Raw genomic sequence first — 63,980 nt, 5'->3', positions numbered from 1 at the left:
CGCCACCTCTCAAAATTGCATTGCTGGTTTTGCCCCTCCCCCCGCTTTGCTATCGGGATGATTCGCCCTACTATGAGTTTGTTTACCATCGAAATGATTTCGAAACTGTTATATTAAGGTACAAATCTTGCATAGTGTGCCTTTAAAACACAACATTGAAACCTTGTTTAAAAGAGATTATCTCAATCACACATTCTGGCTTCAACTGCTAAATCTATTCTGAGATGCCTCGGGTCTTTCTATTAATCAGAGCAGGAGTGAAATTATAGCGGTTAAAACTTTGGATATTGCTGATATATAGTAGGGCAGGGTTCACCAATCTCGGTCCTGGAGGGCCGCTGTCCTGCAGAGTTTAGCTCCAACCAGCTCCAACACACCTGTTTGAAAGTTTCTAGTATGCCTAATGAGACCTTGATTAGCTGGTTCAGGTGTGTTTAATTGGGGTTGGAGCTAAACTCTGCAGGACAGCGGCCCTCCAGGACCGAGATTGGTGAACCCTGTAGTAGGGGTTAGCAAGGAACAACATAATGCTGGGCTAGTTGTAACAGACATAAGCTGCACCCGAAATCGAATACTTCCCTACTATACACTCACCTAAAGGATTATTAGGAACACCTGTTCAATTTCTCATTAATGCAATTATCTAATCAACCAATCACATGGCAGTTGCTTCAATGCATTTAGGGGTGTGGTCCTGGTTAAGACAATCTCCTGAACTCCAAACTGAATGTCAGAATTGGAAAGAAAGGTGATTTAGGCAATTTTGAGCGTGGCATGGTTGTCAGTGCCAGACGGGCTGGTCTGAGTATTTCACAATCTGCTCAGTTACTGGGATTTTCACGCACAACCATTTCTAGGGTTTACAAAGAATGGTGTGAAAAGGGAAAAACATCCAGTATGCGGCAGTCCTGTGGGCGAAAATGCCTTGTTGATGCTAGAGGTCAGAGGAGAATGGGCCGACTGATTCAAGCTGATAGAAGAGCAACTTTGACTGAAATAACCACTCGTTACAACCGAGGTATGCAGCAAAGCATTTGTGAAGCCACAACACGCACAACCTTGAGGCGGATGGGCTACAACAACAGAAGACCCCACCGGGTACCACTCATCTCCACTACAAATAGGAAAAAGAGGCTACAATTTGCACGAGCTCACCAAAATTGGACAGTTGAAGACTGGAAAAATGTTGCCTGGTCTGATGAGTCTCGATTTCTGTTGAGACATTCAGATGGTAGAGTCAGAATTTGGCGTAAACAGAACAAGAACATGGATCCACCACGCCTTGTTACCACTGTGCAGGCTGGTGGTGGTGGTGTAATGGTGTGGGGGATGTTTTCTTGGCACACTTTAGGCCCCTTAGTGCCAATTGGGCATCGTTTAAATGCCACGGCCTACCTGAGCATTGTTTCTGACCATGTCCATCCCTTTATGACCACCATGTACCCATCCTCTGATGGCTACTTCCAGCAGGATAATGCACCATGTCACAAAGCTCGAATCATTTCAAATTGGTTTCTTGAACATGACAATGAGTTCACTGTACTAAAATGGCCCCCACAGTCACCAGATCTCAACCCAATAGAGCATCTTTGGGATGTGGTGGAATGGGAGCTTCGTGCCCTGGATGTGCATCCCACAAATCTCCATCAACTGCAAGATGCTATCCTATCAATATGGGCCAACATTTCTAAAGAATGCTTTCAGCACCTTGTTGAATCAATGCCACGTAGAATTAAGGCAGTTCTGAAGGCGAAAGGGGGTCAAACACAGTATTAGTATGGTGTTCCTAATAATACTTTAGGTGAGTGTACATACAGTATTCGAAAAACAGTACACCAACAGAGTAGAATGTCAGAATATATCGATTTCTGGGGAAAAAAGGCGAAAAATACCCAGATGAGCAGCTTCTAACAGCGAGATTCTGAAGTGCACATTCAATAGACACTTTGCTCGGTCCCAAATGGCACCCTAAACACTCGTGGTCTTCCTACTAAGTCTGCACTTTCGTGACGTAAATTCGCTTTGACTGTCGGGAAGAAATCTGGGAGAGGAGTTGTGAATGGCAGTGAAGCAACGCAACTGACGCTGATAGGTCAACTATGTGATAATAACAACATTGCTGATGTAGTACTTCCGAATTTCATTCATACTACCCATATTCATACAGTCAGTACGTTCAAATTCAAATGTAGTACCTACTTAGACAGTATGTGATTTGGGATGCACGGGTGGTTTAAATGTTAATGTTAACAATGAGACCTTATTGTAAAGTGTTAACCGATAATTCTTTAAAGGGGGGGTGAAATGCTCATTTTCACTCAATCTCCTGTTAATCTTGAGTACCTATAGAGTAATATTGCATCCTTCATATCTCCAAAAAGTCTTTTGTTTTATTAAATTTTTAACATAAAGATAGGCTGTACCGAGTCTTTCCGGAAAAAACCGAGCGGCTGGGGGCGGGCCCTGTGGGCGAAGCTTAGCTGTGCTAACGCGCCAAGCTAGTGACAACACACAGAGACATTTGTTCAACAAACAGTTTTACTCACCGTCCGGTTCCAACGCACGACCGCGAACCTTTATCATTGTGACTGCTCGATCCTTAAGCATTAGACGATCTGCAAATCCGTCGATATGGGCTTTGTTTATAAAACAATCATCGTCGAAATGCAGGGAACAAACAGTCTAACAGTTACACAACTCCGTTTATGCTAAGGAAAACAAACTCCATCCACGGGTTCCTTAACGCTGGGTTCTTTGGGAATCTGTGCAGGGTTGTCTTGCCCTGGCAACCAAAAACACACTTCTTTGGTGACATTGACTTCCCAAAAGCCGGGCAGGGCGCTTTGATGGCGAACTGCTTTCACTCTCTTGCTCTGGTCTACGAGTGCGCGCGCGGCCGCGATCTTACCGGAGAAGTGCCCTTAGGACCCATATAAGGAAATTCCGCCCTATCTTACGTAAGACAGAGCCATACTCGAAAAAAACTTTCCGAAACTTGTGACAAACCGGAAGGAGTATTTTTGGAACAAAAATACTCCTTCAAACGTACAACTTAGTTTTGAAACTTTGTCCATGTTTAGCATGGGAATCCAACTCTTTACCAGTGTAAAAAACTCAGTATGCATGAAATAGCATTTCACCCCCCCTTTAATGCTTAGCTAATTAGCAGAGGACACTAGCCAGTTTTAAATCAGTTGTGCGGAGATACTGAGATACAATCTGCTTTTATTTTTATTCTATGACATTAGATATGTAATTCACATGACTAACTTTTATGAATTTTATTGAGAAACAGATGAATAAAGACTGAGTCAATGTTCAATGTTCAGAAATTATTATTTGAATAAATTTAAAGCATTCTGGCTCGTCTATATGTGTCCTGTTCTGCATGGAGGGAGTGAAATATGTGTTGTGTTCAGCTCTGTGTTTTTCTGAATGTGTTTCTTTAAAAGTTGTTTACATTGTTTTGAACTATGCTGTATTTTGTTTTGCAGTGTGTTTGTAGTCAAACTATTTTTTTTTTTTTTTTTATTAAAAATGCGATTATTTCATATGAAAAAGTTAATCATTTTTGTGACAAAATGTTTTAGTTGATTTTTTTTTTTTTTAGATCACATTTTAAGCTGCCATATGGATGTTACAATGTGCCGCTCTGTGGCATGATGTCACATTTCACTCCCTTCTTTCAGGATAAATAAAGAAAAGAAGTATACACTGTAATGTAGAAACAAGACCACATGTTTGTACCAGATATGAAATTATTGTTCAAAAAAATGAATGCTCTGAACTCCGCTTAGATTTTCACAAAGTGAGAAAGTGTTAGGTTGTGCCCCACTCTCCCTAACGATCAATAATTTATTTAAAATGAACTGGATAAAGCAATATTTAGCTCAAAATGACTAATGTGGTTTTATAATCAGATTTTTGAAAAATGCTAATTTTTGCTTTCCTCTGATTGTAAATATACTAAAACTTCCCGTTAGCTCATTTTCACAAGAAAGCATATAGAAAATAGCTTTTTTGAACACATTTTCCCCTATTTTCACTATCCAAGAACAAAACTATGTTTTAAGAAAAACTCTTATGGTGTTAACATCCTGGATACGAAGTGCAGCAATATTCATTTTAGAAAGGGTCTCACAACAGATCTGCATTTCATAAAATAATCGCAAAAGATGAACCCATTATATAGTTTTTCTATAGTTAATGACATTTTAAAATCGTTAATTTTGCTTGGGAAGTTTTAACTGATTCCTCCATTAATCCGCATTTAAATCTCAATCTCAAATTTTCCCATTGCTCAATCCTCAGTAATTAAATCAACTGTGATTGGTGAATCATTTCCATCGCCGAGAAAAGTAACATGATGACAATGGCGTGTAACACGCTCTGTACCCGAATAAATTGAAACAGGAACGTTAAATAGACATTGAAATAATAATAAAAAAGGCTACATACTGCAGGGAAAATTATTATTTTATTATTTATTTATTTATTTTTATTAAAAATTATTATTATAGATATAGTTCGTGCTAACTGTCATTCATTTACATTACAATAAAATAATTAAAAGAATAAAATGAAATAAAAAGTTAATTATTTACAAATCACATATAAACTTGGTAGAATTCACTAGCTTTTCAAAGTATTTCATTGCTTATTTTTATTTATCCTATTAAGAATATTTTTTTTACAAAGTATATCTGCGTTTACGAATGTATTAGACGGCTCGTTCACATTATACCTTTACCATGCGATTTGTTTTTCCCTGAGACATTTGTCCTCTCCCGGCTGCCGTGGGACACGTCACAATGGAGGCCATGGACGTCATTACTGTGGCCTCCGGTCGTCATCATCATATGCGTCTGGTAACAACACAGCACTGTGTTACATTTCTAAACTTAAATCACTATTGATAACGCGCTAATAAGTGAACGGGATTCTCTGTGTTTTGCATATCTTCAGCGTTGTTTAAGTTAGATTTATTCAGATGTTTATGAAGATCACAGCGCGGACTGCAGCACAGCAGCGGTTACTGATGCGAATCTGAGATGGTCTTCCTGAAATAAGAGGATGGATGGAAGTGAGAAGATTGAATCTGATGATGTGGTGATTGTCGTGGAGAACGAGGCGGAGAGTAAGCGTGATGATGAAGACCAGGGTAGTGTGAGGATGATGATGATGATGGCTCTGATGGATGTGTGTCCCGTGTGTAAGCTCAGCTTCAGCAGCAGAGAACCGAAGCTTCTGCCCTGCCTGCACTCCTTCTGTAAGAGATGTTTACCAGCTCACAACACACCTGCCAGCACAGCCGGCAACGCCAACCAGTGTAAGAGTTTGCTTTCACGATTACTCGTTCACTAAATTCATCTTAAGATGGCTGTAACAGAAGAGCTGATGTACAAAGAACCGAAGCTTCTGTAAAAGTTCAGGCTAGAACAAAGAACATTCGATGTTTACAAAATGGTAGAAGCATGGCACTAAACCCCATGGGTTCGATTCCCAGGGAATGATCAAATATGTGCTTTGAATGCACTGTAAAGCTCTTCGAATAAGGTTGTTTGTCAAATGCATAAAGGTGATTGTAAATATACAAAATGACTAAAGTATATAGGGTAAAATGACCCACCCCACTTATTTTTTTTTCTTAAAATTTTGGCATTTCATTAGAATGTCAACATTTGGAAGATCTAGTCAGTCAGTTTTTAAGGTTAAGTGATCTCATTTTGTGTCTCTGGGAAATAGTGATCTGTGACATTGTACTATGTTGATTTTGTGTGTGTGTCTTTTTTGTAATGAGGGGTTTGTGGACACATTCATATATTTTTAGATTTGTGGAGTAAAAAAAAAATTAGTTTTTATTTTTAAGTGAAAAGGTGAAGACCCTGGGGATAAGAAGGCCCTGAGTGACATGCTGCTATTCATTTCTAATTGAATACGTGTGATTCATGGGTTGGATTGATTGGGTATCTTTAACAATTCAAATTCTGCTTATCGATTCCAATAAGGTAAAATAAAACTTAGATATCATTCACATTTATTCTAAGTAACTTATTGCAAAACATTTTGTTGTAGCTGAATACCATGAACAAAAATGAACAGGCTAAAGAATGTTTACACAAGCAACTTTTACCTATGGTTTAAAAATACCATAGATTAACAAAAACAACTAGCCTAGCCTAACTAATTTAAATTTCAAGCATTATTAAAGACAAATAAACACTCCGTAATTATAAAAGAACAAATAAATTAGCAATCACACAAATAAATACAACTGACCAAATATACGATTGAAGTAAACAGCGTTTTAAGATTTTTAGGTACAGAAACTGTAATCAAATGTAAAATAACTCTGCACTTTATAAATAATATACATTACAAAGTTACAAAAGTTATTCAGATAAACGTTAGGGTTTCTTCAATCTTTAACGAGACGAAGAACATAGTAGACCACTCACAGCAGACTGGGCCGTCTGACCAATCAGAGCAGAGTAGATCAATCACAACAGACTGGGCCGTCTGACCAATCAGAGCACAGTAGATCAATCACAACAGACTGGGTCATCTGACCAATCAGAGCAGAGTAGATCAATCACAACAGACTGGGCCGTCTGACCAATCAGAGCAGAGTAGATCAATCACAACAGACTGGGCCGTCTGACCAATCAGAGCACAGTAGACCAATCACAACAGACTGGGCCGTCTGACCAATCAGAGCAGAGTAGATCAATCACAACAGACTGGGTCGTCTGACCAATCAGAGCAGAGTAGATCAATCACAACAGACTGGGTCGTCTGACCAATCAGAGCAGAGTAGATCAATCACAACAGACTGGGCCATCTGACCAATCAGAGCAGAGTAGATCAATCACAACAGACTGGGCCGTCTGACCAATCAGAGCACAGTAGACCAATCACAACAGACTGGGCCATCTGACCAATCAGAGCAGAGTAGATCAATCACAACAGACTGGGCCGTCTGACCAATCAGAGCAGAGTAGATCAATCACAACAGACTGGGCCGTCTGACCAATCAGAGCACAGTAGACCAATCACAACAGACTGGGCCGTCTGACCAATCAGAGCAGAGTAGATCAATCACAACAGACTGGGTCGTCTGACCAATCAGAGCAGAGTAGATCAATCACAACAGACTGGGTCGTCTGACCAATCAGAGCAGAGTAGATCAATCACAACAGACTGGGCCATCTGACCAATCAGAGCAGAGTAGATCAATCACAACAGACTGGGCCGTCTGACCAATCAGAGCACAGTAGACCAATCACAACAGACTGGGCCATCTGACCAATCAGAGCAGAGTAGATCAATCACAACAGACTGGGCCGTCTGACCAATCAGAGCAGAGTAGATCAATCACAACAGACTGGGCCGTCTGACCAATCAGAGCACAGTAGACCAATCACAACAGACTGGGCCGTCTGACCAATCAGAGCAGAGTAGATCAATCACAACAGACTGGGTCGTCTGACCAATCAGAGCAGAGTAGATCAATCACAACAGACTGGGCCGTCTGACCAATCAGAGCAGAGTAGATCAATCACAACAGACTGGGTCGTCTGACCAATCAGAGCAGAGTAGATCAATCACAACAGACTGGGTCGTCTGACCAATCAGAGCAGAGTAGATCAATCACAACAGACTGGGCCATCTGACCAATCAGAGCAGAGTAGATCAATCACAACAGACTGGGCCGTCTGACCAATCAGAGCACAGTAGACCAATCACAACAGACTGGGCCATCTGACCAATCAGAGCAGAGTAGATCAATCACAACAGACTGGGCCGTCTGACCAATCAGAGCAGAGTAGTCTCGCTGAAAGCAGGGGTTTAGAGAGACTGAATCGTCGAGAAAAAAAAAATCAGAAAGAGGTGATGTGCAATGTACATTATGAGACATTTTTTTTTTTTTTTTTAACAAAGATTACGATTTTAAGAAGTTCTTTAATCGATCCAAATAATCACACAGGTTTCTATAATTAATCGTGATTAACCACACCTACAGTAACAATCATAGATATATGGTCATTAAATCTTAATGAGGGAACAGCACAAGACTTTTAATTTGTTGATATTATAAATATTTGTTTAATGGCATATATTTACCAAGTAGCCTACTATGAATTAAGGCCAGTAATAATATCTCCTCTTTTGTATCTTGTGACATGCCAGTGAATATGTTTTCCTGCTCTTCTCTCTTGTGTTACATCAGTGAACATGATCCGCTGTCCAGTCTGTCAGCAGGAGTGTATGGATGTTGAGGTCTTGGATAACTTCTTTGTCAAGGATTCTGTGGAAGTGCCGAGCAGCACGATGGAAAAGAGCTGTCAGGTGTGTGTTTACGCCTGTCAACGTTTATAACACCATAGTGCCATAATGCTCCTTAAAATCACTAAACTGTTGCGGCTTAATTTTTAAAGCATTCAGGGCTGGTTGTGAAGAAATTAATGTGTTTGTTTATTCATTCAAGTCCTGATGATGAAGTGAAATGCATTAGTTGACATTGGCTCTTTTGCTCTCAGCTCTGCGTGAGTTGCGACGATAACACTGAGGCCAGCGGTTTCTGCGTGGAGTGTGTGGAGTTTCTGTGCGTCACCTGCATCGATGCTCATCAGCGTGTGAAGTTCACCAGAGATCACACGGTCCGGCAAATAACGGAAATGTCCTCAGGTTTGACCCTAAACATTTGTAATTGATATCAGCCTGTGAGACCTGAGTTAGGGTTTAGGGTTAGTAACACTTTGACAATTAGACATTTTAAGTGCACTGTAAAAAATTTACATAATTTTAATGGTAAAAGTCTGTAAAAAAGCTACAGTAAAAACCTGTTAATTGGTTAACTTAAGTTACCTTATAAGATACGTTCTTAAAGGATTAGTTCACATCAGAATTTAAATTTCCTGAGAATTTACTCCTACTGCATCCAAGATATTCATGACTTTCTTCAGTCGAAAAAAGAAATGAAGGTTTTTGTGGAAAACATTCCAGGATTTTGCTCCATATAGTGGACTTCAATGGGAACCAAAAGGTTGAAGGTCCAAATTGCAGTTTCAGTGCAGCTTCAAAGACTCACGAGCCCAGCCGAAGGCATAAGGGTCTTATCTAGACAAATGATCTGTCATTTTCTAAAAAAATAAGTATTTATATAGTTTTTAACCACAAATGCTCGTCTTGCACTAGCTCTGCGATGCGCCACACATTACATAGGCTAATCATGTTGAAAGGTCACCGATCGTTTCGCTATAAGACCCTTATTCCTCGGCTGGGATCGTGTCTTTGAAGCTGCGTTGAAACTGCAATTTGGACCTTCAACCCGTCGATAACCGTTGAAGTCCACTATATGGAGAAAAATCCTGGAATGTTTTCCTTTATTTCTTGATTTCTTTTCAACTGAAGAAAGAAAGACATGAACATCTTGGATGACGCGGGGGTGAGTAAATTATCAGGAAATTTTAATTCTGAAGTGAACTAATCCTTTAAACTGTAATAAATCTAACAGGGCATTTAATGTAGAAAAACATCTAATTCACACACAGTGAAAAAACGTAAATTGACATTCCAAGAATTCCTTGTGTGACTCTTCACATTTGATGTTTTTCATTTTAAAAATCATGCTGCTACTTAGTTTTTTAGTGTTTCTTAGTGTTGTGTGTTAACATGATGATGTTCACACATGCATATAAACAACTTTTGTTAATCGATTTGACAGCAATAATATACAGTATATACATACAGTGTTGTGAATTCGTATATTCGTATTTACCTCAGATTGTGGAAAAGCAACTTGTAATGTGCTTCTACATGTGGATTTCTCTTCATTACCTGTGTTTTTTATGTTTGTCAGTGTATTATAAAGACACAAAACCGATTTCAGCATTTCAGTTAGTTGGCAGGCTTGATTAACATTAATATATCAGTTAATGAAATAAACTTTTTTTATTTCCTGTAAACTAAATGTGTAAATCCTAAAATGTTGCTACTTTATTTTTTTCACTGTAAAGTTCTGGCAACCACAGTTAGTAAAACACACTGTTGGTAAATTCTCATCTGCTGACTGGGAGCAACCCTCTCGCCTTGCCTTGCCTTACAGTAGGGAGAACAAGTATTTGATACACTGCCGATTTTGCAGGTTTTCCCACTTACAAAGCATGTAGAGGTCTGTATTTTTTATCATAAGTACTCTTCAACTGTGACTGACAGAATCTAAAACAAAAGTCCAGAAAATCACATTGTATGATTTTTAAGTAATTAATTTATTTCATTGCATGACACAAGTATTTGATACATCAGAAAAGCAGAACTTAATATTTGGTAGAGAAACCTTTGTTTGCAATTACAGAGATAATACGTTTCCTGTAGTTCTTGACAAGGTTTGCACACACTGCAGCAGGGATTTTGGCCCAGTCCTCCATACAGACCTTCTCCAGATCCTTCAGGTTTCGGGCTGTTTCTGGGCAATACGGACTTTCAGCTCCCTACAAAGATTTTCTATTGGGTTCAGGTCTGGAGACTGGCTAGGCCACTCCAGGACATTGAGATGCTTCTTACGGTGCCACTCCTTAGTTGCCCTGGCTGCGTGTTTCGGGTCGTTGTCATGCTGGAAGACCCAGCCACGACCCATCTTCAATGCTCTTACTGAGGGAAGGAGGTTGTTGGCCAAGATCTCACGATACATGGCCCCATCCATCCTCCCCTCCTCAATACGGTGCAGTCGTCCTGTCCCCTTTGCAGAAAAGCATCCCCAAAGAATGATGTTTCCACCTCCATGCTTCACGGTTGGGATGGTGTTCTTGGGATTGTACTCATCCTTTTTCTTCCTCCAAACACGGCGAGTGGAGTTTAGACCAAAAAGCTCTATTTTTGTCTCATCAGACCACATGTCCTTCTCCCATTCCTCCTCTGGATCATCCAGATGGTCATTGGCAAACTTCAGACAGGCCTGGACATGCACTGGCTTGAGCAGGGGGACCTTGCGTGCGCTGCAGGATTTTAATCCATGACGGCGTAGTGTGTTACTAATGGTTTTCTTTGAGACTGTGGTCATTGACCAGGTCCTGCCATGTAGTTCTGGGCTGATCCCTCACCTTCCTCATGATCATTGATTCCCTATGAGGTGAGATCTTGCATGGTGCCCCAGACCGAGGGAGATTGACCGTCATCTTGAACTTCTTCCATTTTCTAATAATTGCGCCAACAGTTTAGCCTAGCTAACGTCAGACCTCTTTCTCATTGAGACGTGGTCTGGGAATCACATGTTCATTTTCTCATATTTGAGGCGTGGTTTACGAATGCCCAGAGCCGTTTATTGGGCGCTACGAATGTCTATCAAATGCGCCTGTACGTAGCTCATAGCCAATCGTTTCAATTATACCAGATGACGTATGTAGAGCGACAGAAATTCGATGAGGAAGAAGACGAAATAAACTTGCGTTCTAAACTACTTAGAACATTATCTAAGGCTGCATCGAAAGGTAACTTTGCGTCTGCTGCCATGTTGGATCCATAGATATAAACAAACTGCTTCGGTGTGTCGCATAGACGTCGTCATCGTCTTGCTGCTCCCTCCCCGTTCTGTGATTGGTCCCCTCGCTGAGGTGAAAATCTGGTCCATGGAATCCAGGCTGCCTAGCAGCGTGAATAAAATCGCGGTGCGCGCAAGGCAGCATGGGGAAGCCCAGGCTACCAACAGTTGTTGCCTTCTCACCAAGCTGCTTGCCTATTGTCCTGTAGCCCATCCCAGCCATAAAAACGTAACCATACATGGTAGACTTAAAACCAGCTACGGCAGTACTAAGCGATTGTATATGCTCATATAACCGCCAAAAGTTCATGGGGCACTAACCTTGTTTTGAGATAAATGCCTTTTATTCGCGATGTCTTGGAGAAGTACTTCATTACCCACAATCCTAAACAATCCCACAATCCCACAGTGATGCATCTGATTGGTGGAGCTCGTGTAAACCCCGCGAAAGTTCGTGAAGACTCAAGATAAAAAAATAAAAAAAAAACTGTTGCGTTTTTTTGCACGGTATCACTGATGTGACATTTGAACCGAGGAGTCTTCATATATGGTATGAGTCATATCAAGCATTTTATGATGCCACTGTCAAAACAATATTTAGCTTAGGCATACCCAGAGCCATAGAGAGCTCTTCATGCATTTACTGAACATTTGTGTAATAATTCATGGCAAGTTAATAAACTGAATATGATGCACTTTCTGGTTTGCTGACCTTCACTTTTAAATTTTCACTTGTTGTTATTAAGAAAATACATTAAATGTTATTAAAATTAAGGATGAACTATAACTTCATGAATAAAATGAGCATGGACCACAAGTGGGAAATTGTTGAGGCATTTGTTAGCAACCTGCCCGTGGGCCGCTGAAACTGATGAGCAGAACGCCGCGCGGACTGCCAGATCTGCACCCGTGAGCCGCGGACCGCCAGCCATGCTTTCCAGTCTATTTACACAATTACTACTGAAAGAACTGCTATAAACGGCACAAGAAAAAGTTCGCGTGGCTGTCGTCAGATTTTAAAGTCGCTCTAAAGGCTCTTTCGCGGTTGTGGCTTCAGTCGACTTCAGTGAGGCGCGGTGGTTTATGGGATGAGTAGTTCCTTCGCTCGGAAATGAAAATATGTACACAGTCTTGTACCTTTGACTTTTTTGGGATTTTCTCGCCGTTTTTTCACTCGAAATGATATGTTGTATGCCTATGAGTTCAGCCGTAGCTGGTTATCCTCAGACATGCTCTAAAACTCTTTAGATACGGATTTTCGAAAACGTCAATGGGAGAAATGAATGGGAAATTTACTTCCGGCACCGAAGCGCTCTCGGGCTGTGGGCGGGACTGTGATGCTCTATTGTGGAGAGGTTGGAGTCTGTTTGATTGAGTGTGTGGACAGGTGTCTTTTATACAGGTAACAAGTTCAAACAGGTGCAGTTAATACAGGTAATGAGTGGAGAACAGGAGGGCTTTTTAAAGAAAAAATAACAGGTCTGTGAGAGCCGGAATTCTTACTGGTTGGTAGGTGATCAAATACTTGCGTCATGCTATAAAATGCAAATTAATTATTTAAAAATCATACAATGTGATATTCTGGATTTTTGTTTTAGATTCCGTCTCTCACAGTTGAAGTGTACCTATGATAAAAAATACAGACCTCTACATGCTTTGTAAGTAGGAAAACCTGCAAAATCGTCAGTGTATCAAATACTTGTTCTCCCAACTGTATATACATATATACAGTGTGTGACTTGAGCGTCCAAATACTTTTTGGTGACACTACTGTTCATGGTCTTTTACAGAAACTAAACTTTAAAAAAAACTTGCAGGAGTGCATTTCTGAAGGTACACAAATAAACTTGTCTTCCCGTTCGTTCACAGAGGCGATGGGTGCTTCCACACAGAAGCCCGTCTTCTGCGACATCCACAGACAAGAGCCATTGAAGCTGTTCTGTGAAACCTGCGACCGCCTCACCTGCAGAGACTGTCAGCTACTCAAACACAAGGACCATAAGTACGGCCCACATTCATGTCATGTGTAGTGACTTTATAGCAGTAGTAAGAAATCATTCATGGAATGTTTATCACTCTAGTCTCATATTAACATGCATAATGTCTTCAACCCTGCTCCTGAGGATCCACTGTCCTGAAAAGTTGTTTCCAACCTGATTCTGATAGCCTGAAAATCCAGACCTAAATCTGAAAGATTAATGGTCTGGCATCGACTAATGAAAATCGGCCAGCTCGAGGGGCGGCACCAAGTATGCATTTGAAAATCTCACTGCACGCAATTGGATAACACTACGACCAATCACAACAAGCCCCATACTCTTAGCTACCAGCGGAGCTAACTGGTAGATTAGACTCTTGCCGTATCCGGTCGGCAAAACAGCAAAAACGTCCTTCTTGCAAAGGAAGGATTCGAGCGCCGTCTTCTGTTCCTCTTTCAGATAAAAAGCCAAGTCTAACTCATTCATTGTAGCGGCCAAAGCCATTTCAAGCAATGTTTACCAATGACTTCGACGTCACAGCACTGTCGCCATCTGTTTAGCTCGCCTCTGGCCCGCCTATATCAGATAACCCGATGTGATTGGTGCAGCTCGGATACAAGGGCATATTTAATGAGCATCGTTACTCGACGCCAGAGTAACTCGCTGAGCAAATTCAACTTGTGCTCTATCTAAAATCACTATATCTATGTTATATATTTTTTTTAGTTGTGTACTTACATTATCCCGACTGTTTCCAACAACTTTCAAACCAAGAGAAATTAGTAATTTAATTCGAAGACACGTACCGTTTCTTTATTTCCGTTTTGTCACCGTCAATGGTGTCATATCCGCGTTCTCCCTGGTTTCCGCTCGTACTGCCATAGTAACCAGAGCCCTCTGATAGTAACCAAGGCGACAGACGTGGACAAACATTTCGTTCAAACATTATGGACCATGGCAAGCAGACTTTGGATAAAAAAGGAGAACTAAACCGAGAATCAATATCAGCGCGGTGTTTTCGAGATGCCTAGAGCTCCACATCCGAGACTTCGACCGTTTACATAAAACTAATCAATGTTATATAGTTCAACAATGATAAAATGTTATAATATGATCTCTATGTTATTCTAACGTTGATCTAGCTTACTGCTAGTCTCATACAGACAAACTAACACATAGAATAACATACATTTCAACACATTCAAATGCAGTTTAGTGTGATAGTGTAATGTTAGACCAAGTGAAACAGCGCTGCGTTATCTCACAAGTTTAATTTGTCTAATAAACTGACCTGTGAGTAACGTTAGTAATTCTGCACTTGCGTGTAGTTCGGTAGAATGAAATGTCCATATTCCTTTTAAATCCACGGGACTCGCGTCGCGTGTGGAGCTGATAGCTGTCTCTTAGCAATCCCGACCTGCTTCATATCACAGTCATGATAAAAACATTGATGTATTTACTCATCCATAAACATTATTAGATCGTTCGGCTTGACGTTGACGACAAGATCCATAATTCTTAGCAAATGTTGCGTCATCAAACTACGCCTTTGTTATTGTGAGAGGTTAGCGCCCCCTAGCGGCGAAAAAAATTACATATTGTACATTTAACCCTCTGGGGTCTGAGCTGTTTTCTGGGCCCTGGAGGTGTTCTGACATGCTCTGACATTTGTGCTTATTTCTGTTACTTGTGACATTTTCATGGCTAAAGTCTAATTACACTGTATTCAGCACAAACTCTGCTACAATAATATATCAGCAGCATGTGTATAAAAGTTTGTAGTTTTGAGATAATGACATTTATGCGTGATTTGTGAAAATACAAAAAAAAATTCTCACTGAAATAAGGTCATGAAACCCATACTGATTATTTCTTCACAAGACTTTTGAAAATTGTATGACGTAGCCTAGAATATTTGCTCTAAAACGATGTGAAAATCACCCTGACTGCTCATTCAGATAAGACGATATATTGATTTAAAATTTTTACGTCGTGTTTTGTGTGACAAAGCTTTATGCGGGAGCTCTTTAATATGTAAGCTTTTCACACCTGAGAAAGACAAAGACCCTCCCCTAACGGCCCTATGAGGAGCTATCAGGCCCTATCATTCTGAGCAACCTTGCACAAAGAATGAGGAGATTTAAAAAAGAATGGCTTTTAGATTGTTTGATTTATTTACAACACAACATAATCCAAAGATACACAACAAATGACAAAAAAGCACTCATTGAAACCAATGATCCAAAGACAGAGACCTTTGTGCCATTCCTAAAAACATTGTACATACCTTTCATTTCCAAGGTGTTTGATTTTCACTTTACCATGTTCATGTACAGAGACTCGTGTGAATGTTGAAGTCAGCAGGACTCAGTGGCATCTGGGCCCTGAAAAAAAAAAAAGTGAACATACTGATATCAAGAGAAAGGCCTGCACGATTTTGGGAATACATTTTAGATTTTTCTGGTTAAAATTGCTTTTTAAAATTCACAGAATACACACACACACACACAAATGTTTCCAACAATAATATAATGAACACCAGGTTTGTTGTGCCTTGTAGGCATAGGCTATGCGCAGTGCTGCATAAAATAATAATAACAATAACCATAGCAGCCTATAAATCTTCCAAAATATTTCAGTAACAACTAAGCTAGAGAAAAATATATTGATTATCATGTTACTTCAAATGTTTCCATTCGTTATGATGATATGAAATGAGATAATAGTAAAAACATGAAGCCGTTTGGTGCGTTTTGCTTTTCGAATGTATCAAATATGATACATTCAAACGCGATCGCACTCAAATATAAAACATTATGGTTACCATATACATATCTACGTTTGAGCAGATATCCACAAACACAGTAACAGTAAACACGGGTCTAAATATTATAATATTCACCATATATCTAGCAACAGTTCAACTGCAATGTGAAATTTATGCAACAATAACAAACTAATATGTAAGAATTTCTTACCTTACATCTTTCTTGTCTTCAAATCGCATTCTTCTTCTTCTGAGGTAGCCTAAATCCAATGTAAGCTCACGGTGCGCCTTTCAAACTCGACGAAAAGCAGAGACTTGTGAAGTGTTTTGGTGCTTTGTTTTTGAGGTAATGAGCGCGATCGCGTTCCATGTGGAGATTTGCATGTGAATATCTTTTGTGCAAGTGGGCGTGTTCAAATTAAAAATAATTAGGAAGCGTTTGAGAAGCTGGACATCTTGTTGGTTTTATACAAATTACTTAAACAGAGAATATTTGTTTTCAGTTTGAATCCGATCATTTAAAAGTACACACTTAAATGTTTATAAAGGTATATGGCTCATAAATGTGTGACAAGTATTCGCTGAGTTTTGTTTCAGTTTATAGACGTGCTCAAGAAAAAAAAGTTCACTGCGACGGAGAGGCAGAACGCACACCCTGTTTATTTTCTTTATTTTACAAAAGCACAATGTTTTGATTTGATTGTAAGTGGACACATACAAAAGTAGAAATATCACAGATTTTTTTTTATATTTCTTTTTTCTGTATGACCATAAATGACGGAGTAGTTTAAGTTTATAGTTCTACAATGTGAAGAAAATCCAGCAAAACGCGCGGGCGCGTTTGCCGACCTCAGAGGGTTAAGGTGTGTTTAGGGGCTTTCGCACCAAAGGAACCTTTTCATAGTTCCTAGAATTATTTTCCTATTGAACTATTACTTCAGAGTAGGGTCTAAAGCAGTACTATAGAAACTATCCGTGACGTTAGTGAACGCTGATTGGCCGAACGCACGCGACACGCCAGCACCCGCCATTTTTGAAAAAGCCTGTGTAAACACACAGATTATAGTCTATATATTTAGTCCACAAACTAACTTTACGAACATGGAAAACAGTGATAGATTGGCCTCTTAACCTTTACACTAAAGAGAAAATCCTACGCAACTTTGAGGGAACCAAGAGAAACATGATTATGCATTTCTGCTCAGCTTGCAACACTTGACATCAACCACACGGCAATAGCTTATAACTTTTCATTACTGTGTAATTATGTTTAACAGTTCTATCTAATAACGTATTAGACAGGACTGTTAGACAGATCGTAAACTAGTGAACACAGAGAAAGCGAGCACTGTGTGCTCTGGTGTTCTCAGCGCCGTCAAAATAAAAGTCACAACAACAAGCGCGGCTTACGTCACTTCAGAGTTCCTACTGGCGGTGTGAATGCAACCAGGAAAACGTTCCTAGGGGAACCATTAGTTCTCGGGGAACCACCCTGGTGGCTAGTTTCTGGGAACTAAGTTCCCTTTTGTTTAGGGTTAGATCTAATTGGATCAACTAATTAGTTGGATCTAATGCTGCCATGTCATAATTGCCATAGTCTTGAAATGACAACGCATGATGCTGTATTCAGAGCTATTTACGTCTTCATACAGGGAATTATGCGTTTCTATTGCACTATCAATGCCTAAATGAATCTGCAGTGGTCAGTTGTGTTACATCCCGGTCCCCACTTGGATGATGCGACGGCAGCCACAGTACAACGGCGCCAGTGCGCTCACCACACACCAGCTATAGGTGGAGAGAGGAGAGAGAGTGATAGAGCCAATTCAATGTAAGGGGATTATTAGGAGGCCATGATTGGTAAGGGCCAATGTGTGGAATGTGGCCAGGACACCGGGGTTACACCCCTACTCTTTACGAGAAATGCCATGGGATTTTTAATGACCACAGAGAGTCAGGACCTCGGTTTTACGTCTCATCCGAAGGACGGTGCTCTTTGACAGTATAGTGTCCCCGTCACTACACTGGGGCATTAGGACCCACACAGACCACAGGGTGAGCACCCCCTGCTGGCCTCACTAACACCTCCTCCAGCAGCAACCTGGTTTTTTCTCAGGAGGTCTCCCATCCAGGTACTAACCAGGCTCAGCCCTGCTTAGCTTCAGTGGGCAACCAGTCTTGGGCTACAGGGTGATATGGCTGCTGGCCATATACTTAAGCACTACTACAACCTAATAAAGTAAAAGTAAAACAAAATACATTCCACTTCCCTAACTCCCTATCTGTTTCAAACCAGGAGAAAATATACTTTTAAAAATAATAGCCACCCGTTTCATACAGGATAGTGGCATTTTTCTATTTACAGATTACCTTTTAATACCGGCACAATAGTAACAATACTAGCAACAATAACCAAAGAAAAGGTGAAGGGAAAAACGTTAAGCATGAGTACCAGGCTACTCCTTTTCTAATCATCTTTACTTTACAACAACAGTTGGGAAGGACGCTGACACAAACACATCCTCCCAGCAGAACACACACACAGCCTCTTGTTTTCAGTCTTGTGCAGAAGCGTGTTTTTAAAGGATTAGTTCACTTCAGAATTAAAATGTCCTGATAATTTACTCACCCCCACGTCATCCAAGATGTTCATGTCTTTCTTTCTTCAGTCGAAAAGAAATGAAGGTTTTTGAGGAAAACATTCCAGGATTTTTCTCCATATAGTGGACTTTAAGTTTGAAGGTCCAAATTGCAGTTTCAATGCAGCTTCAAAGACTCACGATCCCAGCCGAGGAAGAAGGGTCTTATCTAGCCAAACCATCATTCATTTTCTAAAAAATGTATATACTTTTTAACCACAAAGGCTCGTCTTGCACAAGCTCTGCGATGCGCCACACATTACGTAATCATGTTGAAAGGTCATTTACTAAATATATAAATAAATAAAAGGTAAAACAATGATTTCGGACGATTGTGAAGTTGGAGGAGAAAATTTGATTTTACGTGTGATTATTCTAACTGATTTTGACATTGTTCATTTAATGGTTAAAAGGAATAGTCATACATTCGCTCACTTTTAGTGAGGCACAGATGTTATTAAAACCTTTCATTTATGGAGTCAGATGAAGTAACGAGTAAATACATATGATTAATGTATTGCAAATTTAACCAACCAATACTTTGCATGAGTGAGGACAGAACACGTGATAACCTTCCCCGTGTATTGGCGAACCGAGATTGGACCAATATAGCGGGCCTTACAGTGAAGTTGGAGGAGAAAATTTTATTTTCACCCTTCTCTACATTTTCCGCATATGTCAGGTTACCGTCTGACCTTATCAACTTGATTACGTAATGCGGGAAGTTGTGGACTTGCAAGACAAACATTTGTGGTTAAAAACTATATAAATGTTTTATTTTTTTAGAAAATGACCTATGATTAGATAAGACCCTTATTCCTGGGCTGGGATCATGAGTCTTTGAAGCTGCATTGAAACTTCAATTTAGACCTTCAACCCGTTGGTTCCCATTGAAGTCCACTATACGGAGAAAAATCCTTGAATGTTTTCCTTAAAAACCTTCATTTCTTTTCGACTGAAGAAAGAAAGACATGAATATTTTGGATTACGTGGGGTTGAGTAAATTATCAGGAAATTTTAATACTAAAATGTCCTACTCCTTTAAAACATGTGATGTCAACAGAGGAGCCAATCCGCTTTCCGAGGTGATTAGAAGCCGGAACCTGGAGCAGTTGAGAGAGAGAAAAGAAAAACACAGTTTAATACCATATACGTCCGAGGGCGTAACAGGTGGTACAGCAGTCATGTGGTACAAGTAGGAGCTCTTAGAAAACTCCCATCTTACAAGCTGTAATTATGAGCTCTACGATGACGTGAATGCTTTTTACAAGTTGAAATCTGGTAATTACAGCAATTTCAACATGGTGTGTGAAGCACATTGTTCATGTGGGTCCCCAGGGTTGAAGACCTCTGTTTAAAGGGATAGTTCACAAAAAATTCTGTTTATTTACTTGTTCCAAAACTGTGTGACGTCCTTTCTTCTGTCGAACATAAATAAGAAGATATTTTGAGTGTTTTTTTTGTCATTGGAAGTCAGTGGTCACCGAAATTGTTTGGTAACCAACATTCTTCAGTATATCTTCATTTGTGTTCACGAGAAGAAAGAAATTAATATAGGTTTGAAACAACTTGAGGGTGAGTAAATGATGACAGAATTTAAATTTTTGGGTCATCTGAAAGTCTTTAGGCTGTACTTCTGAAGCAGTGTGCATTTTAATATCTGTCCCTGTTCAGTGTTTTGCCCTATAGATGTTTATTGCTTTAACATAAATGCAAATATCACTGACATCATCAGTCTCTGTAATGACTGAACACTACAGCTAACACAGGATTTTCCATTACAGTTACCAATTTCTAGAAGATGCGTATAAGAACCACAAGGAACATCTGGAAAATATGACCTGCCAACTTCAAGAAAAGAAGAAAGCTATAGAGGACGTATCTAATACCATAAACAATGGGTATGTTTTATGTTATATATGTGATATTTTTTTTTTTTTTTTATGTGTATTTACAAAATGTAAAGCCAGGGTTCCCTAATCTCAAAAAACTTTGAAATAAATAAAAGGGGCTGCGCAATTTACCAAAATAGAACTGAAACAGTGACATCTTATCTTATCAAATTGTGATTATCAAATCAAAGGCTGCAATTTAATTAAAGAAGAATATAGTTGTGCTGCATGTTTCAGAGTAAAGAGTGGCAATTTACACGCATGCAGCTTATAATATTTTTTTTTCAGAGCGACTAAGTTGAATGCTGTATCTCACAACCTCCATCTTGCAAGCACTGAGTTTAACATGCATTTGGGAACGCAGTGCGCTAGGTTTACTTTTTGTAAATTCTCATACTTTCCTATGTTTTTGTTGACAGAAGTTTACAGCGTTTCGCCAGTATTCCTCCAAAAAAAGCCTTAGGACTTGCCGTTAAAACATTTGCGAGTCAAGAATTTAAGACATAAATATTTGTAATGTAACTTGTAGTGTTAGTTGGTTCTTGTAAAGTGTGAACACCGTTAAAAGTAATAACATTGCATTAGCAGTGGAGTCTTTGTTCTTAGTATCTGGATTTCTCAGCAGTGGCAATATGAGACATTTTACTTTTCACATGAAATTAAATGTCATAACGCAGGTCAAATCACAATATATGACAAAATTTTTTTTTTTTTTTTTTTAAACAATCAACATTAAACTATTACCATATACAGTGTAATGTGTGTGTCTGTGTGTGTGTATATATATGTATATGTGTGTGTGTATACATACACACTTAATATATAATATATTCATTCACCATTTTATAACATCAGGAAACCATGAACGTGAATGTGTCATTCAATTATTGAAATATTAACATAAAATCTCAGGGGGTACTTTGAATAAATATTTTACTTCTAAAAGGTTCGGCTGGCAAAAAAGTTTGGGAAGCCATGCTATAGTGGATATACAGTTCTTCTAGTTGTGTTCAGTTAGATATATTTCACTAGAAATGTTTCTGTTTGATTTTTAACTTTTTGTTTGAAGTCATTGTTTGATGACTGGAAATTACATGAAGTAGAAGTCATAAAAATTAATTTGTCAAAAACTGGGAACCCTGTACACTGTTAAGATATATAGTATGTGAAAACTGTTCATTTTTATTTATTTTCATTGTCTATTTTTTTCTTGTTTTTGTCAGTCTTCAGCAAGTGGATGAGAATCGCAAGACTGTGGCTAATGAGATTAAAAAGTCCATCTGCAATCTCATAATGGAGATCAACAGGAAGGGGAAGTTATTAGTCAATCAGCTTGAGGTACTAGTGTCCAATATTTCATCATCATCAAGAGCAGTGCTTCCAACTGGTTGGTCTCAGGTGTGCTATTATGGGTTACGTACAGCAGGGAAAACAAATGCTAGTAATAAAATTATACAACATAATTGACATAACAATATTCATAGGCTTATCAACCTTAAAAGGTTATTTCACCCAAAAATGGAAATACTGTCATCTATTGCTCACCCTCATGTTGTTCCAAACCTGTAAGACTTTAGTTCATCTTCGGAACACAAATGAAGAATCCTTTGTTGAAATCTGAGAGCTTTCTGTCCTACCACTAACAGCTACACAACTACCACTTTGATGCTTCAAAAAGTTTATAAAGAGATTGTATTTTAGTCCCAATTTTCTGAAGACTCAATCGCTTTATATGATGAACAGATTAAATTGAGGATTTTATCAACATTTAAACGTTGATCAGTGAATATGAACAGAAGCTCAACCGAACCTGCTTGATGTGCGAATATGCTTCAGCTTCTGTTTATCTCAACTGATGTGTGAGTTGATGAATGTTTAGATGTGAATAAAAGCCTAAATTAAATATCTTCAGAAGATTTTGACTAAACTGCTCGATTCATATGGATTAGTTTTACGATCTCTTTATAAACTTTAAGCGTCAAAGTGGTAGTTGTGTAGCTGTCAATGAAGGGACAGAATGCTCTCAGATTTCATCAAAAATATCTTCATTTGTTTTGAAGATGAACACGATATGAGGGTGAGTAATAGACGACAGAATTTGAATTTTTGGGTGAACTATACTTTTAAATCACTTTAGTAGAAGCTGGTCAAATAAAAATAGACTACATTAGCTTCCCTTGCAGCAAAACACATGCTATCAATATGATATACAATTTTGGGAATTTTTTTTTCGGGTTGCTATTTGATGTCCAATGTCAAGTTTATGTGCTGTAGCAAAACCAGTTGAGAAGCATCGCTGTCACATTTGATTGGTGTAGAGTACAATAGCTATGTTTCCATTCACTTATTTTGATGCGCATTTTGGGATATGGTATAAAAATAAACTGCTAAATGGAAACAGCAGGATGTGGACAAGTTATAAAAATACACAGACAATTTATTTAATTGAGGCGCTAGACAACATGAAAGGGTTTATTTTGAAGTCATTTATATAATGTAGGAAAAAAGACCCACAGTTTCTTTCCCGATTGCAGCAACTTCCTATTTTTATTACAGATATTTTGTGCCAATTTCCCAGGAAGTGACAATTATGTTCTCTTAAAAACACGGGATGCAAACTGCTTTATTCACAATTTTTTTTTTTTTTACACAATATTCCAATTTTGCCCACAAGTAAAATTTGCAACTTTGAATATAATATAGTAGAGTGGTGTTACATAAGCTAATAAAATGTAAAATACATGTTTATTTAGGCCATCACGAAGGACCATGAAACCCTCCTGAAAAAGCAGCAACAGGATGTGACTTCACTCTCCACACATCTCGAACATGTGATTAACTTCACAAAGTGGGCCACAGCCAGTAACAGTGGAACGGCCCTCCTGTACTGTAAGCGGTTGGTAAGTGTCTTTCTCTTGTCAAGATGGGTATAAAGTGAAATGTGTAAAAAAATATGGCATCTCTCCTGTGTGTTTTTTTTATTATTAATCTAAACTTTGTGTTTGAATGTCAAGTGAAAATATGTTATCTCAAATAATCACAAATTACGTAGTGTAATTATTATGACAGGTCTGGTCATCCTGCTGTTTGGCTGATGGTCTCTCACATTCCTTTTCTCCTCTTAGATAACATGTCAAATCCAGTACCTCATGCGAGCAAAGTGCAACATCTCGTATGTTCCCCAGAGCTTGGTTCGGTTCCAGTGTCGATCTGCTTTTTGGGCCTCAAATGTTGATCTTGGTAAGACGCTTACAGAATCAGTTCACAGACATTCATGGCAGTGGTTTTCAACCAGTGGTGTTTTTTTTTTTTACCCACTTTTGGCATGATTGAAATTAATATTCGTTAGGCTAGAATAAAAGCAAATCCATATCAGTACAATAGGCATTCAATAACCATTCACAGCAGAAAAAAAAAAAAAAAAAGTAGTAAAGAAATAAAGTGCTGAAATTACCATTTGCTATACAAGTCTTCTGAAGTTTTGTGATATTGTAGCCTTGCGATGAACAGAGCTAATTAAGTTATTATACACTGAAAATCCCTCATTACAATATTCAGATTTGGCTTCCAAGAACATAATTTTACATAGCGATGCACCGAAATTTCGGCAACCTAAATCATTCAGCTGAAATTTTGTTTCAGCCAAAACAGTTTTTGGGGTCCGAAATCATTGACCAAAACAGTGACGTTTAATTAGTGCTTCTCCAATGGCACGTTTCAATAGCGTTTCGCACGTTTTGCATGTTTTGTAGCTTTTGCACAACGTAAATCCACAGGTAAACATGTCAGAAGTAGGGCTTGGGAATGAGTTTGATACTTTTTAGGCACTGACCGAATTGACACTATACCATCGAGTATCAAAAAATGTCTTGTTGTTTGGTTTCGATAGCTAAGGGGTTAATCTCGTCAACATCAATGAGCCAATATGCCTCAATTGCACGATGCATATATTCCACCCCCAGTGGCCTTTGAGTGTTTGAGTCTGTAAAAAACAAAAGATAACAAACTGAAAAAATAAAACCAAAGTTTTTTTTTTAGGTAATATGTAATGAAATCTTATTAAAGGGGGAGGGGGGGGGGAACAACCAATAAAACACAGACCTGCAACACACTCATTATACTGACAGATTAATATAAATATATGAACAGAGAAAAAAACCCCAACAGGTTTATATTTTTAAAAATAAATCAAGGTGCCCTCAACTCTATGACAACAAACTCATCATTAGAGACTCATGAACGTTTTGATAATAATTCTTAGAAATATCAACAAATCAACATTATAACTTTGCAAAGCTATTGGTCTATATAAAAAATGTGGAAGAACATTTAAAAGCACTATTTACCTGCACTACAGTCTCTGAACAACTGACACGCATCAGTTTTTACACAGAAAGAGTAAAGGCATTGTTTGTCCATTTTTCTTTGAATTTTCAGTCTACAATGATTGTCTTCATTGTATCAGAATAATTCATTGTGTTCATGATCAGATGTACGGCTGTATCAGTGTCCTTATTGCAACATATACATTTCTTTTGAAGAAGACATGATGAAATATGTGTGCATTTACGGTGCTTGTTCATGTTTTTGGAGCGCTAGAGTACATGAAATATGTCAAGAAAACCTTGAAACACGGTCCGGATATAAACTGTGATCTGCGTTGCTAAACTCATCGTGTCATTCCACGCAGAAACCGCATGCGTGCTCCGAGTGTTGTTACATTAAATATTGTTCCAACCTCTTTTCACATGTGTTGGTAGTCAAACTCCAGGTCTGACTGCATTATGGGAAAATGTAAACAACACTTTTGTGCCACTGTACTGAGGAAACATAGTCTTGAGACACACTACTTCAACTTATTTATATAGCACATTTAAAAACTGTTGCCCAAAGTGCTTCACAATTGTTTTAGAAGTGTATATAAAGAGTAAATAATAAAGATAATAAGCATATAATAAAAAATACTAAATAACAATTAACATTCCTACATACAAATAGCCACACACGTCCTTCCTTCAAAAGCTAAGTTAAAAAGATACATTTTTAACTGAGACCTAAAAACATCTATAGTTGCTGAACATTGCTGAACATTGCTGATATTTGAAATCAACCCAAGCAAACACATCCCTCTCTTAATTGCTCCGCCTCCGAAGCTCACCCTCCAATTCTAACCGCCCTGCTCGGTCGGTCTCGAACCCTGATTGCTGGTATGCAGGTGTGCTAACAAGGACGCTAAAAAGTTAACACCGCATTCTCTATCAGTCATCAGCCTGCACATTCCGTTACACACGCAATTCAAGAGTGGATGTCTAATTATTGTAGCAAAAGCGCAACAAAATAATGCTAATTGAGAGTTTTTTAAGCCCGTTTACACCTGAATTTAGCATCGTCCACTTGTGATCCGATTGACCAAAACACATATTAATACCAGGTAAGGCTGGGACGATACTGTTATAGTGTTAGTTCAGTAAATACATTGTTTGTTACAGTTATTTTACTAGTATCATAATGTGTTCTTATTAGCCAATCAGATGTGGCTACGTCATTACGTAGGGATTAGTTCACTGCTTGTTTACGTTTAGCGTCAGATGCTCGTAGGCTCTGGTGCGGATGGTTGTAGATAAACCCATCAGCGCTGGGCAAGAGCATAAAACCCCCGTTGATGTAAAGTTGTGACTTAATAAGTAAAGTAAAGTTCCTGAACGTACTTTCTTTGTTGTGTGCTTCTCTTCACGCCTCCACGGACACTGAGAAACCAACAAAAGAAAGCACAACAATACACCTATCTCCCGATTCGATATTATCACGATACTTGGCTGCCGGTACGATATGTATTGCGAATTATTATTATTATTATTATTATTATTATTATTATTATTTTAAAAACACTACACCATGGGGAAAAGTTAAATCATACACTTATACAGACTGTACATGATGTATAAGATGAGTCATATTTACAAAAACAATTCATCACATTTTTCTGACTTATTTTAGAAGCTTCATACAATACTACAATCTCTTTAATAAATGATTCAATAACAAAGAAATTTTTTAACAGTCACTTGTCGCCACCTTGTGGCGAAACAATGTAATCGATAAATGCGTTATTTTAAGCGCCAAGTTTTTATCAAAAGCTGATTTACTCTATCGCTATCGTAGACATCAGTGTTTATATTTGAACTTTAAACTTTTATCCCAGTACTTCTATGATAATTTGAACTATTGCATCACAGAAATTATGATACTATGAGGAAAAGACTGCTGTTTCATGACAACTCTCTCTGGGTCAGTGGCAGCGTCAACGCAGATTTGAATGTTGCGATATAATTTTGTCAAAGGTTTAATAGACAGATAAATTGGAAGATCGCGTGGGTGTTTGAATCAAGATCACAGTCTTTTACAGATGAATCGTGCAGCTCTACTGTCTTATCTCTCTTTTAGCAAATAAGTAGCGCTGCGCGTCGTGCGCAAGCCTCACAAGGGCTTTTCAGTGCATTCAGTCTCACGACGCTTTCACGCGTCCACTTATTTTATGTCAATCAACACTCAAAGATAACGACACATTTCATCCTCTGTTGGAACGAAAGTGGCTAACTTCTGTCAACCTCATCTATAAGCAAGGGCAAAAATAAAGCAATTTAATTTGAATTAATATCGATTCTGTAATAAAAAAAATTGCTTTTAAAATCGTTAAAAAAATTTTGCGATACCTAGGTGAGTAGATTTTTTTTCTCCCAGCCCTAATACCAGGTGTAAACAGGACCATAGTATAATCTGTGAAAATAATGAGCGACCAGTCTGTCCATTCTCTCCCTGCGATCTCCTCTCCTCTGACTCTCTCTGAAACTTCATGTCCTTCCTATTTGCTCGAGCAGCTCATCCTCTCTATCTCTTTTTCTCTTGGCTGGTGCTGGTGCTGCTCCTCCTCGTCTTGCTCATCCACTGGTGAACTTGGCCCTGGTGTGTCCTCAGGGATGGAGGAAATAGCCGCATTTCCACCATCGGGCCAGTCCGAGCCAGGGCTTTAAACGGGCAGGGCTGGACTAAAAGCCTCGGGCCTGCAGCACTGAGCCCAAAAGCACGCTGTGTTTCCACCATCGGGCCTGAAGCGCCGCAGCGCTTCACTAAAACACGCCCGTTACACGCCTCTCTGGAACAACGTCACACAAATCCATCATTTCACCAACAAATGGAAGTTTTATCAGAAAAATAACCATAAAGAAATCACTTGCGATCACCAAACGAACATGATAAAAGTGGCTGTTTGTTGGCATTTTAGCATTGATGTTTTACCACAGGTTTATAATAAAATGTGATACATTGATCATAATGAACTTAAGATTGCACATTAGTCACAGAAATAAAGTGGTATTTACAGTTATTTCACAAAAGATAGAGGACACGTATTCAGTCAGTGACGGGAAATATTCGGTTAATGCATCCACTGGTCCGCACTGACAACAGCGCATGTGCAAGTTTTTTGAGCTCTCAAAAAGTAAGGTCCACTAAGTAGTGCACGTGCTGAATGTGTCCATCTGCACTCATTGTCATTGGAGTGTACTTTGAGTGGTTTGGGTGTGTGAGAGTGAAATTCTTGCAAATCTACAGCTTCTCAAATGGAGATGTTCCTGTATCTTTTCCCAGGTTCTTTAGTCGTAGAGAAAACTCCAGTCCGTCATCCCAGCGGTCCACAGCAATTCCTTTTCCAGCAAATGAACCCAGGCCCCAGACCCGATGGTCTTCAGGCAGGGTTCCGGAGCTCACCGTCCCAGCAGCAGCAGCAGCAGCAGCAGCAGCAGCAGCGGCAGAGCACACTGGCCCAACTGCAGATGCAGGTGGAGAAACTCTCCCAGCAAACCAACCGTCACCAACCACCCAATCAATGGTCATGGTACCACGGTATGCGCTTACCAGGGCCGCCTCCACATAGACCCCTACAGGGTGGCTCGCCATCTCAGACGTTACAAAGCATGCCTCAGCACGGGCGCAGATATGGCGCACGAAGCCCTCCACCTATGCTTCAGCCCTCTAACTTACCTCCTCAGGTGACGTGTGACTTAATATTACAAGAAAATTACTGTAAATCATAGGACACATATGTCAAAACTTTGGAATGATTAAATATTTTTGTCTCTAATGCTCACCAAGGCTGCTTTCATTTGATCAAAAACACTATTATACACTAAAATGTTATTGCTGTTGAAAAGAACTGCTTTCTATTTGAATATATTTTAAAATGTAATTTTATTCCTGTGATCAAAACCTGTGAATTCTTAGCATCATTACTCCAGTCTTCAGTGTCACATGATCTTTCTAATATGCTGATGTGCTGCTCAAGAAACACTTTTTCTTATTTTCTTCATTACCATTCAAAAGTTCTGGGTAAGTAAGATTTTTTAAAAAAGAAATTAATACTTTTATTCAGCAAGGATGCATTAAATTGATCAAAAGTGTCTTATGTGATTAAAAAAAAATAACAAAGGATTTCTCTTTCAAATAATTGCTGTTTATTGAACATTGAACTTTCTATCCATCACAGATTCTTTTTATCATATGTTAATGTAAAACATTTTGTATAATATTAACTGCTGTTTGGTTTTCATTTTTATTGTATTTATGCAACTCGTGTTTTTGCCTTGACGATAGCCTGAGATGCTGACATGGCATTAAAAAGCTATACTATTACAGTTTCCACAAAAATATTAAGCTGCTAAACATTTTTAAACATTAATAATGTTAATAGTAAGAACCATTAATAATAATTGAGCATAAATCAGCATTTGAATGATTTCTGGATGATCAACTGACACTGAAGACTGGAGTAATGATGCTGAAAATTCAGCTTTGCATCACAGGAATAAATTACACTTTACTATATATTCAAATAGAAAATAGTTATTTTAAATTGTAGAAATATTTCACAATATTACTGTTTCTACTGTATTTTTGATCACATAAATGAAGCCTTGGTGAGCAGAAGAGACTTCTTTCAAAACATGAAAAAAATTGTAAGGAAATTTTAAGTAAAGAAAGGAAATATTCCGAACATTTTAACGATAGTGTATGTTAATACAGTGTTCACTTATGAATGGAAAAACAGTTGTGTAACTCTGAACTTGCTGTTTTTTTCTGTCTTTAAGACTCTGAGGGGTCTCATCAGCAATCCCACCTTCCCTCCTAAACCGATGGAGGTGCTGCCTAGAAGCCGCTATCCGCACAGTGCTGCTCTTTCCAGTGGAGCTTCGCTTCCCTCTCCACACACGCTCCATCAGGTGAGTGTGGCCATCTTATTCCACCATATACAGTAATATTGGCGCTGGCCAATTATATATATAACATGCACAATTCTGTTTTGGCTTTTTAAGCAAAACATGCAGGCAACATCATACCTGAACAGGAGATATGAACCAAGCGCGCTGCTGTCGGCTCAAAGGCCCAGTTATCCACCCAGTCACCCCTCCACGCCAACAGAGCGAACTGGTATGCTTAATCAGCAAAAAAACAAATGTCTGACATTGCTAACCACCTTGTCTTGTCTTGTCTTGTTAATTGGAGAAATAAAGGCTTGCTGTCCAGTTCATTATACTGTTTGTTCTGTGTTACAGTACTAACTGAATTTTGCCTTGATTTTATCTGACTTTTAGCACAAGGAAGGCAGTTTTCTCAGATGTCCATCACCTCATCAGAACCAAAGACCAGGTAAATATTTTATCAATATTTTTGTTAATTGAAGGTTTTGAGTGCTTTTAAGTCATTATGTGTTAGTTCTCTTTTGTAATTAATTCATCCTAAAATGCTTCATACAAAATGTTATGCATCATATCAAATGTTATATCAATATGGATATCTTTGTGATATGTGCATATTGATTGATCTGCGTTTTTCTGCATACTAAATTATTATAACCGTCTGTAGACCATTTCAAGGATGTAAACGAGAGGCAATGAAAGTGTCTCATAGTGTAGATGGTTATTTATTATCAACGGATCAGTCTGGAACATCGAATCATTCCTATTACAATTAATACATCTGTTAACACTGTGAGCATGTGTAGCTTCATTCATTATAATGGGAGTGATGTGAAATTTACTTTTAGGGCATGTAAAGAAATATAAAGGAAGATATTTGGAAGAATGTTGGTAACCAAGCAGATCTCGGACCCCAATTACTACCATAGTACTTTTTTTTATTCTATGGTAGTCAACGGGGCCTGAGATCTGTTTGGTTACCAATGTTCTTCCAAATATCTTCCTTTGTGTACAACAGAACAAAGACATTTATACAGGTTTGGAACAACATGAGGGTGAGTAAATTATGACAGAATTGTCATTTCTGGGTGAACTGTCGCTTTAACTAGCCAGCTTGACTCTACCCATCAAACTAACAATTAGTTGGAAAAAAAACCTGACATATCCTACCATTGTTAGTACTGTACATATCCAGTCATCTCTTTTCACTGCTGTAGCTCATGTGCACTCTTGTAGTAGGGATGTTATAGTAATATAGTCCCTTTCACTTATAATTACATGGATTATTCGAATTTATACCCACAGGAGAACTTTTCCCAGAAAATTTAAACACCGTAAAACACCTTTTATACAGACTAGGCTTGCTGCGGTATTCTGTGCTATCGGTGTTACACGCTGTTCGGCTGTACACCGATTATATTACTTGGCCAGAATGGCCACCAACCCACTTCCCCCCTTATTTGTTGAAATAAAAACTAGGGATGCACTGAAATTTTGGCCACTGAAAATTATCGGCAGAAATTGCCATTTTCGTATTTTGGCCAAAAGAGAAATAAGGCCGAAAATATGAGCCGGAAATACATGCCATCCCGTCCCTCAGTGTTCAGTGCTTTGCGAGCGGCTCCGCATCCGAAGATGCACAACTTTGAAGCGACTTTCTTGGGCACGGCCCAAGAAAACGCTCCACTCATGTACCTCTCACTGGAAAAACAAAGTCTGCTCAAAAAATGTGCCGACATGAAATTTCTCTGTAGTAGACTTGTTTCTGTTTGCAATAGCCCTACTGTGCTGTAACGTGGTGTGTATAGCCGTGCTGGGCAACGCTGGTAAAATGACGCTATCCTCTTGTTCACTGATCTGCTTCCCGCTATCTGCTCACATGCTCTGATAACAATTGCTTTGTAGGACTATAGCCTACTTTTATTAGCTTTTTCATTAGTATTTTTTTCATTTCACATTCAATAAAATTATTGAATTTAATTAAAAAGTGTAATATACTGTGTATACTGTATGTATATCTTAAATATATTTAAACGCGTTTAGAAGGCCATCCATGTGATTTTTTTGTGTAAAAGTGGTTTCAGGTGTTACTAAATTTACGTTAATTTACAATACATTTTAGTACAAAAGTTACTGAATCTTTTTTTTTTGTGTGTGTGTGTGAAAAGGTTTGTATGCAGATTTCACTCACACATTTGTGCGTACGCACTGTTAGTGAATGAGACCTATTCATTACAGCAGTCAGAAGAGAGAAAGACCCTCACATGTTAAAGGAGAACTCGGCAACTCTAGCGAACTCTAGTCACTTCTTCGCTGATTTTTCCTTTTGTTGTCGCATGTTTTCCCCACGAGCTCCCCCTACAGCTGTGGGGGGGCGTATATTTCACAACACGGTCGTAAAAAACTCACTTGCGGCGGCCTCCTCCCCCTCTCTACCGCTGCTCATGTGCGTTTGTTATGATCGGAGCAAGCCAACTGTATCGTGTGGAGCTATGTCTACCGAGGTGGGTAATCTGGTAATACATCATACATGCGTGTGTGTTTATGTCGAATTGCCGTAAAGCAATTCGTGTTTCGCGCTCGTTCTCGTTCTCGTTCTCGCTTCTCACGAGACTTCCAATTTCTATCTTGCCGGGACGGTAGTCCCCAAGTTGCAAGGTTGGTTTTCCGCCTGGGAACGCTGGGGGGAGCGGGGAAAGTCACCAATATAACCAGAACAGGTTGTTTAACCATCCAAATGATTTCTAGACAGTTTTATTGAGTTAAAAAAGTTACCAAGTTCTCCTTTAACTAATTAACTCTAAGGTATAATACCCCCGTTTCACAGACAAGGTTTAAGTCTGGTCCCAGCCTAAAATGCATGTTTAAGCTGTTTTAACTGAAGCCGACTTGCACTGACACATCTTCAAACATATGTCAGTGCCATTGTTTTGTCTCAAGATAGTAATGTTTTTCGTCTAAGGCACGTTTATAAAAGCTAATTAAATGTCCTAATTGAACTAAGACCTAATCCTGTGAAAACAGGCCTTTATGTTTTATATATATATATATATATATATATATATATATATATATATATATATATATATATATATATATATATATATATATATATATATATACACACACACATATATACACATATATACATGTATACATACACACACACACACACACACACACACACACACACACACACACACATATATGTATGTGTGTAAGTATGTGTATGTATGTAAAAAAAAAGATAGTTGCTAGATAGTTAGTAATATCAGAAATATGTTTTCTCAGTTTGTAAAAAGGTCCATTCTTTTAATACCTTTACTACCTTGCTATTTTTTTGCTATTTCACGAAATGTGCTTCTAGTCATTTTGTTGTTTTCCTGTTTTTTTCTTTTCTTTTTTTTTTAAGTTCTGTCTCCTGGAAACGTGCAGAAGCCCCCCAGAGTGGCCCATCAAACCCCTCCACCAAAAGAAGACGCAGGTTGTCTCCAGGACCGGTCATTGTCATCAAAGATGAACCAGAGGATGATGATGAAGTTCATTTTGTAAGCTTTTACTCATTCTGCACCAGATCAGAGAAGAAATAGTACACTGTAACACAATAATACTCTGCCGATTTTGCAGGTTTTCCCACTTACAAAGCATGTAGAAGTCTGTAATTTTTATCATAGGTACACTTCAACTGTGAGTGACGGAATCTAAAACAAAAATCCAGAAAATCACATTGTATGATTTTTTTTAAGTAATTAATTTGCATTTTATTGCATGACATAAGTATTTGATACATCAGAAAAGCAGAACTTAATATTTGGTACAGAAACCTTTGTTTGCAATTACAGAGATCATACGTTTCCTGTAGTTCTTGACCAGGTTTGCACACACTGCCAACTAGTCTCTCCTTATGGAGGATCCCTTTACCACTCCAGATAAAGCGTTGTCGGGAAAAATTCGTTTCGCGTACCTACCCCGAAGTGACATAATAAAATTCTATATCAAAATTTATAAGGAAAGACCAGTACTTTGTTTAGGCTTGGTTTGTTGGGAATTACAAACCTGCACACATATATTCAAACGCACATAACTATAGAACCAATTCTTAATGCGCATGTGAACGCCAACAGCGTTTATCAGAGGTTCACGTTTAAAGTCTGTGTAGAGAGAATGGTGTCGTCTTAGCGGCCCCTAATTTAATAACAAATGATCGTTGCGACGGAAGCGAATCAATCAAAACTAACTTTAGCTGGAAAATAACTTTATTAAAGAACCGCTATAAAGCCAAAACAATCTCTGTTACCTTAAATTATACACTTATCTCTGTAAAGAATCTACATTGTTAAAAGCGCTGTATAAGTGAAGATGACTTGACTTGACACTGCAGCAGGGATTTTGGCCCACTCCTCCATACAGACCTTCTCCAGATCCTTCAGGTTTCGGGGCTGTCGCTGGGCAATACAGACTTTCAGCTCCCTCCAAAGATTTTCTATTGGGTTCAGGTCTGGAGACTGGCTAGGCCACTCCAGGACCTTGAGATGCTTCTTACGGAGCCACTCCTTAGTTGCCCTGGCTGCGTGTTTCGGGTCGTTGTCATGCTGGAAGACCCAGCCACGACCCATCTTCAATGCTCTTACTGAGGGAAGGAGGTTGTTGGCCAAGATCTCACGATACATGGCCCCATCCATCCTCCCCTCAATACAGTGCAGTCGTCCTGTCCCCTTTGCAGAAAAGCATCCCCAAAGAATGATGTTTCCCCCTCCATGCTTCACGGTTGGGATGGTGTTCTTGGGGTTGCACTCATCCTTCTTCTTCCTCCAAACACGGCGAGTGGAGTTTAGACCAAAATGCTCTTATTTTTGTCTCATCAGACCACATGACCTTCTCCCATTCCTCCTCTGGATCATCCAGATGGTCATTGGCAAACTTCAGACGGGTCTGGACATGCGCTGGCTTGAGCAGGGGGACCTTGCGTGCGCTGCAGGATTTTAATCCATGACAGCGTAGTGTGTTACTCATGGTTTTCTTTGAGACTGTGGTCCCAGCTCTCTTCAGGTCATTGACCAGGTCCTGCCGTGTAGTTCTGGGCTGATCCCTAACCTTCCTCATGATCATTGATGCCCCACGAGGTGAGATCTTGCATGGTGCCCCAGACCGAGGGAGATTGACCGTCATCTTGAACTTCTTCCATTTTCTAATAATTGCGCCAACAGTTGTTGCCTTCTCACCAAGCTGCTTGCCTATTGTCCTGTAGGCCATCCCAGCCTTGTGCCGGTCTACAATTTTGTCCCTGATGTCCTTACACAGCTCTCTGGTCTTGGCCATTATGGAGAGGTTGGAGTCTGTTTGGTTGAGTGTGTGGACAGGTGTCTTTTATACAGGTAACAAGTTCAAACAGGTGTAGTTAATACAGGTAATGAGTGGAGAACAGGAGGGCTTCTTAAAGAAAAACGAACAGGTCTATGAGAGCCAGAATTTTTACTGGTTGGTAGGTGAGCAAATACTTATGTCATGCAATAAAATGCAAATTAATTATTTAAAAATCATACAATGTGATTTTCTGGATTTTTGGATTTTTAGATTCCGTCTCTCACAGTTGAAGTGTACCTATGATAAAAATTACAGACCTCTACATGCTTTGTAAGTAGGAAAACCTGCAAAATATGCAGTGTATCAAATACTTGTTCCTCCCCACTGTGTGTGTGTGTGTATGTATATATATATATATATATATATATATATATATATATATATATATATATATATATATATATTATTATTATTATTATTATTATTATTATTATTATTATTATTATTATTATTATTATTTAGGGCTGTGAAAAGATTAATCGCGATTAATCGCATCCAAAATAAAAGTTTGTGTTTACATAATAAATGTGTGTGTACTGTGTAGCATTATTTTGTATATATAAATACACACACTTGCATGTATATATTTAAGAAAAATGTGTTATTTATTATACAAATATTTATATTTATATATAATATAAATTATATTTAAATATATACAGTATATACATGCAAATATTTCTTAAATAAATACATGCATGTGTGTGTATTTATATATACAAAATAATGATACACAGTACACACACATTTATTATGTAAACACAAACTTTTATTTTGGATGCGATTAATCTTTTCACAGCCCTAATATTATTACTATTATTACAAATTTTCTATGCTACTGTAGGTAAACACTAGTGCTAAAGCCAGTCTTCCAGACAGCACGGGGGTTCAGTCTCAAACGCCACTGCAGGGTGAGCAGCAAACAGAGAAGACCCCAGAAGCAGACGAAGACCCCAATGAGGACTGGTGCGCAGTGTGCCAGAATGGAGGAGAACTGCTCTGCTGTGACAAATGTCCCAAAGTCTTCCATCTTAGCTGCCATATCCCCACTCTGACTGCTTCTCCAAGGTAACGGAAATATCGAAAGCAGCTAAAACAACCCCCACTGAATATAAGAAATTATTAAATTAAACTGAATAGATAATTTAATCTGTAGAGATTTCATATCTAATGGCCTGGTTTCACAGACAGGGCTTAGATTAAGCCAGGATTAGACCTTAGTTCAATTAGGACATTTAAGATAGCTACATTGTTACATTTGGCTAGTTGTTTATCTAATCAGATTTTAAAGACAAAACTATATTTTATAATTTAGTCTTTTATGTCATAAACATGTGAATGTGTTTTTGTTTTGTGTCCATGAAAAATAATCAAATGAGACCTAGGATTGTCATTTGAAAAGTAATTTATTTGTTGTATTGTCTCAAAAAAGGCATTACCATATACACTGCCCAGCCAAAGAAAAAAGTTGCTGTTTGGATTTAAATGAATTAAAAAAGGCAAATGCTTGAGTGTCTATGATTGGATCATTATTGCAGTGATTATTGTGTTTTTATCATGTTTTATGTTTGGCAACAGTTCTTCTAACTCTAATTGATGGAGAGTGTAGCTTTTAATTTCTTTAAAAACTTGTATGAAGACACATCATGGCCATATTCCAGGATGTCAATGTCCAGATTTATCAGGCTCAAATTGTGAAAGAATGGTTGAGAGGATGAAGAATCGTTTTCACACATGAATCGGCACCTCTGAGTCCAGACCTTAAATTCATTGAAAGTCTTTGGGATGTGCTGGAGGAGACTTTACAGAGTGCATGACTCTTGCATTGCCAATACAAGATCTTGACCATAAATTTATTCACCTCTTGATGGAAATAACATCACAACATTTATTTCCATCAAGAGGTGTATCAATTTTTGGTCAAGATCTTGTATTGCGCTATCAAAATTCCTCTGAAACCCTCCACCACCCCCAGCTCCACCTGTCAGAATCTGCTATGGGATTTATGTACATCTATTTATGCAACATATATCCATACTTGCTCTGAAGTAGCAGCAGTAGCGCAGCAGATCTATTCCACGAAGACCAAATACATTAACATTGTCATATCGTTTAACATGCTAAAACAATTCAGAGAGTTGTCATAACTGAAATATGTATATGTGTATCTTTAGTGGTGAGTGGTATTGTACATTCTGCCGTGACCTTACCTCACCTGAAATGGAGTATAACGTCAATGCTAGCGGAGAATCGAACAGTGTGAAGCAGGATCCAGATTCTGAGGCTTTCACTCCTGTGGATAGAAGAGTATGCACTACTTTCAATTCAGTTCTGCTTTATTTAAAAAAAAATTTTTTAAATTATTTTACATTTAACTTTTATAATGGCTGCATTTATTTGTGTTCATGCAGAAATGTGAGCGACTACTGCTTCGTCTTTATTGCAATGAGCTCAGCACAGATTTTCAGGAGCCTGTAACTCCGTCGGTAAGATCATCCATCTCACATAGCATTCTACATGCATGAACTTGATTGGATTGATTTTCATTGAGGAAACTGCAAAAAAAATTAAGTACATGCCTGGATCACCACAAATTCAAAGAAGAAAATATTTAGCACAATAAAAATTAAGCCTATTTTATGAAAACTATTGTTTTGGGGGTTTTGTGACCATTTTCATGATAATAAAGCACATTTTACTGTCAAAAATCTCAGTAGCCTATTGTAATACAGAAAATAATTATTAATTCTTATTCATGTACAATTTAATGATTTCCATTAAGTGTTAAAATTGTTATACATTGTGGTAGTGTTTTTCCACTGCCTTCAATTTATGCTGATTTCATTAAATTATTAAATCAAGAAATCATTGTGTATGGAATCAGATTTTTTAACTGTCAGAAAAAATGAAAAATAATCACCATACCAAAATATAAAATGAATTTCCATCAAATGGAATAGTTTCAGATTTGGGGGTGAAATGGCACAGACAGGCTCACTAGGGTTTGAATCAAAGCTTCCATTTTAATGATAAGGACTGTTTTCTGTTTTGACCCTGGTTCACTCTTCACATTTGCAGTCAATGCCAGAATACAGTGAGATAATAAAGATGCCAATGGACCTGTCTGTGATCAGAAGCAAACTGGGGGACAGCAGTTATAAGAGCACTGAGGACTTTGTTGCGGACGTCAGGTTGATTTTCAAAAACTGTGCAACTTTCCACAAGGTATGATGACTTGCAAGTTAACATATTATCTTCAAGATATGTCCCCTTGAAACTGGATTGTGCTTGGTGAAAACTAGGGGTTTGACGATATTCTTAGCTCATGACACGAGAAGATACACGATATCGGGTTCATGAGAACAAGACAAGATATTTTTAAGAAACGCCATATTTAAGAATTCTTCAACTGCATAATATGACTGGAAAAATAGTCTTTTATCCGACTGAAAGTCACAAAATGCAAAACATTGCAGGTTCATTTTACTTATAATTTAACCCTCTAGGATATGAGGTGTTTTCTGGGCCCTGGAGGTGTCCTGACATTGCTTTAAAAGTTGTTAGACATGTTTTGTATAAGAAAGCCTGTATCCAGAAAGGCATCTAAAATCTCTTTTTTTTATGGTTAAAATTGAACATATGAATATCACCTGATATATATATATATATATATATTAGGGCTGTCAAACGATTAATCGTGATTAATCGCATCCAAAATAAAAGTTTGTTTTTACATAATACATGTGTGTGTACGGTGTATAATTATTTTCTATATATAAATACACACACATGCATGTATATATTTAAGAAATATTTGCATGTATATACTGTGTATATATATTTATATTATATATAATTTATATTATATATAAATATTTTATATATAAATAACACATTTTTCTTAAATATATATACATGTGTGTGTATTTATATAGAGAAAATAATTATACTCCATACACACACATATATTATGTAAACACAAACTTTTATTTTGGATGCGATTAATCGTTTGACAGCCCCCATATATATATATGGAATGAAAGTCATTGTTAATAGATAAGTGATGAGGGTTATGAGTGTTGAGCTGTTTTTAACCAAAACCCGCTTGAATGTTAATCTTGGCTTTGATAAAATGTGTTAAATGCTCTAACTTCGTTAACATTAAAAGATTAAAAATAATCAAATAATAAAAAGTGCCTTTAATTGAAGAACACACACGTGACATCTAATGTTGTGTATTCACGCTGTTTGTAGGAAGACACTGAAATGGCCAGTGTGGGTGCTAATCTGGAGAGTTACTTTGAGGAACTGTTGAAGCTCTTGTATCCAGACCGGACGTTTCCTGGCGTGAAGGAGGAGAGCATTGCTTCTTTGTGTCCTGACGAATCAAGTCCCTTATCTAAGACGCCTCCACAAGACACTTCCCCAGTAGAGGAGGTTGCGAGACCCTCTGGTGAAGATCTCCCTCAGGAGGAGCCGCACACTAAAGACATTGAGGAGAAGCCAGAGAACTTGAGCTCTCCTGCAGGATCCAGTCCTGTAAATGCTGAAACGGACAGTAATGCGACTAAAGAACCAACTTCCTGAAAGAATCTTCCTTGTTTTTCCTCTAAAGACTGGATGGTGACATGCACTTTTCTAGAGCGTGAAATCTCTGGTTCAATTGCAATAATTATACTGTATATTTTAATTGTTTTAAGCATTTGGAAAACAAGCTAAAAAAAACATACTAAAAATGTATTATAACAATGCAGTGTGTAATATAGGCACAATAAATATCTGAAATATGGCCCATCAAATTTTCATTTTGTTGATGTGCAGTAAGAAAAGTGAAAAGAAAGATGCATTCAATTTACTTTTCAATTATAGTTCTCTCAAAAATAAAAAAATATTTTTTAGTTGTCTATTTGATTACACTATTTTAAGGTGATTTTACTGTGCAATTGTACAAATTAAATATGAAATAATAACTACATGAACTTATATAGGGTTAAGGATAGGGTTAGTTACTTGTAACTATGCATCATTTACTGTTATTATTATAGTAAGTACATGTAACTTGTAACTGTTACCATTTGGTTTCTTACTATAGTTATTTTTCTGTTGTTCAAGAGCTTTACTTGTACACACACAAAAAATACAATTTAATTTCATCAAGGGGAAGCAAATAGTTATTTTTAATCACCAAACCAAAGAAGGTTATTGGCATGTATCAATCACAAAATGCCTATTATTATTTGTGTCCTGGCTGATTAACTCAAAAGTTGTGTAATAAGGTATAAGAACAAAGAAATATTTGTTTAGAGTTTAATTGGCTGAGTACGTCACGACTGAGTTAGTTGTGACTTATTCACAATACAGAACTATGGGGTGCCGTTTGTAAAGCAGCTCATGCTGAAAATAACAGCAATATTTTGTCACATTTAGCTTCAAACAATGTTTAAAAACTGGTATGAATTTTTGAAGGTCACTTTTTAGCACATTTACAACAATATTTGTCAACTTAGAGATATTTTAAATAGTTGAATCTAAATATTAAATGTTACACCTAAATGTTAAATGTTAAATCTAAATGTTGAATCTAAATGTTTCGGGTGAAACTAAATATTTAGCTAATATGCAAATTCAAAATGCCGGTAATCGGAAGTGCCAAAATAAAAGCTTGAGGAGGTCAGTGTGTGTTTATAGCATGGTTTATAGTGTCAAAAAATGAATAAAAACCATCTCATCCGAGGAAATTGACTCTTGGACATGGATTATCGTGATAATAACTACCTAAAATAATAAACACGTTTGGAGAAACTGTATTTGAAGAGTAGGCTAGTGTCACTTTTATGAAAAGTGCGGGACTTATGACCTGTAGCCATAATTGCCAGCCACGAGGGGGCTCACTTTGACTGAATGTCATGTCATCACTCTGTCAACTACTGTCGTTCAAAATGTCCAACGAATCGGCTATTATGGCTACAGGTCATAAGTCCCGCACTTCTCAGAGGGCTGAGAAAACAAAGGAAATTAACATTTGAACCCTCTCTTGTGAAATTAGCATCACCATTTGAGACGCAAGTCTCACCTGAGTATCATCCTAATCTACGTCTCTTTCCCTCTTCCCCCATTCTCTCTCATGCTGATATCACCAAAATTCACCCAAAAATCTACATGGTTTAATGTGAACAATTATCATACAACATTATACATGTCTGGTATCATTTGAAACGTCTCAGTGCGACTGGTACAAAGGTCTCATTCTCCACAGAAGTAAACCAAAAGGTAATACAGTTTTTAAGAGTTTAGAAATATCTTGCTTACAGAGGAGGGTGTGTCTTCCAGGCAAACGGCATCCTGTCCTCAAAAGGTGTAAACTCTGAATGCAAATTCCCTTTGTTAGCAAATGTTTCCATGAGAAATAAGTTTCTGTGTCGGTCTGTGTATTTAAAGAAAGATCACAAGAGGCTCGGTGCTACCGGCTTCTGTAACTCAGATCAGCCCATAATGTTGAAGGTCCTCAAAGACTTCAGCATTATGTATTTTTCTAAATGTCGGGTTTTCATCTTTTACTCTTTATGCATTTGATGTTATTTTATTGATTGTCTTTGAACTGATTATGAAATTGGCATGATACCAATATTACCTGACATAATAAAATTGTAAACATTTTAATTTTATTCTGACTTTGAAATTGTTTTCCAAAGTAGATAAAACAAATTCGTATGTTACCGAAAATTTGCGTCAGATTAGTGACGACTAATATTTGGCACTAATTCAAGTGTACATGGTTTTGTAAAGACGAAGAAATTTCCGTTTAGGACAGTAAAATGCTGCTTGACCAACCTCTGTTTTAATTTAATATTACTTTAGATAAGTGTACGTGGGAAGCCACGGCATAGCCAATCCAAAGCTATGTATCCAAAGTAATGTTGGTTGACTTATATCTGTGGTAGTGGCCATACTTCTGTCTGAAGTAAACGTTACTTTAAATCCAAGTGTATACAAACCAATGGGGGGCTATACAAAATATCTTTGATTGTGTAAGCGTGAATGCGACCATCTGAGATATATAGCCAATTACCTCTGTTTAGTGACCGAAGCTGGTGAGTTTGTGATCGTTAGACCCATGTTAAACAATAGGCGTGAGGACCTCAGAGCGACATAGCTTCCTAATATGAATGGGTAAAATATAAGTAAAGAGTTCAAGAATAATCAAATGTGCTGCTAAACTACTGTATAATATAAATGACCAATAACAAATTGGCATTCTAACCTAAATTCGAGGTTGTGATAAAATGGAGTCAGATAAAAGCTTAATTAGAATCAAATTGCTTTGCCACGTGGAAAAGACAGTAACACGCAGAGACCTTCACCTGCTTATCGGGCTTAACCTGCTTAAGTGTCGTTGGACCGATTGGGCAGGCCTTACAGAGTTTAACATTGTCTCCACTCCGATAGATAACAGATAAAATTCCAAAGAGAAACAAAATTGCAATTTAAGGAGATCTTGTAGGAAGTTATGTATTTTGGTCCAGAAAGGGATGATTTTATCACAGTACCAAGTACCACAGTCCGCGTAGAGTTGACGCGTTGTTACATTTTTGGAGAGGTGCACGTCACGGTACGCCGAAGGGTACGCGTGCTACACACAGCCTACGACGTAGCTACGGCGTGAGTTCGACGCAGAAGTATAAAACAGGCTTTAGAGCTGAAGCAGGATTTCTGCCTGAGCAGAAGAGCCATGAATGCTTTGCAGAGGCAAAGAGAACAGGACCATGGCTGGGGTCATCAGCTGGAAACTTTAATCTATGTTTACTGGCTGGCTCATGGACTATCATATTGGGTAGTGTCCAGTGTTTACAATGTGCCAAAAGCAACAAAACATATGGGTAAACCTGAGGAAAGCCATCTCCTTCCTGCAAGCAGTGGAGGATTTGTCCAACTATCAAGAACCCCTGCATTTAACAACGTTGTTGGTGCAATAGATGGCACCCACATCAGGATCAAACCCCCACGGCGGCACCAAATAGATTATTTAAACTACAAGGGCTTTTATTCCATCAACATGCAAGCAATATGTGATTCCAGTGGACGATTCCTAGATGTATTTATTGGCTAACCAGGGTCAGTTCACGACACACGAATACTGAAAAAAAGTTCATTTTATAGGGCACAACGGTATCCCCCTACAGGGTACATTTTTCTGGGTAATGTGATCAAGCAGAGTGGGGTGTCTAAACAGGGATAGCCCCTATCCCTGTTTAGACACGACACTCTGCTTGATCACACCCTACAAAGAGCCAGTGATTGGACAAGTCCAGGGGCGCTTCAATTACTACCAGTCAAGGGCGCGCAGCATAATTGAAAGGGCTTTTGGTATCATGAAAACAAGATGGAGGTCTACACTTTTCAGAGCCTTGGAAGTCATACCAACATTTGCACCCCACATTGCTTCCTGTGCCTTTTTGCACAATGTGTGTTTGTGTCACGGGGTGACAAACAGCTCCAGATCTGTATGAGTGTTTGTCGTCTTGACAACTAATCGGCAGATTGGCGACAGGTGTAGGGACTTCACTCTGAGCGTCTGATTGAGGCCACTCCCGCTTTTTGAGAGGATAAAACACACAGGGAGAGGTGAGGCGCGGGGAACGTGAGCGGCCGTGGCCGCGGTCGCGGCGGGAGGCCGCGGGAGAGAGAGGACGAGAGAGAGAAAGAGAGAGACAGATGAGAACTTCGGCTGGATTGCGGGCGGAGGCCTTGGTGCACTGTGGGTCTGTTGAGTTGCAGTTTTATTGTGGAAATGAGCACGAGTGAAACTTTACAGTGTGTGGTGGAAATGTGAGTGTGGGAATTGTTTCTGCTGTTCACTCGCAATCACAGCTGTCCATTCCTCCCTCTGTCTGAGTCCAGTGAAGAGCCTGCTAATGCTTGAAGAGCCTGCTAATGCTTGAAGAGCCTGCTAATGCTTGAAGAGCCTGCTAATGCTGTGAGTTACACGTGTCTATTCCTCCCTCTGTCTGAGTCCAGTGAAGAGCCTGCTAATGCTGTGAGTTACACGTGTCTATTCCTCCCTCTGTCTGAGTCCAGTGAAGAGCCTGCTAATGCTGTGAGTTACACGTGTCCATTCCTCCCTCTGTCTGAGTCCAGTGAAGAGCCTGCTAATGCTGTGAGTTACACGTGTCTATTCCTCCCTCTGTCTGAGTCCAGTGAAGAGCCTGCTAATGCTGTGAGTTACACGTGTCTATTCCTCCCTCTGTCTGAGTCCAGTGAAGAGCCTGCTAATGCTGTGAGTTACACGTGTCTATTCCTCTCTCTGTCTGAGTCCAGTGAAGAGCCGGCTAATGCTTGAAGAGCCTGCTAATGCTGGAAGAGCCTGCTAATGCTGTGAGTTACACGTGTCTATTCCTCCCTCTGTCTGAGTCCAGTGAAGAGCCTGCTGATGCTGTGAGTTACACGTGTCTATTCCTCCCTCTGTCTGAGTCCAATGAAGAGCCTGCTAATGCTGTGCCGAGAAACGCGAAGAGAACGCTGAAGAGAATGCGGAAGCTGTGGATTATGTCCATTCCTCTCTCTGTCTGAAGGTGCTGAGAAACGCGAAGAGAACACTGAAGAGAATGTGGAAGCTGTGGATTATGTCCATTCCTCTCTCTGTCCGAAGGTGCTGAGAAACGCGAAGAGAACGCTGAAGAGAATGTGGAAGCTGTGGATTATGTCCATTCCTCTCTCTGTCCGAAGGTGCTGAGAAACGCGAAGAGCTCGCTGAAGAAGAGAACGCGGAAGCTGTGGATTATGTCCATTCCTCTCTCTGTCCGAAGGTGCTGAGAAACGCGAAGAGAACGCTGAAGAGAACGCGGAAGCTGTGGATTATGTCCATTCCTCTCTCTGTCCGAAGGTGCTGAGAAACGCGAAGAGCTCGCTGAAGAAGAGAATGCGGAAGCTGTGGATTATGTCCATTCCTCTCTCTGTCCGAAGGTGCTGAGAAACGCGAAGAGAATGCGGAAGCTGTGGATTATGTCCATTCCTCTCTCTGTCTGAAGGTGCTGAGAAACGCGAAGAGCTCGCTGAAGAAGAGAACGCGGAAGCTGTGGATTATGTCCATTCCTCTCTCTGTCCGAAGGTGCTGAGAAACGCGAAGAGCTCGCTGAAGAAGAGAACGCGGAAGCTGTGGATTATGTCCATTCCTCTCTCTGTCCGAAGGTGCTGAGAAACGCGAAGAGAACGCTGAAGAGAACGCGGAAGCTGTGGATTATGTCCATTCCTCTCTCTGTCCGAAGGTGCTGAGAAATGCGAAGAGATACATGAAGAGATAACCTGAACTGAAGAGACTTTTAACATTGTTTTTATTATTTAATAAAGAGTATATTTATTTTGAATGCTGTGTCCGCCATTTCCTTTGTGTCCACGGCCGGCTCCTCAGGGGCGGCACGCAAGCGAAGGGGTGGGCGGCCCGCTGGCGCTCCACCCCGACCTGTGACATATGGACAACGGGGACATGCTCAAGCCAGATGACGACATTTCAAGGGACAATTCTGACTTCCAACCTCCCAGTGAATCCATGGCATACAACGAAACCTCTGGGAATGCTACAAGGGACAGACTGGCTGCCCTAGTTTCAGGCATTGTGCAAGCCCCATGAAGAACATCCAGATGTGTACAGTATATAAATGTGTGCGTATATAAATATATTGTTCTTACTTTTTTATCTGTGTATGTTATTTGCAATAAAATGTTTTCAAACATATTGCATAAATAAAAAATATAGCTTACATATAGTAGCCTATAAAAATAGCCTATTGTGCCCTTTATTACAAACAACATTTAGCCTATTTTAAACGCCAAGCCTAAGCGAATTTATTTGAATCGAAACTGAAACTGTACGGACGTTGGGTTCGTGCATCTCTCATTCGGTCCAAAGTTTCCATATTTGGATGCTATCAATTAATATAAAGAAGGCTTTGTCACTTTGGAATAAATCACAGCGTGTTTCATGAAAAAAACAAAAAAAAACGTGACTTTAGTTTACAGTCCGGAAAATACAGTAGGTTATACTAGTAAATTATTTCATGGACCCCCCTGGCACTCGAGAACTGCTGGTCTACACCAGTCTATGGTCTACACAGAAGAAAGCCCTGTCTGCTCTTCCCTGGTACGGTTCATGTCGAGCCATTAGTCTGGTTGTTTGATGAGAAAAAGATGAAATGTAGTAGTTGAAATAAACGCGTTAAGAATCCGTACAACTGCAGCAGTGGAGGACTCTTTGGTTCTAAGTAGTGCCACTTCTTTGTCCAAAGACATAATTTTGCTACCGTGAGACAGCATGCCATCTACGGCAGCAGAGATTCTGCATTCAGCCTCAGTTAAACGCCTCTCATTTGACGCCACTCTCCTGGACAAATTAGAAAGGGCTTCCTGTATTGAGGTAACTGAAGTAGAAATATTGTCCAAACGGCTGTCAATCGCACTTAATCTGCTGTCAATATTACCCAAACTGGCTCCCAGCGAGCGGATTTCGGTGAGCGGACCTGACAAATTAATACTAGCACTTACTTTTTCTATTCTATACTATTCTATTTGTTTTGTTTTTCTGATTAAAAAGAAGGACTTCTCTCCCAGAAGGAGGTAAAGCAGCCGAGTCGTCATCTCCAGAGTCCAGCTCCCCATCCAATGCAGCGACTGACATCCTGTCATCAAGGATGCACCCACACGGCGCAGTAGCTCTCTTCTGGGTTTGGCTAAAACGGACACTAGAGCGGGGCATGGGAATGGGGACTCCACCCTCATGAGGTATGTGAGTCTCGATCTCAACACCAAGGTAGTCATGTTGCCATAGTGAGAACATGAACTATCCACAAAAGCTGCTTCAGCGTGCTGAATGCCCAAACATGGGATGCAGTGGTTGTGACCATCAGCCGGTGACAGGGAACGACCGCATCCAGAAACGCAGGGTAACACTTTATAATAACGTTCAGTTGTAAGTAATTTATAAGTGGTTAGTTAATGATGAACTAATCATTTACAGAACATTCATAAATGATTAGCAAGTGATATACTAACATTTTATGTATGTTTTGTAAATTCCGTTACAAGTCATTTACAAGTGATTAGTAAATGATTAACTAATTATTTACGAAACATGACTATGCGTTCATAAATGATTAATTAGTGATATGTTAATTATTGTATGTTTTGTAGATTCAGTTATAAGTCATTTACAATTGATTAGTAAATGATTAACTAATCATTTACCACACATGAATATGCGTTTCATAAATGTTTAATAAATAATGTTATTTTTTTTGTATGTATGTACCAATTAGAGGGTGCAGAAGGTGTTGTAAATGCCTTGAATACACTTACAGATAATTTGTAACAGGTAAGTATAATCTGTAACAGGTATATGTAACACATTTACAAGTGATGAATAGTTTACACTTTAGATTAAGGGATGCAGAAAGTGTTGTAAATGATTTATAACACTTTCTGCATCCCCTAATCTAAAGTGTAAACTATTCATCACTTGTAAATGTGTTACATATACATTCGTAGATTACATTCGTAGATCTTGTAATCTACGAATGAAGTGTAAGACATTTACAAGTGATGAATAGCTTACACTTTAGATTAGGGGATGCAGAAAGTGTTGTAAATGATTTATTCATGCGTTTACACATGAGCAAAACATACAAAAAAATGTAACATCATTTATTAAACATTTATGAAACGCATAATCATGTTTTGTAAATGATTAGTTAATCATTAACTAATCAATTGTACATGACTTATTACTGAATCTACAAAACATACATAAAATAATGAACATATCACTTATTAATCATTTATTAATGCATAGTCATGTTTCATAAATGATTAGTTAATCATTTACTAATCACTTGTAAATTACTTGTAACGAAATTTACAAAACATACATAAAATGTTAGTATATCACTTGCTAATCATTTATGAATGTTTTGTAAATGATTAGTTCATCATTAACTAACCACTTATTAATGACTTACAACTGAACGTTATTATAAAGTGTTACCGATGCGATTTCTTGTTTTCCTTTTTCTTTAGTGTGTTATATGTTTGCATGTATAAGATCTGCAGAGTTACAAAGCTCAAAGTCTCAAACCCAAAGAGATCTTCTTTGTAAAAGTTAAGGCTCAGACACACCTACCTAAAACGCTTCATTCAAACACGCCCCCACAATTCTGCGTCAGTGTGTGGGCAGAGTTTCATAAGAACGCCCAAATGTTTACGCACAGAAAGAAGGCGTAACTTTTATTCTCGCTGTATTATTGTTGCCGCCGGCGCCGCCATGTCGTGGAGACGCTGTGTTTTTCGTTGTGAAAGCCAAACTACTTTGTTTGACCTTCCAAAATAGGACACAATAAGAAAACAGTGGTTAAGCTTTATTTACAACACTGTTCCAAAACAGTATACTGGTTTGAGTAACGGTTGAGCTTGATAAGAACAGATAACTACGGAGCCCTGCACATGAAAATTCGTTCCCATGACTTAATACGTCAGCATATTTTACTTCCCTTGTTTTAAGAAAATTGTGCGCACAATATAATAATTTGTGATTTACTAATAGTTAAATTAAAACGAGGGAACAAATGAGTTCAACATAGCCACAATGACCTAAAACAAGGGAACACATTAATAAATCGTGAGGATGAATTCATATTTTTTGGCCACTATATGTATATTTGTCCGCATGTCATGTGTGGTGCTCTGTTGATAACACTACAATTTTGTTTAAAAATTTAGAAAATTTTAATGAGATTATATTTTAGTCATGTTGTAGAAAGGCTCCAATAGTGTGTTATTTTTGGGCGTCACAATAAGAAGGAATGGGGGGAAACTCAAGCAATAACAGCATTGACCACAAAATATGAACATCAATTAAATAAATTACGTGAAAAAATAACACTTGAGATTCTTGGATTGTTGGACAGAGTCAAGAAAGTAATGATCTATCACCATTCACCATCTCTTTTTATGCTAGGTTAATTTTATGTAGGATAACAGTTTATCAAACATATCTAATAGTGTTCACAAAATAAAGTTAATTTTTTTAATCTATTATGAAAAATTGTCAGTGAGGACCGAAATAAATATTTGTTGAATTGAATTTGTTGAATTGAATATGTGATCTTTAAAAAAAAAAAAAATCATGGGACATCAAAGTGTACTGTATTTGTGTAATGTACCAACTATAGTTTTCAAAACTAGACCAATAACTGATTTTGAGCAGTCAAAAATGGACCAGTCCAATCAGAGACAGTGTTACTCAATCTTATTTGATACCATTGACCAAAACAGTCTTTTAAATAGACTCGAAAATTATGTTGGCATTAGTAGAATTGCATTAGCATGGTTTAAATCATTATCAGTTATGACCGTTATCAGTTGTTGTAATGTTGTAAACAACAGTAATGTTGTTAGGGCTGCATGATATTGAAGAAAAATGCGATATGCGATAACTCATTAAACAATGCGATATTCAATATGCAATACGATAACGCTTAAAGTGTATAAAATTAACTTAAATTAGATTTAAAATTATATAACCTAATTACGTGTTTCACATTCTTTTTGTGACAAGAAAACATCCCTTCAACCTGTGAAAGTGAACAGCAGTGTTTTACTGTAGCATAAGAAGTGTTATTTTAACATCAATGTAAACCACAGGGTTTAGGGTTTCAGGTTATCCTACATTAGGTTTATTTAACAACAGAAACTGAATAATCAAATTTAAAAATAAAACACTGCTTAGTTTTCACTGTATAAATTAAATATATATACTATTTCTTATTAAAGCTAAAAAAGTTATGCATATTGTGATATTTTGATATATTGTGCAGCCCTACATGTTGTGTTTGGAAATTGCTCTCTGAAACACTGAGGCGTTGTTGCCTGGATTGTCTCCCTGGGAAGCCATGGTATGTAACACCTCATCTTCTCCTCCATGATGTCAAGCCAATGCAAAATCACCTTGCTTACAATGGTCTGAGAAACACCAAACTTTTCAGCAAGATCACCCTACAATAAATTAAGACGCAGCTTCATCAGAGTCATCAGGAGCTGATCCCAAGTGTGTAGCTGAAAGCTGTTGGTGTGTGAATTGGCAAGGTGCTCGGCAACTGAATGGAATGCATCCAATGTCGACCCTGTGTAGAGCTGACAAAGGTGGTCGATTCTCAGCAGAGTTATGTACAATGGCGCTGGCTCAACGCATTGTGTTCCCATTTCAGATGTAGGTGGCTTCAGGTTGAGTTGAGATTTTGGAGCGTAGTTGTAGTCAGAGACAGATGGATCCTCCATTGTTTTTCTGTATCACAGGTCTGGAGCATGTGGCTGTGATCATCTTCACAGTTGTCCACGGCAACACTGACGCTCATCGATGCATCCATGGAAATAATATAACCATAAACATTTTTACATTAGTACTTAAAATAGATCATGAGAAATAACTTATGATGGCACTCATACTTAGATCAGTGTGAAGAAGAGAGATGCATTAAAAACGAGACAGTACTACACACAATCTCCTAACTCTATGTAGGTCAATATCAATATCTGAATGAGAGATGTAGCTAGCTGGCCTGCTTACGGGAATAATGTGAGCTATTGTAAGACTGTAATGTACCATAATATATTGTACTATCATGAATATTCATTAATTCATTCTTTATTTCAGACCCTTAGGTCCATATCACAAAGTAAACGAAATATAAGAAATATGACATATATAGGTGGGCAATGGTAATAATCATGCAAGATTCGTTGTATTTTGTTAACGGCTCGTTACTGATCTTAAATGTATTCATAGAACGGACTTCACGAATCTAACGTTAAGCTAACAAGCACATAGCTAACAGTTAGGTAAGTTAGCTTACCTGAATCTGACAACCTGTTCAGCACCCGGCGGGACTTCTTTACCGGAACATCGTAGCCTTGCCATTTCTCGGGATAAGGGTGTTCGTCGGTCGGCTTCCCGTCCATAAAATGGTACGAACACACATAAGAGTGCTTGGGTGGCCACTTCAGTTCACGTTTAATGCCTTCTGCCATTGCTTCAGGTACTCCTCGTCTTTAGGTGGGTGTAAATCGTAAAGTACACCACAACACTCGCTTTATATTGTGTTCGTAACACCGTTGGTTAAATTATTCTATCCTCTTAATCCAATTGTTATGGCAGCCCCTTACTGAGCATATAATACTTGACATATTTTACCGTCACAACTATAGAATTATGTCTAGAAACTAGCGTAGGTCCTTTTCAGCCGGAAGTTGAAGTCCCTCTCAGCCGGAAGTGAGATGACAATACGAACGTAATGGCGTCACCCTTGTTGTCGTGGAAAATAAGGTGAATACTAAACCAAAAACAATACTGTCTAACAATTGATGACTGCTCTGTCAATTCTTCATCATCAGTTAGGAACCTAGGAACACTCTTTGTGCCTAGACATGACCACAATGCATCCCTGAAGTGTCAGCAGAGGTTGTGTCAAGACTCTCCAATGTGAAGGCCTCATCGACACAACAGCCATCGGCACTGATCCTCAAAAAACCCGTCTCCATACCGGCGTGATGACTCCAATCTTCAACTAGATGGAACTGGATAATATTCTGATTGTTCCAATCCAATCTGACTTCTGACCTATAATGCTGCCTAAATCATAATCATACACTGTTCGTTCATTGGCCAGAGGAGAACTGGCCCCCGACTGAGCCTGGTTTCTCCCAAGGTTTTTTTCTCCATTCTGCCACCTGATGGAGTTTTGGTTCCTTTCCACTGTCGCCTTTTTCCACCTTTGTTGCCATTGGCTTGGCTTGCTTAGTTGGGGACATTACAACTAAGCTGAGCTGGACGATGACATCACGGTTTTCTCCAGAGCGGCTTTATATTTAAATGAGCTAAATTAATAACTTTTTAACAACAAAAATGAAACATCACTGAACTTACTTAAGCTGGACTGTGACAATATTTTCTTCTGGAAACAAACTTTGTTGCATTATTTTCCTGTTATCTCTGTAAAGCTGCTTTGAAACAAACTATTGTAAAAAGCACTATATAAATAAATGTGACTTGACTTGACTTCACTTCACTATCAAGGAACACTAGCATAACATTTAAAATTAATTAATTAACTTGGCAGCCCCAATTATTGTATATTTTGCAGATGTAAATCGTATCTTTGCTCTTTTGATAAACCTTGCACTCGGCTCTTCTCAACACTGTTATGCAGTTTGGTGAGAATATTAGGAACTGGAATACATGAAAGTAATGTTCTTTAGGTGTTACAAGCGACTGACCAAAAGAAGCGTGATGGCAAGGGCTGTCACATACAGTACAGTACTAAAGACACTTTCTGACCAAGTGCATTTCTAATGTTCTTACTCTAATGTATGGGTAGTTAAAGATTAGACATGAAACTTACGGCGGTCCATGCAGAGGAAAGGAAGGACATTTGAGCAGAGCTGATCACTGATCAGACCAGAAGTATCTGAAACACAAGTCTTTGCAGCCTAACATTGTCAGGCTGTCCTGTCAGCCAGGTAAAGGAAGTGGAGATGCATCTGACCATTTCCACACGTAGGCCCACAACTGGCCCCAATGGGGGCCCACTCTACTTAGTGTGGGCCAGCAAAGTAACATTTGGATGCTAACTATCAACGTAAAGAAGGCTTCATAGCCTACTTCAGCCGAGTCCCAACATGAAGGCTAAATCAGCATCTTCACAGCAAGGGAAATGAGTTTGGAATAACAGCAAGCTGACCAGCACAGCCTTTATTGTACAACAGACAAATTAAATTCAGCAGAATAACTTTGAATATGTTTGGTTGACTGTGTTTTATTTTGATTATTAAAGGTTGGGTAGGTAAGAATTGTCTAAAGAACTTTTTTTCAAATTGGCTTAAACTGTCTTTATATACCAATACATAATTAAAATGTAAGTACTTTGAAAAAGAGAGTATAAAAATTGAGTGACTATAGTGTATTTAATCTTCAAAAAACACAGCTCATCAATTCCTACCGGGACGAAACAAGTGATTGGCTTGCGCAACTGTCACTCTCCGTCGCCATGACTACCGCCGCTATTACTGGCTCTGCCCACGTGCGCGCAGTCGCGCACCCGTTTTTAGGTGGGAGTGAATGGAATTAATGAGCTGTGTTTATTGAAGATTAAATACACTAGAGTCACTCAATTTTTTATACTCTCTATTTCAGAGTACTTGCATTTTAATTATGTATTGGTATATAAAGACAGTTTAAACAAATTTGAATAAAAGTTTTTTTTAGACAATTCTGACCTACCCTACCTTTAACAGGCTGCGATGTCAAGTTAGCAATGCCAGAAGTGAACTGCTAATAATGTTGTGTGAGCGCGCATGTGCTGCGCCATCACTTGGATTTGTTCCTTAGAAGGGGAAATAATTTAATAATTGAATCTGTTCAAGTGCAGAAATCGAATATTCAAGCTGTTTATTCATTTTTTCTACCTCATTACGAAAAATCAAGTTGAATTATTGTTTTTCGTTTTTTTGAAAAAAATTAAGAAAAAATGAAAAAAGAAAAAAAGACAAAGGAACTGTTTTCTAATTTTTCTAATTTCAATATTAAATCAATGATATACGGATTTAATCATCATTCTAGGTAAAACTTGCTGTTGCATATTTTCCATTTGTGATAGCTGCCTCCTACTGAATGTTTAATGTACTGCACTAGAATTATGCCATTTCGGTTTCGTGAAGACAGTCCAGATTAACTTTCCTGGTATGCAGTTCATATCGGTGGATGATTTCACTGTTTAAGCCTGGATATATAACCGTAAGTTCTATATTTGTTCTAAATAGTAATTCTATGTGTATGGAGCGTAGGCTATGGAGTTGATATGATTATTACCACATTTTTTTATAAACATACTGTTGGCATTTTGCTAATGTTGTAGGCTAATGCCCTAGCACTATATAAAGAAACATTTTAGATTCACTTCTATTCAAATCATATCTCTACTATGTAAGAAAAGCAAACTATGTTGTGGATGTGAACACAATGTACATATTCTCTTCTATGATTGTAGTAGGCTACATTTGAACAATCCAGTAAACCAGAAACCAGTAAGTTACAAAGATAGCTTTTTGAACTTTGAACTCCTGCTGCAGGAGCTGAATGCAACAAAAATAGTCCTTGTGGAGATAATAATTTTGACAGAGCGCTGTCCAGTGCAAGACCAGTTAGCTTATAAATTAAGATTTGCCTTCTCGAGCCACCAAACACTGCTGTCGTGCAAATGAATGGCCAGAACACATTAAAAGTTTTCTGTTTTCAGTTAAAGGTACAATATGCAATCATTTTTTGCCGCTAGAGGGCGCTACATTCCAAACAACAACAATGGCGTAGCTTGATGACGATGTGAAGGAGCGTGGAATGATGGGAACTGTCGTTTTAAACTCCACCGTGGATGTAAATCAGTCAGACGGGAATCGAAAAATCATGTTCATGGATGAGGCTTAGTTCTATTTTTATAATGACATGCTTTTTGTGGCGAGGGGGGCGTGGTTCTGCGCGGTCTGTAATGGGAGAGAGAAGAGACGAGCAAGTATTGCAAGTAGGTCAAGTGCAAATGACGAACACCTGTGTCTTATTGCTGTGATCCGCGTGGAGAGACCGCTAATAAGCCGGGCGCTGGATTGAGAGAGAGACTGAAGAGAAAATTGGACGCAGAGAAAGAAAACCGGTGGATCCGAGCTCTCATTTTTGAACTGTTTTGTGCCGTCGCGGTTGCCACGGTGAATGCGCGTTGTGGACGACTTTCGTTTGTTTTGCTTTATTTTAATAAAGTACGAGTCCCAGTCACGCCGACCCCTGTCTTCTTCCTTCCTGACTCTCATCACACTTTCTTCCTGACTCTCATCACACTTTTATTTCATTAAAATGAATTAACCGCAAGAAAAGTAAGGTTTAATACTAAATTGGTTATCATAGATGTTACTGTATATCGAATTCATTGTTGTGATAACGCGGCGCAGTTTTACGTGTTCTAAACAATTGTTGTAAAAGTACACTTCGCACTTCGACTTCGGCGCAGTAATATCTTCACTAGAGGGAGCGGGGGCCGGTGAGAGGATTTTTCACGAGTGAAGATATTACTGCGCCGAAGTCGAAGTGCTTCCAAGCACTTGCTATGGTATTCCGCCATACAATATAGTTATCCATTTTACACGCTTAGAAAAGCGCAATGTTTTGTTTTGTGTCACCGTCCTAGGTCGAGTTACAATACGCGAGTAACTGTATTTAAATAGGGAAAACGTGGAGGTGTTTGGTAGCTTCTCTGCTTGGCACCTATTGAATGAACTGGGCTAACAAAGTTTCGCCGCAAGACAGAGCGATTTAGTGCACGCACTGAGACGAGAGAGGTATGTATCAACTCGTCTTAGTTAAGGGAATAACATAGTTTAATATGAAAAAAACGGTGGAGTATCCCTTTAAAACGGTGTCCTGTAAGCGGCCCCTAATAAATGATTTTTGCAATGGAAGTGAATCAACCAAAAACTAACTTTAGCTGGACAATAACTTTTTTCTGGAGCTAAAGCCAAAACAATCTCTGTTCCATTAATTTCCTATTATCACTGTAAAGCTGATTTGAAACAATCTATATTGTTAAAAACGCTAGCCGCTAAATGAAGGTGACTTAAGGTGGTCGCACACCGGATGCGCAGCTCAGCGCCGCGCTGCGCCACGTCTAGGACAACTCGAGGTATCGCACACCGGACGCGCACTTTCTCAATTTATGGCCAACAATATTGTTATGTTTAAGGACATTATGGAATTAAGATAAGGGGCCCTATCTTGCACCCAGCGCAATTGACTTTGTACACCGACGCATGTGTCATTCCTATTTTGCACCCGCGCAAAGCGCGCTTTTCCCTCCACAGAAGCACGTCGCTAAACTAGGGAATGAACTTGCGCTCCCTGGGCGGTTCACCGCAAAAAAGGAGGCGTGTTCCAGCGCAAACGTTTCTTCATGCTATTTTGCAGGTTTAGAAAACAATTGCGCTACTAACCAGGAAAAAATAGTTTAAAGTCAGTGGCGCGTTGCACATGTTATTCATATGCTATTTTAAGGGCGCATGCTTGGCCATAATCAATGTAGCGTGTGCACAACGCGAATGCACTTTGATTCTCTCATCTACACAGAAGCAGCAGTTTTCATTTTTGCAAATCATACATTATTACGATAGATAGATAGATAGATAGATAGATAGATAGACAATTTATTATAAAAGCATACATCTAGCTTACACATTTACCCAAATTATCATACGCCTTTTTAACCGAAGTTAATTTGGGTGGGTTTCTCCATCCCCAACGTCCCTGACGAGAACGTCGGTCTCCTCGGCTGTGAACCGCTCCTCGCGTGCGCCTGGCAAATCCGCCGTTATAATAGGAATCCGCTTTAGAAAAAGTGCGCCTGCTCTTAAAGGGAATGTGAGATGACGCTCTGATTGGTTTATTTCACGTTACGCCCAAACCACACCTATGAATAATGAAGCTACTTCAGACCAACCCCTTTTAGATTTGCGCCGGGCGCAAGAGTCATTTATCCCGCCGGGAAAATAGCAACAGCGCCAAGACCCGCCCACAAAGTTACTTGCGCTTTGCGCTTTGACACTTGCGTTTCAGATCGTTAAAATAGGGCCCAATGTCTGTACTATGTTATGATTGTACTGTACAATTAAACAGAATCGTTGCTGAGTCTGCAGTCTGAATTCACTTTACCTCAGAGCGTCCGTTAACTGAATGAATTGAAAATATCACCTGAAAATCCGATAACATCATCCATTTTCATTCAAGCAGCTGATTTCTGTAAATTAATGTAAAAGTAAATGTATATTGCAGCACAGGGTGAAGTCAGTATACATTAACAACGATTTGAGACAAATAAATGTACATTTAATGTAAAACTATGTAAAATGGCGCTCTGTGGCGCGGCAGGATTTTGAACACGGTCCTGACGCCGCGGACAGACGGCGAAAGGCGCCGCTGTTGTGTGTACACTCATAGAGAATAATGTGTTCGAATTTAAAAGACGTGGCGCTGCGAGGTGCGGCGCCGAGCTGCGCGTCCGGTGTCCGACACCCTTTTGTCCTCGTTTACACGTACATGGTTATTTTGAAAAACGGAGACATTTCCCTTCGATTGTGCCCCTCGTTCGCCTCTGAAAACGTACTCACTTACCTAACGTAACCTCGGTTCTCTCTAGAAGAGGGAACGAGTATTGCGTAAGTTGCTTACGCTACGGGTAAAGTCATCTTTTCTCGAGATCTGAAGCCAAAAATTATCCTTAATTTTGTATACATTGTCAACGCAGTGCGGCAGCCAGCAGACTATAGCAGGCTGTATAAGTGTGCTCATTGGCTGTCCTGCGGCAACTGCAGCAGCCTACCAGTGAGCCATGCGTGACGTCACGCCCAATGAGGGCACTTTGCGCCCTCCACGCGTCATAGCCCGCCAGAATGGGTGTGGCTTAGCGTATATAAGGAGGGGGCTCAACAGGCTGAACTCTGGTTTTCATCGACTGAAGCGAATAAGCTCGTGGCGCGAGCACAGCAGGTTACGCAATAATCGTTCCCTCTTCTAGAGAGAACTGAGGTTACGTTAGGTAACCGAGTACGTTCTCTTACGAGAGGTTCTCTCGTATTGCGTAAGTTGCTTACGCTACGGGAACCCCTTGTCAACGCCGTGCGCACCGAGCATCCACTGCATGAGTCCCAGGGGAATCCTGGGGAACACAAAACATGTGGGAAACAGGCGGTCAGCAACGCGGACCAGCACATGTAATAAGCACTTCATAGGAATACAGAGCGGCTCCGCCGGTCTATGTATAAACGTGTGGAGAACAGGTGGCCAGCAACGCGGGCCAACACAAGTACATAAGCACACCATAGGGGAAAAATAGAGCGGCTCCGCCGGTCTATGTATAGAGGGTATCACCCGTTTATGCAGCTGTGTGGAGAATAGGCGGCCAGCAACGCGGGCCAGCACAAGTACACAAGCACATCATAGGGAAACACAGAGCGGCTCCGCCGGTCTATGTAAAGAGACTATCACCCCTTTGTGCAGCTCAACCAGAAGAGCTAGTAGTTACATGAGAGTAGCCTGCACATGAATAATTGGGCAGAACATACACATCACTTAGACTGATAAAAGTTTAGCCTGCAAGGCGGGAACTTCTAGGTTATAAAACTTCACGAATGTAGAGGGGGAGGCCCAGCCTGCCACCATACAAATGTCGTGAATAGAAATCCCGCTGGACCAAGCCCACGACGAAGCCATGCCTCTAGTGGAATGGGCTCTGATGCCCATAGGGCTCTGCAGGTGTTTGGACGCATAAGCTGCCGCGATAGCGTCCACTATCCATCTGGACAGGCTATGTTTCGAGGCAGCGAGACCCTTGGTGCACCCACCAAATGAAACAAAGTGCTGCTCAGAAAGCCTGAAGGCGGCGGAGCGCGTGATGTAAACCCTCAGCGCCCTGACGGGGCATAGGAGGTTATCACTGTCCTCGCTATCGGATGCTGGCAGAGCCGATAGGGAGATGATCTGCGCTCTAAAGGGAGTGCCAATCGCTTTGGGGACGTAACCATGTCTCGGGGACTCGAGGATGACTTTAGACATAGAACTCGAGGATGACTTTAGAGTCATTTGGTCCGAACTCGAGGACATGTGGGGCTAACAGATCCCAGAGCTATCAGGAAAACGGTTTTGAGCGAGAGGTATTTTAGGTCCACGGATTCTAACGGTTCGAAGGGAAAAGCTTTCAGGGCCTCTAGGACCAAAGAAAGATCCCAAATAGGAACCGAAGGGGGCCGCGGGGGATTCATCCTCCTGGCTCCTCTAAGGAAGCGGATGAGGAGCTCGTTCCTTCCTATCGAACGGCTGTGCGTCGACTCTGCGAATGCTGCAATAGCCGCGACGTATACTTTGAGCGTGGAAGGGGACCTGCCCTTGTCCTGCAGCTCTTGAAGGAAGGAAAGCACCCACAAAACCCCACACGTGCGTGGGTCCAGGCTCTTTTTAGCGCACCATTTGGAGAACACTGACCATTTAGACGCATAGAGTCTTCTCGTAGAAGGAGCTCTAGACTGTGTGATCATGTTCACGACCCCTTCTGGCAAGGCAACGGGTATCCGTTGATTATCCACGCATGCAGAGACCAGCGCTCTGGATGGGGATGCCAAATCGATCCACCGGCTTGAGAGAGAAGATCTTTCCTCACCGGGATCGGCCATGGGGCTACGTGCGACAGCCTCACCAGCTCTGGGAACCAGGTTTGGTTCTCCCATCGCGGGGCTATGAGGAGCACTGAGTGGCGCGTTTCTCTGATCCTCTTGATTACCTGTGGTAACAGTGAGATCGGAGGAAAACCGTACAGCGGGCAGCTGGGCCAGCGCATCCTCGCTCTTCGAGAGGAATCTCGGGCAATGAGCGTTGTCTTTTGATGCAAAAAGGTTGACTTCCGCTTTGCCAAAAAGGCGCCATAGTGACTGGACTGTCTGAGGGTGCAGGGACCATTCTCCCGGGGGAATATTGTCCCTGGACAGTCTGTCTGGGCCGACATTCGTGGCCCGGTACGTGCGCGGCTCTCAGCTAGCGCAACGAGTGCTGGGCCCACACGAGAAGGCATTCTGTCAGTTTGCAGAGATTCCTGGACCTGACACCGCCCTGGTGGTTCACGTAGGACACCACGGACATGTTGTCCGAGCGGACTAGAACATGATGGCCCCGTATGTGTGGGAGGAAACGCTTCAGCGCGTTCTCGACCGCTATCATCTCCAGACAGTTTATATGAAGGCATTTCTTCTGGTCTGACCACAGGCCAAAGACCGGTATGCCCTCGAAAAGAGCACCCCAGCCTAAGTTGGAGGTGTCTGTCGAGATAACTTTCCAGTGCTGAAACACAGCTCTGAGTCACTCTGCCGGACGCCCAGGCTCGATGAGGCACTCGAGCGTTCAACCAGCGTTGCAGCAGGCGCATACGCAGTAGACCCAGCTGAAGCACTGCTGCAGCTGATGCCATACAACCCAGCATCCTCTGAAATGTTTTTAGAGGTGCGACGCTGCCCTTCTGGAAAGACGCGGCCAGGCGTTGAACACGGCGCGCGCGCTGTGTCGACAGCCGGGCCATCAATGCCACAGAGTCCAGTTCTATACCCAGAAAAGAGGCTGACTGACTGGGCAGTAATGAGCTCTTGGTCCAGTTGACCGTGAGACCCAGGCTTTCCAGGTGGCTGAGAAGCACTGTTCTGTGAGAAATAAGCTCTTTCTCTGACTGTGCTAGAATCAGCCAATCGTCCAAATAGTTCAAAATCCGCATGCCCTGACTTCTCAGGGGAGCGAGAGCCATGTCCATGCACTTCGTGAATGTACGGGGTGCTAAAGACAGGCCGAACGGCAGGACGGTGTATTGATATACCCGACCGTCGAAGGCGAATCTCAAGAATGGCCTGTGACGGGGTACTATCTGAATCTGAAAGTAAGCGTCTTTCAGATCGAGGGAAATAAACCAGTCACCCAGGGACTATATTTACTGTGCTCAGCACCCATTCTGACACGCCTGGAATAGCTTCCCATGCTTTTGCACGTACGGCTAGGGGCAGAATGGCCTCCGGGTTCTGATCGCCGCATTCTGCGGGCTCGAGAACCTGATTCGGAGGTCTGATTCGGAGCGCCTGATTCAGGCGCTCTCTGTGCTTGAATACGGCGGCTCGCGTACAGCGATGGCTGGCCGTTTTACACACGATGTCCTGGTGGCTTTGGACGGGGAGCACAGGGCTTACATCCGTGATGTGACCGGTAGGGAGGGGCCGTGTAACAGAGCGGGCAGTGAGTAGGTGTGGGCACGGGATTGTGGGCACATGTCCTACATCTAACACTCGAGCGGCTTTTGCCAGCTTTATGAGAGTGGGCTCCGTGAGAGACACGGGGGGTATAGTGCTTGTGTGTAGGGTTGAGATGTGGGGACATTTTCTACACTTAAAACACATGCGGTGTGAGCCGGACAACCAGACATTATGCTCTTTTTGAGATTTCTCTGGGTCGCCGTGACAACGGCGGTTGTATGCAGGCGAGCGGGTTGTATCACCGGCTCGTTGGCTGCGTAATAAGCTCGTTGGCTGCGTAATAAAAAATCTTTTGTACCTCCGAGAAGTGGTCTACGATCCCTTTAACCGCTGGGCCGAAGAGGAGTTCCGCATCCTCGCCGGCCCGTGTACGGCCGGACTCCTGGACTGACGAGGAGGCAGAGTGGTGAGAACCGGACCATTCCTCGCTGTCAGAGGCCAGGATAGAGCAGCTGTCAGCGGCGGCGTCCTCATCCACATCATCCGCTTCATCCCCTGAGGCGGCGGCAGTGCGGGCGGGAGCCGGCGGCTGCGCGTCCGGGAGGGGGGGCGGGGAAGGAGAGAGAGAAGCTCAAGGGAAGGGTTCCGGCGAGCTTTTAGGCGCCACATCGGTCTCCGGTGGCCTCTGGGAACGGGGCTTCTTCCTGTGCGGTCCAGCAGAGACAAGTGGAGTGACAGCTTCATCATTGAAAGCCTCAAGTCCAGCCCGCAGGGTCGATATTGACAGCTCGTCGCACTCAGGGCAGCCGCCCGAAGAGAGTGCGATGGCAGCGTGCTCACGGCCCAGACAGAGAGTGCAGATCAGATGGCGGTCTCCGGTGCTGAGCGGGGCTCGGCACGAGCCACACAGGAAAAGCATTTTTACAAAAACGCCTCGCGCTCTTTTAGATAGAGAAGTGTATGTCGCGGCGGCGAACACACACAGCAGAAAAAGGATACTCGTCGCCGGATAGCGCGGCAGGCACGGATGGCTGAAGGCAGCGAAGACAGCCGGCTTCTTCAGACGCTTTCCTAAGCTTGCTGGTCGCTTAATTCATCAGCAGCGGCTTCTCAAGATCCAGCGATGCGGAGAGCTACGCTGAAGAGATGAAAATCAGAGTTCAGCCTGTTGAGCCCCCTCCTTATATACGCTAAGCCACACCCATTCTGGCGGGCTATGACACGTGGAGGGCGCAAAGCGCCCTCATTGGGCGTGACCAGTGGTTAAAGTGGGATTTGGCAGGTGGGGGAACCCTCAAATTTTGTGTAGGTGCAACAGGGAAAAATTACTCACCGTGGGACAACATATTGAGTATCATGGTATAGCAATACTTTTTGGGACAAGATTGTCACTGTGGCACCAAGTATCACAATACTTATTTAATACTTTTAATGTTTTAATTTTGGTCCATCTACATCTACACTGATATGATGACGATACTACGTTAAAATTGCTGAACACCACGATATGGAACACAACCTTGTTTTTCACAATGTAAATTTAAACATAAAAATGAGAAGTCCAAAACTGACTAAAATGTGAAGTAGTCAGGGGGGTTGGGGGTAGGGGTGGGAATCTCTAGGCACCTCACGATTCGATTCGATTACGATTCAGAGGGTAACGATTATCGATTATTAACGATTTTTTTTTTTCTTGGTACTTTTAACGAACTTACTTCCATCTTCCTATATTAATTTTATTAATAAAACAAATGGAAGTGATTTGAACATTGCAAAGAACCAACACGAAAATAAATGTGTGCTGCAGCATACTTGTAGTAAATTAATACAAACTTCAGCATATTCTGAATCTCTAGCATTTAATAATAGACTTCTAACCAACATCCTCTTGTTATTTCCAATGAGCAATATAATCCTTCAGACAAAAAAACATTTTGCTGTAGCAAAATCACAAACAGTTTTTGTTAAAAAATATAGAATTATGTACCAGCAGCTCTCATATAATGCTTGTGGACATATTCTGAATAATTAGTAACATACAAAGCCTCTCTTATTCACAACTAAATAATAAAGAGTTATGACTTGAAATGTTTGCTGTATACCACAATCAAAAACAGCTTATACAAAAAAAGTGAATGAACATCTGCAGAGAGCAGTCAAAATGTAACTTTTTGCGACTGGCATTGCACATATTGCAGGGCAGTACAACGTATAACAGATCGGTTTACAGTAGGCTATATTGATGTGAAAACTAAATAGGCTACTGAAAGCAGCTTTCATACAAAAAATACAAAATAGGTAACAATGAAATTGCCAATTTTCCATACGCTAGCTTTTAACGCAGAGGGTGCCGTTCGAATTTGGCGCTCAGCCATCATGCGTCTGTTAAGTGCGCGAGTCTGTTATGTGCGCGCCACAGACTGCACGCGCACTGCACGTCCGCTTAGAGTTCCGCCTTTTTGTCCGTCAATATTACGTTATTAGGAAAAAAAAAATTTTTTTTAGAGAATCGATTTTTTGACATTTGTGAATCGATTCAGAATCGTCCACGTCCGCATCGCGATGCATCTAAGAATCGATTTTTTCTCCCACCCCTAGTTGGGGGGCATGCTCCCCCGAGAAAATTTGGATTTCTCTGACCAACATATGTGCAATTTAGGGCTTTTGAAGGCCAATTTTTTTTTTTTTAAAGAAATAGCTTTAA

General features: G+C 39.9%; 1 protein-coding gene across 3 annotated transcripts; it reads left to right on the top strand.

The window, feature by feature from the left end:
• The first annotated feature begins 4,798 nt into the window (after positions 1-4,798).
• trim24 (tripartite motif containing 24) lies at positions 4,799-40,335 on the top strand. Of its 3 annotated transcripts, none has more exons than XM_079868891.1 (19): positions 4,799-4,868; positions 4,966-5,329; positions 8,231-8,349; positions 8,541-8,688; positions 13,409-13,541; positions 20,709-20,825; positions 22,040-22,154; positions 23,570-23,716; positions 23,942-24,056; positions 28,464-28,864; positions 29,960-30,091; positions 30,185-30,299; positions 30,464-30,518; positions 33,480-33,615; positions 36,276-36,499; positions 37,606-37,738; positions 37,843-37,917; positions 38,510-38,656; positions 39,686-40,335. In XM_079868891.1, the coding sequence occupies exons 2-19, from the start codon at positions 5,074-5,076 to the stop codon at positions 40,016-40,018; spliced, it is 2,901 nt and encodes a 966-aa protein (XP_079725017.1). In that variant the 5' UTR covers positions 4,799-4,868; positions 4,966-5,073; the 3' UTR covers positions 40,019-40,335. The 3 variants fall into 3 exon arrangements, with proteins under 3 accessions (XP_079725017.1, XP_079725019.1, XP_079725018.1); XM_079868893.1 differs by having other exon boundaries at positions 4,809-4,868; positions 5,010-5,329; XM_079868892.1 differs by having other exon boundaries at positions 4,847-4,863.
• Positions 40,336-63,980: the final 23,645 nt, after the last annotated feature.

Source organism: Squalius cephalus (genome assembly GCF_949319135.1).
Source record: "Squalius cephalus genome assembly, chromosome: 4".
NCBI lineage: Eukaryota > Metazoa > Chordata > Actinopteri > Cypriniformes > Leuciscidae > Squalius > Squalius cephalus.
Note: the sequence above shows the minus strand (reverse complement) of the source record. Positions and strands in the feature narration are given on the sequence as shown.

What these genes read in the sequence shown, in the direction of transcription:
- trim24 (XM_079868891.1), top strand. Translation starts at nt 5,074, where the DNA reads ATGGATGGAAGTGAGAAGATTGAATCTGATGATGTGGTGATTGTCGTG. An exon ending in CACGCCAACAGAGCGAACTG is followed by an intron (nt 30,300 to 30,463) that starts GTATGCTTAATC and finishes TCTGACTTTTAG; the next exon opens with CACAAGGAAGGCAGTTTTCT. An exon ending in TCACTCCTGTGGATAGAAGA is followed by an intron (nt 37,739 to 37,842) that starts GTATGCACTACT and finishes GTGTTCATGCAG; the next exon opens with AAATGTGAGCGACTACTGCT.